This window comes from Toxorhynchites rutilus, chromosome 2 (assembly GCF_029784135.1).
Source record: "Toxorhynchites rutilus septentrionalis strain SRP chromosome 2, ASM2978413v1, whole genome shotgun sequence".
NCBI lineage: Eukaryota > Metazoa > Arthropoda > Insecta > Diptera > Culicidae > Toxorhynchites > Toxorhynchites rutilus.
The window spans coordinates 266821965-266892299 of record NC_073745.1 but is presented as its reverse complement, the minus strand read 5'-3'; the positions used below and the strand labels follow the sequence as shown (position 1 = coordinate 266892299).

General features: G+C 40.4%; 8 protein-coding genes and 1 non-coding gene across 13 annotated transcripts in view; 4 read left to right on the top strand and 5 right to left on the bottom strand.

Moving 5' to 3' along the window:
• Positions 1-6267: 6267 nt before the first annotated feature.
• LOC129769205 (signal recognition particle receptor subunit beta) lies at positions 6268-7514 on the bottom strand. The gene is made up of 4 exons (XM_055771310.1): positions 7263-7514; positions 6861-7167; positions 6667-6792; positions 6268-6604 (listed from the first exon to the last, which is right to left on the bottom strand). The coding sequence occupies exons 1-4, from the start codon at positions 7366-7368 to the stop codon at positions 6415-6417; spliced, it is 729 nt and encodes a 242-aa protein (XP_055627285.1). The 5' UTR covers positions 7369-7514; the 3' UTR covers positions 6268-6414.
• A 7824-nt stretch (positions 7515-15338) lies between these two features.
• Positions 15339-17023, top strand: LOC129771498 (vacuolar fusion protein CCZ1 homolog). Its single transcript, XM_055775190.1, has 3 exons — positions 15339-15586; positions 15640-15737; positions 15796-17023. The coding sequence occupies exons 1-3, from the start codon at positions 15503-15505 to the stop codon at positions 16937-16939; spliced, it is 1326 nt and encodes a 441-aa protein (XP_055631165.1). The 5' UTR covers positions 15339-15502; the 3' UTR covers positions 16940-17023.
• Positions 17024-20498: 3475 nt separating this feature from the next.
• On the bottom strand, positions 20499-47889 carry LOC129771497 (spectrin alpha chain). 4 transcript variants are annotated; one of them, XM_055775186.1, is made up of 9 exons: positions 47755-47889; positions 33908-34049; positions 29792-33806; positions 29444-29485; positions 23086-25009; positions 22416-23019; positions 22250-22279; positions 21397-21997; positions 20499-21325 (listed from the first exon to the last, which is right to left on the bottom strand). In XM_055775186.1, the coding sequence occupies exons 3-9, from the start codon at positions 33776-33778 to the stop codon at positions 21197-21199; spliced, it is 7317 nt and encodes a 2438-aa protein (XP_055631161.1). In that variant the 5' UTR covers positions 33779-33806; positions 33908-34049; positions 47755-47889; the 3' UTR covers positions 20499-21196. The 4 variants fall into 4 exon arrangements, with proteins under 4 accessions (XP_055631161.1, XP_055631162.1, XP_055631163.1 ...); XM_055775187.1 differs by lacking the exon at positions 22250-22279; XM_055775188.1 differs by lacking the exon at positions 29444-29485.
• On the bottom strand, positions 37320-47890 carry LOC129771499 (protein sarah). Of its 2 annotated transcripts, none has more exons than XM_055775191.1 (2): positions 47755-47890; positions 37320-39729 (listed from the first exon to the last, which is right to left on the bottom strand). In XM_055775191.1, exon 2 carries the CDS (start codon positions 39656-39658, stop codon positions 38897-38899), a length of 762 nt encoding a protein of 253 aa, XP_055631166.1. In that variant the 5' UTR covers positions 39659-39729; positions 47755-47890; the 3' UTR covers positions 37320-38896. The 2 variants fall into 2 exon arrangements, with proteins under 2 accessions (XP_055631166.1, XP_055631167.1); XM_055775192.1 differs by having other exon boundaries at positions 37320-39697; positions 47755-47871.
• A 6228-nt stretch (positions 47891-54118) lies between these two features.
• On the top strand, positions 54119-55017 carry LOC129770259 (ragulator complex protein LAMTOR4 homolog). Its single transcript, XM_055772971.1, has 3 exons — positions 54119-54321; positions 54392-54718; positions 54776-55017. Exons 2-3 carry the CDS (start codon positions 54570-54572, stop codon positions 54948-54950), a joined length of 324 nt encoding a protein of 107 aa, XP_055628946.1. The 5' UTR covers positions 54119-54321; positions 54392-54569; the 3' UTR covers positions 54951-55017.
• Positions 55002-55987, bottom strand: LOC129770258 (39S ribosomal protein L46, mitochondrial). Its single transcript, XM_055772969.1, has 2 exons — positions 55723-55987; positions 55002-55662 (listed from the first exon to the last, which is right to left on the bottom strand). Exons 1-2 carry the CDS (start codon positions 55900-55902, stop codon positions 55045-55047), a joined length of 798 nt encoding a protein of 265 aa, XP_055628944.1. The 5' UTR covers positions 55903-55987; the 3' UTR covers positions 55002-55044.
• An 878-nt stretch (positions 55988-56865) lies between these two features.
• Positions 56866-59577, top strand: LOC129770257 (exocyst complex component 7). Its single transcript, XM_055772968.1, has 5 exons — positions 56866-57024; positions 57086-57251; positions 57320-57908; positions 58085-59308; positions 59370-59577. Exons 1-5 carry the CDS (start codon positions 56977-56979, stop codon positions 59470-59472), a joined length of 2130 nt encoding a protein of 709 aa, XP_055628943.1. The 5' UTR covers positions 56866-56976; the 3' UTR covers positions 59473-59577.
• Positions 57942-58014, top strand: Trnam-cau (transfer RNA methionine (anticodon CAU)). The gene has a single exon. It is a non-coding gene; the product is annotated as a tRNA-Met (tRNA).
• Positions 59578-67404: 7827 nt separating the features above from the next.
• The window catches only part of LOC129766870 (uncharacterized protein K02A2.6-like), a 4284-nt gene continuing 1353 nt past the window's right edge, over positions 67405-70335 (bottom strand). Inside the window, exon 1 of the mRNA XM_055767472.1 lies at positions 67405-70335. This exon is cut by the window's right edge and continues 1353 nt beyond it. Within this exon, the coding sequence (XP_055623447.1) occupies positions 67405-70335 (2931 nt within the window).

Here is a 70335-nt window from a genome sequence, read left to right as displayed (position 1 = left end):
TAATCTGAATATTCATGGATATCTTGCTTCATGGACAGATCAAAATGCACAGAGGAATTGATGTAGTCAAGGAAACAAACACGGTTGGGAATATACGAAGAAGGATCAACCTGCATGGAGATGAATTCATGATATGAACTCATGAATCCGGAGTGAAAATTTAGCTCGATCAGCTGCTCAAAATTTCCGATCACCAATGGGTTCATGACCTTACACCGGATGAAGAACCGAAGAGATAATAAATTGAAGCGATCTTTTAGTGGGAGTAGGCCTGCCAAAACCTCGAGACTCATGGTATGCGTTGAGGGCATACATCCCAACGCGATACGGAGACAAAGATACTGAATTCGCTCGAGTTTAATGAGGTGTGTTTTGGCAGCTGATTGAAAACAGAAACTGCCATACTCCATCACTGAGAGAATAGTTGTTCGATACAACATTATAAGATCTTCTGGGTGGGCTCCCCACCAGGTGCCGGTAATTGTACGGAGAAAGTTTATTCTTTGCTGGCATTTTTTACTCAGATACCTAATATGGGCCCCCCAAGTACATTTGGAGTCGAACCAGACCCCAAGATACTTGAATGACATAGCATGAGTGATCGGTTTACCCAAAAGTTGAAGCTTTGGTTTTGCTGGTCTATGCTTCCTAGAAAAAACCACCATCTCTGTTTTCTCCGTGGAGAATTCGATCCCTAGCCCAATGGCCCAGGTTGAAAAATTGTTCAAAGTATCTTGTAAGGGTCCTTGCAGGTCGGATTCGTTTGATCCTACGACAGACACCACTCCATCATCTGCAAGTTGTCTTAGGCTGCAATTTTGTGTAAGGCAATTGTCGATGTCGCTTACATAGAAGTTGTACAAAAGGGGGCTTAAACATGAGCCCTGGGGGAGGCCCATGTAAGAGACCCGACTTACTGCCGAATCTCCGTGAGAAAAGTTCAAATGTTTCTCACAAAGCAAGTTATATAACATATTATTCAATAGAGGCGGCAGACCCCGAGAGTGTAATTTGTCCGACAAAACCTCTATTGAAACAGAATCGAAAGCCCCCTTTATGTCCAAGAATACTGAAGCCATTTGTTTTTTTTCGGCGTAAGCCATTTGAATTTCTGAAGAAAGCAACGCTAGACAATCATTCGTCCCCTTGCCCCTGCGGAACCCATATTGTGTATCTGAGAGTAGGCCATTCGTTTCAACCCATCGATCAAGGCGAAACAAGATCATTTTCTCCAACAATTTCCGTATACAAGACAGCATTGCTATTGGGCGGTACGAATTGAAGTCGGACGCGGGTTTTCCGGGTTTTTGAATAGCTATAACTCGTACTTGTCTCCAATCATCTGGAACAATATTATTCTCCAGAAACCGATTGAATAAATTCAACAAGCGATGTTTCGCCACATCAGGGAGGTTTTTCAGCAAGTTGAACTTAATTCTATCCGATCCCGGAGCAGAATTGTTACAAGAAAGCAGAGCAAGAGAGAATTCTACCATCGAAAACTCGGAATCAAGATCGCACCTATCTTGTGGTATATCTCGAACAATTTTTTGCACAGGAGCGGAATCAGGACAAACCTTCCGTGCAAAATTAAAAATCCATCGATGTGAATATTCTTCGCTTTCATTCGTTGAATAGCGATTTCTCATGTTTCGAGCCACTTTCCATAATTTTTTCATTGACGTTTCTCGTGACAAACCTCCCACGAAATTTCGCCAATAAGCACGTTTTTTCCCTTTGATTAAGTTTTTAAATTGATCTTCAAGGGCTAAATACGTTTGAAAATTTTCAGGGGTTCCACGTTTCCGAAAAGCTTTAAATGCATTCGATTTTTCTACATAAAGCTTGGAACACTGGCTATCCCACCATAGATTGGGAGGCCTTCGGCGAATAGTGGAACCTGGGATGGGTTTCGTTTGAGCGCGAACTGCGCTGTCATAGATCAAACGAGAAAGGAAGTTATACTCCTCCAATGGAGGTAAGCCATCTCTGGAATTGGTGGCTAGAGCAATCGCGTCCGCATATTTTTTCCAGTCAATGTGTCTTGTGAGGTCATATGCCATGTTTATAGATTCAGAAGAATTCGACCCAATGGTGATGGAAATTTTGATTGGCAAGTGATCACTACCGTTGGGGTCCTGGATTACATTCCACTTGCAATCTAACGATAGTGAATTCGAGCAAAGCGAGAGGTCAAGAGCACTTGGGTTAGCAGGAGGTTTAGGTACACGTGTTGTTTCCCCAGTATTCAAAACGGTCATATTGAAGCTGTTACAAAGGTCATAGATCAACGATGAACGATTGTCGTCGTACTGTTCCCCCCAGGCAGTTCCGTGAGAGTTGAAGTCTCCCAAGATCAATCGTGGCTCAGGAAGGAGTGAGCACATGTCAACAAGTTGCTTGCGGCTAACCGCAGCTCTCGGAGGCCAATACAAGCTGACAATACAGAGGTCTTTGCCTCTGATGTTTGCATGACAAGCAACAGCTTCGATCCCTCCAATAGGTGGAAGGTCAATTCGAAAAAATGAGTGGTACTTATTGATCCCCAATAGCACCCCTCCGTATCTGTCATCACGGTCCAAGCGAACAATATTGAAATCGTGGAAAGAGAGATCATCTCGCGAAGAAAGCCAAGTTTCGGACAGAGCAAAAACATCACAATTGGAGTTATGAATTAAAAATTTGAATGTATCCAATTTAGGGATAAGACTACGACAATTCCACTGTAAAACAGTGATATCTCCGACCTCTCTATTTGAATTAGACATCAAGAGAGATAATCATTGCAAGGAGGGGCCATGTTTGCATCAATTGTTGCAAAATTGTCTTTAATACTGGAAGCATTGAGATAACAATGGTTCTGATGGAGTCGGAAACATTAAAACACGTGAAGATTTGATCCACAAGGTCAGACAACTTTATAAATCCCGATTGGGAAGTTGAACTGGACGGAATAACAGGGACAGTTGGGGTTTTTGATGTCCCCTCGAGTGCTGGGTTGTTCAAAGATGAACTATTCCCACGGAAGCCAGGAGGAACCTGATTTTGCTTGTCCGCTGCACTCGATTTTTTAGGCAAGCTAACAGGGGGTATCACCGGGGGGACTTGTTCTTGAATTTTGAGAGTGGTCACATTTTTGCGCCGGGGATTCCCTTTGAAAATAAACGGTGTGCCCCCGCTAGCTGTGTCCGCTTCCATTTCATCAACTGGCAACGTAGAGAAAACATTGTGTGTGTAGATTGGTTGTTGTTGCTGCTGGGCCAGTGGAGAAGCGCCCTTTAAAATTTCCGCAAATGTGCGTTTCGAGCGTTCCTTTAAAGAGCGCTTCTGTTTCTCCCAGCGACTCTTGTAAGTTTCACAAGCTGAGAGTACATGTGGAGCTCCTCCGCAATATGGACACTTATGCTCAGTCGCACTGCAGGATTCGCATTTATCCACCATGACGTAGTCAGGGAGGGCGGAACCAGCAAAAGTTACTCGAAACGAGTCGGACGGCGTGAATTTAGTTTCTCCCCCTTCTTGGGAGACTTTCCCTAGTTGGCGGCAGTCCAAGATTTTAACACTCACCAAAGGGAGTTTTTTAAATTTTCCAAATCCTTCTTTTATCATTTTACACGTCAGACCCGTTTCAGTTACCACCCCCGAGATTTCTACGTCATGGGACGGCACGTAGACACGATACTCTAGGGTGAACCTCTGGTCGATCACAATACCGTTTGCATGTTTCCGGTCACTCACGATAACACGCAGTTTGTTCGGTCTAACTTTTAAAATTTCGATCACGGAGGAGTAGTATCTTGTCAGATCTTTCGTGATCTGAATAACATTCAGTGCTTTTCCGTTTGGTTTGGGCCGGAAGAAAACAACCCAGGGACCAGTTCCAGGTGCATCTTCTGGATAAACCTTGACACGGGGAGAGGATACAACAGAAGAGGAAGACGAGGACGAGGTTGGAACTGGCTCGGAAATATCAGAAGAAGGAAATGAAATCGATGGTGGGAGAGGAGGAGTGGGAGTTTTGGGGAGTTCAGGGAGGAGGGAGGAGGCAATTTTTTTCGAGGGGGGCTTGGTAGGATGAGCAGATTCGTCCCCAGACGAACTACATTCTGTAGGAGGGACTCGTTTATGTTTTTTCCCATTTACTTTTTTTGAATTGGTTTCAGAGTCGGAGGTCTCCATTTCTGGAGATCCCTCATCATTCTCCATTATAATCAATGTTCTAACTAATTTTCTAATCTTATATTTATATTTATTTTATATGTACCTCGTTGCACCAAATCGAACGGCAGACCACGTTGATACAGACGAGATGGTGTATCGGCCAATAATGCGATGAATCGGTATACCTCGGTGATAATACGGCAATGCCAGAAAAACAATGCCGATAATCCGACACCAGCAAAAGGTCACAGCGTCCGCTGTAGCAGCCTTTGTTCTCCGCTGATTGTGGCACTGGTATTCCGCTTTTCCACAGCACGGATCACACGCGACATTCACAAACCCGCTTGGGTGAAAACAAAAGCACTCCACCAGTCACGAAGCCAATAACGGTATTGTTGTAACGGTACAATAGACGCAAACAACTCTACATCTGGATGCCTCGGAAGCTGGTTAACGAATGACAAAAATAGTTATTAACGTTAACTTTATTTCATAAAAACGTGACCTGTTTTCTGATTTAACACCCTTAATGAAAGACGTAGTTCTACGTCAAAAAGTGCAACCGCTCTTCTACACAGAACAATTGAATACCTTTGTGAAATCGGATAGCATCTTGTCTACATTTAGGCGTATGTTTTGTTTGCCACAAACAAGCGTACAAGCTTTTATTCAATGTATAATTTCAAAGCTCTTGTTTGATGGTCAGTAAAGGCTGATTTATGTGCGATTCACATAGCACGTTACGGAGAAGAACGTCTACGTTCCGTCAACGTCTCCACCAATTCACACATGCAGTCAATGCTTCCACCAGCACCGTCAAGTCAAATGCCAAACGAATGATTTATTTAATTTTATTCATGGTGTCGCCACGTACAACAATTTTAAATTGCAATGCCCTCCTTCAAATCAGCATGCCTAGAATCAGTTCTAAATTATGAAAAATTCAATGAGAATCATTGAATTCAATTATTTAAACGCTTAAACCCCGTAGTCCGACCCTTATGCAATAATAATTATAAATAGCATAATTCTTTCAACTAGTCGCGAATGATTTTCACTCCGAAAGAGATATGCTGGCATAAAAAGTACAGTAAGTTACCTATAAAGCGATATGCTGAGGCACCACTCAGTGTCGCATTGGGGTCGGTTTTGACCAGTAATTGGACATTTGCGACTGGTGGCGACTTTCAATGTGGGGCCATAATTTGGGCCCCGAACTCAATGTTTACAAAAATGTCCAACTAGAGGAAAAAATGTCTAATTAAACGTGTTGCATCACAGATCTGTTCAATTAGCTTAATGTTGATGTAGATGTAAATTACTGTATAACCAAATCAAAACAAAAGCCGAGACACAAAGCCCAGACAAAAACCAAACGAGCCGTCCGTCTCCGTCAATAATTCTTTTCTACTAACCCTGCCGGTCGTTTTCGTTGAACGTTTTCTGACGGGTCGTTACGTTGCTGGTGTATGTGAATGTTTTCATGAGAATTGCATGGTAGAATCATTGACGTAACATGACGTGACGGGACGTGAACGTGACGTGGATGTTGTATGTGAATCGCACTTTAGACGATACCAGTCAACGCTCTAGTTGAAGTATCCAGTGAACAGAGAACAGACACTCTGTTCAAGTTACTTGTACCAGTATCGAACAAGTAATTGGCCTCTAACTTGAACAGAGTGTCTGTTCTCTGTTCACTGGATACTTCAACTAGAGCGCTGACTGACATCGTCTAAATCAACTTTAAACAGAAAAAAAAAGTTGAGCCCTTTACAGTAACCTTGAGTAACCATATCAAATATTATTGCTCAACGTAAAGATCTGCAAAACGTATAAAATTGTGAAAAGTTGAAAGTTATTTCTTCTTTCAGAATTGACTGCAATATCATATAGCAATTCTCTAATTGGAGTAAGTTGAATTATGCTAAATAAATTGGTGTTTCGTAGCTAAACTTATGCTATCATTTGAAAGGAGCAGTAAATCACGCAAATATATAGAACACGTTTAATTCTTTATCAATTAAACTGCGTCCATGAAACCAACTTACAAATCACTTGTTTAAAAATTTGTAAAATCACACAATTAACAAAAACAAAACACAATTGTAAGTTCGTAAGTTTATTCGCAACGCTGACAGAACACTCACTGACCTAATGAAGAGATGAGAGTGGCCAAAACAAATTACTTAGAGAAGAATCCCTACCCTTATCAAATATTGGCTGAACATGACACAACATAAAACTTAAATCTTACAAAGTATCCAGAAACACATTCAAATCGTCCATCTGATTGTCGCTTGCGGAGCAGAGCACAAATTTGACATTTTGTGACACCTGGCTGAAGTCAAAATCTTTGTCCGATCGTCCCAAAAACACCGCATCTGAGCTTTGCGGGTCTACAGATTGAAGTTGACTAGTTCGCGTTTGTCGGACCACATTACTACAAGACGAATCAATTCTATTAGCGCATCGTAAACAAAGAAAACCGTATAGCAAACCTACATTTCCTTCTCGAGCATACTTTTGATTACAGCATCACCCTTGGCAAGATCCTCGTCCTGTTTGTTGCACAAAATCACTACCGGCAGATTGGCGATCGCCTTGTCTGCCAGAATTGTATACAGAAAGCTGGGGGGGAAAACAGCAAAACACATTACTAAGCTCGCTTGGAAAGAAAACATTCCATTGAAACTCACTCGGCAACATCCCGGATATCCTTCTGAACCGTCACGCTGTCGATAACGAAAACGATGGCTTTGCTCAAATTCTTGTACTGGTCGAAAAATTTCCCACGTAGTCGTTCATGGCCGGGAATATCAACGATACGCAGTTCCCCATTGGAGTTCGTCAAATAGCCCACGTTTTCCTTGATCGAGGTAAATGTTTCTTTGGCTTCGCCCAAAATCAGATGCGAAAAAAGCAACGTTTTGCCCGAATCACATAGTCCCGCAAGCAAAACATCCGATCGGGTGGTTCTTTTCTTTTTCCATATGAATAGAAGCACTTGAATAAATTAAAAAGGGAAATCAAAACGAACATCTAGATCAAGAGCAATAAAATGGAAAGTTTTATTAGCGGCTATGAATAATAGTACTCACGGAGGGTAAAAAGTATAACGAGGATGGCTAACAGAATTGGAGTATAGTCCAGCTGCTCCTGATCACCCAACGTCCTGGTAGTGAATTTTCGGCTAGCTTTATCCATTACGAAGATATTATAGAAAATCTAACGATAGATTAATTCAGGACGGTAGTGCATGAATATAAACTGATTCGTCAACTGGTCAACTAGCAAAACAAGTTTTGAACCACACCACGTCCTATGACGCTGTAGTGAAACGTCAGCTTCTCATAAGACATTCCATTATATGTTTTGATTTGAACTGAGGGGTAATCCGATGAACATCTACGTGCCCGTGGATACAAACAATTTCTCATATGTTAGGGTGCTCGTACATTGTTTGGCTGAAGCCAAATATTTGACTCTTTCTGGCAGATAAAATATGATCAACGTGTACTGATCAGATATATTCGACACAAAACGCGATGAGCAAATATTCAATTATAGGATGCATACAATTTTTTGACGTAGAACTACGTCTTTCATTAAGGGTGCCAAATCAGAAAACAGGTCACGTTTTTATGAAATAAAGTTAACGTTAATAACTATTTTTGCCGCGAACGGATTTTGGCCATTCACAAACTAAACGAATCGGAAATTCCGTAAGATTTGTTTAATATATTATACATTAGAATCCCCTGGTTTGTAAATGGTTAAAATTCATGAAAACTTGGGGCCTTTCCATTTTCCCATACATTTGTTCTGTCCATTTGTGTGCTTTCCCGAACAGACCTGTCAATAACGAGCAACTTATCGACGATCAACGGAGGGGAAATCGTAGGATTCAAAGTCCCCATGAACAAAGGAAAAGTAGAAGAATGAAGGGGAATACTTGCCTAGAGTATAAACAGTGGATCTCGCTGAGGCAAACTTTCATTCGGCATCGGACTGTTGAGCAATCCAGTTCACTTTGCTTTCGCTGCGCTTCGATCTTAGATTGGACCCCACCAGTGGTAATCCAACTTGGATATCGTCGTTTGGTTTTTCTGTTCGTTTTTCGCGTTATTCGTATCGTGTGTTTTTCTTTACGCGTCATAAATTGGACGCTTCGCGTAGTGTATGATGAGCAAGAAGAATTGCCAGGGGCAATAATATTTTGAGGCAAGCGTCATCTAATGATGCACGCGATGTTGGTGCAGTGAAAAGCGCTCGCACTGAACCGAGCCTTCGCGAGTGTGACACCGCATCGCACAACAGCGAAGTAGGCGATTTCGGCGCGTCGGTCGAAAATGTAAACGCCGTTACCCAGGCAGCAACCAAAATCAAGCTCCCCCCGCTGGTGGTGAAGGCGGTCGCTCTTGACAAACTCATCAGCGAATTCGCATCGATGAGTGTTACAGCAGAGTACAAGCTGTGTGGCATAATTCAGTCTTTTTCCAAGCAGTGAACATTGTTTGTTTCCCGTCATCATAAGTGCGTCGTTGGTGCCTTTGAGAATGCATCAATGCATTAAACTGACGTTATGGCAAAGCAGGCGTTAAGGTTGTGCGTAAAAAAATATTTGGAGAATACCAAGCATCTTGAATGTCTTACTGAAATGTTATAAGTTATTTGGGTTCGCGTGCCAGTTGCAAAACTGCCTTCAGCTAGAATTGCATTAGCGCTATGAAGCATTGCTACTGTTTTCGAGGTTGTTATTAACAAAAAGAGTTTATTTCGCTTGTTTAGTCACCGAGAAAGTAAATGTCGTTCTGGAATTTTGTATGTGGTTTCGCTTGCCAGTAGCAAAACTTCCTCCACTAAGGGTGATAGCTGCGCTTCTCTCGAGCATGAGAAAGAAATACAACTTTTTTTCGAGGCCAGTAATATTCACAGAAGCGTTTCTTTTGAGAATAGCGCAAAATGATGAGAAGTGTTTTATATTCCTAGTAGTTTCAAGCCACCAATGTATGGCTCTGTATGCATGCTATGGCCAACGCTTGTTTGGCGCTTGGTTTACGTTGTACGAACAATGCCTAGAGGTGCGATTCCTTTAAGAAAATACTAAACAACATGTAGCATGATATTTGATACTTGCAAGTGTTGTCATTGTTGTTGTTTCCATGCGGTGCCAAAGATATATTGATGTAGTTATGAGATATGGAATAATGGTGCTGGTGCAACATGTATATAATCGACTCTAGCCGAGTCTATGTCAATTGCGAAAAAGGCAAAAAAAGAAAAGCGTTCGAGGTAAATTTTCATTGCATTGACATGAAATAAATTGCGACTTACGATCAGCTAGTGTATTGTTTTGCGAGGGCAAGAATGAATCATCAATCAATTATCGTCAACAAATTCTACAATGAAAAAATCATTTCAGAGATTATTCTACTAAGCAGTTGTTTCTAAAATTTCACAGCATTATAGAATAATATCCGAAGGTATAAATAAGCGACTTATATAGAATAACAGCGTAGTTCTACGTCAACAATGCGGTCGTATCTTAGACACAACCTCCTATAATTTTTTTCGGTTTGTTCTTCGAACCTGTCAGTACACGGTTGGATTACCATAAATATTTCAGTCGATTTTTTTCCTCGCCGATGTTTGACATTGTTTGCCACTGTTAAAATTGAAGAGTGGCAAACAAAATAGTGTTTGTACAAATATCAAACCAAACTTTAGCTGTAAAAACTAAAAAATTAGATGACCTTTTTTATCTTGCATTTCATCAAGCTATTTCACATGGTGAATATCTTCATCAATATCGTTACGTTCGAGGCCGTGTGAGTTCGAAAATTTCTCGGAAGTTGATATAGATGGAAGTCCAGATTCATTATTTCCACAATATTTTTATCAGTACTGATATAGATTTCACAAAAGTTTTATGAAAGCATTCCCAGCAAACATTAAATCGTATAATTTTGCACGTGACAATTCTTACAAGACATCCGAATAAGAATCGCATATAATGTCAGAATCGCATATAATATCAATCAAAGTATGTATCGTGTATATTTGAAATTGCATAAAATGTAAAAACTCGGTTTTATATACCATTATCAAATTAAGTCGCAATTCGGTATAAGAAACATCAATTTTATGATGTATATTGTCGTAAAATATATTTAATCCGTATCATATGCGTATATTACGCTGATGCAGTTTATGAGTCGTATAAGCGTATAATTTAAATCGATTCAGTTCTGTAGTAAATCGTGTTGCATGCTGAAGAAAATCATGAAACAGTAATCATATTAGATCCTAATAAAGAACATATTACATCATATTGAAATCTCAATGAAATGCTGATGCACTCGAAAGTTTTAACCGCTGTTGAATTAAATTTCAGATAGCCGCGCGAGATAGCTGGTGGATGATAATCCAGACGACCGGAGTTCGAACCCACATCAGAGCAGTTTTCACCAAACATCAATCTGTGTCATTTTAAACATTCATATTCCACTCCCAACATAAGTCAATCAATCAATTATTATTTCTACGAACATAACTACTCATATAAAAATATGGCGATTCGTGAGGTTATAATAAACATTTCACGAAAATATTTTGCGCCATTTGTTTTTTTTTCTATGTCTGTAATAAATGTCTGTCGTATATGAGTATGACAAAAGTCGTATTTGGTACTTTGACAATTCATGAATATATTCATATTAGATCGCAATTCAATTCCAACATAATCGCTATTATAGCCGGTCAAAGTTGCATATTCATCCAAACAAATTCTCTAAGCATTTGCCATGTATGTATCAAGGCGCCTAGAAGTATATACTAAGGTGGGCCAACTTGCTAAAACCACTCTTCAGCCATCTTGGAAGTCTACTGTGTTTTGTTTGTAAACAAAACACAATACGCTATTGCCGCAGCTCACTCCTGATCAGTCTGTCTCTTTCACGCTACAAGCAAATAATTCCCCTTCTACTTTCTTCCGTGCTGTTTTCATATACCGCTCCCTTAACCAACTTAGTGACGAAACGGCCTCACCTAGTACCATAGACCCGTCTTGGTATGTATATGGCCTCCACTTTTGCATACATATGTCAGTTAGGCGCATTATATGCCAACCAAATTTTAGGGCATATGATGTTATATATACGCTTGTTATGCGATTTAATGTTTGCTGGGTTTCTCCTCAATTAAATAAAAAAACAGTGCAGATAAAGTTCACACTCCTTCCTTATAGGATTTTTATTATGTTGTTGCCTCCCATTTGAAAAGTATGTGCTGTTATATGAGTATTGTAAAATATTGATCGTAGAAGTAACATTTAATTCAACATTCTGAGACACCACTTAGTGTCGTATTAGAGGCGAGGCGAGAGATTAGAGGCGATGACCTGTTTTTTGTGTGCCAATTTTTTACTAACAATATTTGTCCATAGACATGAACAAATGTCAACTGATGGATGCTAAGTTAGGAATATAAGATTGATGCATTAGGACCTCAGAAATAAGCGAGTCACTATCGTTATGTGAGGCCTGTAGTTGTCATACATTACTAAAGCTAGTCGGTTTTGGTCGATTGCTTCTTTTGGACGGTCCAATATTTAAATTACATGTTCGAATTAAGAGCTTGATCATAGGCAACAGTACGAAGTAGATGTCTTCCCTACCAAACACACTGTAAAACCTTCTTAACTTTTACTTTGTCACTGTTCGCTTTGTGACTGTCTTAGGATCATGAAAACATTCCCAATTTCAGCCGCCTGGTTTGAATTTTCGCAATTTTCTCTTGATTTACTTTTATGTTTTATATTCTGTAACTCTCACAACTGTGTGGATCAAACAAACTCGTATAATCATTTTAACATTTTCCAAGCTTTCCGAAATTCGAAAGGTTTTCATTTTTCATCGTCTCTTAAGTGATGTTGATTTATGTAGCCATTAGAGCCTAAACGATTACCACTTATGTCTCAGGATAGAATTCTTTGTTTCTCGTACAGGAACCACTGTAAGCTAGAGTGCCTAGTCCACGGGCCATACCGAATGCTCTGTAATTCCTGAATGACCCTAGCTCTCGAGCAAATCAACAAGAATGCATATCCCACAACTTACAATTTGAATAGGACAATAATTTGAGATTTGGACAAATTTAGCAGAAAAGTGGATTTTTGTATATAAAAAATATTAATTGGTTTATAGAGTGTAATAAGCATTTATTCAGTATTCTATATGTCGATACAGTGCTGGTTTAAGACAATTTCCTCGTGCTAACTGGTTACCTGGGAAGTTCGAGTACGCTAGTACAGTGATTTGCCTCTAATTAATAGTCTAGTTTATTGGATAGACCTGTAATGCGACACGAATAACAGGACATTTGATCCTCTAGTTGGACATTTTTGTAAACATCCTTTGCTTCGATAAATTTTTAGGAGTATTTTCCACCATTTTACTAAATTATATATTTTGCACACTTTTCTAATGGTTGTTTGTTATATTTTCAACGATTTTCCTATTTTAACTTGTTTTTCACATTGTCTTGTGTTTGTTGATACTTTCAATTACAGGCCCTAATCGCCTCTAATGCGACACTGAGTGATGCCTCGGTATGTCCAATTGGAGGCAAATCACTGTATCAGTTCCAGCCGAAACTGTTTAATGTTATGTTATTAATATATTGCGCAACAGTAAACTAAATTTTAATAATTTTTTCAATGGGTTTAGAATTGTCTTACTAAAACGTCGATTAAGTAAATATCTCCCCAATAAGTCGGGCTGTACGAAGAATCAAATGCCAAAAGAATAGAATGGATGACTCCCTTTTGTCAAACATTTTTTTATAAATAACTCAATTTGTGTAAATGGGGGTTCCTAGTAGCCACATTGGTTGCGCGTTCGCTTACTACGCGATAGATCGTGAGCTCAAAACTCAGGGCTCTGAATTAACAATCTTTGTGTTGTTACAGAATGACTACGTCCACACAACAATCATCATACAAGTCCTGCTATTGGGGAAGGTCTGATTTCGTGGTGATAATTGAAAACATGGACTTATGGGGTTTCTCAAACAAACAACTATTTGAAACTCCAATTAAAGGGGGTTCGTAGAACTAACCTTTTCTGAAATTTTGATAGTCAATGTGGGTACCCGCAAGGGCTGAAAAATTTCCAAAAAGTATATATTGATAAAAGTGGCGTTTATGTCGTTCAAACAAATTCAATAACCCACAATCTCTTTAAAAAGCTCAATTCACTGAAAGTCGATACCTTTCCTGAATTCGGTGGCATTGCGACTCGAAAAGTTTCGCTGATTTAGGTACAATTTAGGTAAGCTTATGTACGCTTCTTTCAGAATACCCATTTCTGTGAAAAAGTTCAATGTAGAAACTATAAACATGTAACATGTACATAATTAAAACCCGGCTCTGTTACAGCTAAGAATGCTAATGAGCTTAAATAAATAAACAAATGAGATAAAAAAGATTGTGTATTTGATTGGTTGGTTGTGTCCATAGAACTAATCATTGAAACAGTATGTAACCGGAAAAGTGTATGACACCGAGATTGAGTACTAAAGATAGAATAAAAGAAAAAATAGCGAGAGAATCACACTGAGAATATTGTCTTCTTTTGACGTTTTTTTCGGACAATATTCTCAGTGTGATTCTCTCGCTATTTTTTCTTTTATCAATGTCACTTGTTATCTCCCAACAATCCACATACACTATCATACTGAAATGTCTTCACTTACTTTGTAATGTCTTCAAAATATCTTCACAGTGCCAAATGTCTTAAAATAAAGACATTACTTCAAACTTGGCATCTCTTAGCGAATTCGTTTTTGTTCAGTTTCAACCCCAGTGCCAAACCTCACTGCTGTCAAAACGTTTTTTTGTTCACTCAGTTTCAACCTAGTGCCGCACTAGGTTCGCCCCGAAAGCTGTTAGTTTCGTACTGAGATGTTTCACGGGTTGGCACTTGGGTTCACCAATACAACTATACTGAACTGTCAAGTTCCGAGTATTGTTTTGGAAAATCTAAAAATAAAGACTATGAAAATGGAAAACCTGCTGCTTTTGCTTTTGTATTATCGGAATCGTAATCCAATTCGGATTCTGATTTTGAAGAGCATATTCGCGTAGATGGCATTAAGCTTCGTGTGCGAAAATAATGATGGATATTCAGGTGTAATAAACACGCTTTCAAAATCAAAATTATGAATGAAAATTTAATTTTAAATTTAATAATTTACCTCATAAGCACTAATATCGCCACCTGACGTCAACAAAACAAATCAGACTATATAACACACACCAACAAACCACCGCCTTCGTGAAACTGAAAACTTTTTTTTTATTACAGAGTCAGGCAAGGCGCAAATTGAGGCGCATATAGCGCGAGTAACTTGACGCGATATAGCGCTTGTTTTTGTGGCTAATGAAAACAGATAGAACGGCGCAAATTGGCCAGATGACGCAAGATGGTGGAGCGCTCGTGAGACACGACTCGCGCGACGCTGTGGCTGAACCACAGTTTCTCGTGCTGGTCATGCCGGTTGTGGTACTTGTGTTAGTGGATAATCATATAGCGCCGTGGGTTTGACACTGTATGGCTGTACTGGTCGGGTGATTGTGTTAGTAAACAAAAATATATCGCGCAACTCTGTGTTAATCAGTCATTGTATGCGAGTGGCACCAAACTGCGACTCAATATGCGCTCCACCACGCTACGTTTGTGGCACGTATGAGTCGTGTTGGTAGTCTCGCGTTCGCTTACGAGCGCTATACGCTTCTCAATTTGCGCCTAGCCTCAGGGTGCTCATACACTGTTTGACCGAAGCCAAATATTTGACTCTTTTTGACAGATAAAATTTGGTCAACGTGTACTGATCAAATATATTCTACACAAAACACGACAAGCAAATATTCAATTATTAGATGCCTAAAATATTTTTTCAGTCTGTTTTTCGAACCTGTCGGTACATGGTTAGGTTACCTTGAATATTTCAGTTGATTTTTTCCATGTTCGGTGTTTGATATTGTTTACTACTGTTGAAAATTGAAGAGTGGCAAACAAAATAGTGTTTGTGCAAATATCAAATCAAACCTTATCTGTCAAAAAATAACAAATATTTGACCTCCGGGCAAACAGTGTACGGCCACCTTCAGTGTGGCACTAACTGATTAAAAACGAATTCGCTATCTGTTTCCACACCCCTCGTTTATTTACATCACTGATAAGATTCTAGTGATGTCAGACATGATCAAAAGATAAACAAACAAAAGCTCTGAGCTGTTCTACACAATTTTACTCTTATTTCTACCGGAATCACAATAATGTCCAATCCCGTGGTAAAATCAGGTATTTCTGTGCGAAGTTTTTTCATCTTCAATTCCTCGTTTGGGCCAAAGGAAGGCGAAGTAAGATTTATGCACGATAAAATAGATTAGATTAACAGTAGTAGTATCTTCAGGAAGAAAAGAAAATCCTCTTCTACCATCCACAAGAGACGGATATCGACTCAAAAATCAAAGATGTTGGCTTATGTGAAGCCATAATCAAGTTTAGCAAGTGAGTGCAGAGTGTATTATTATTCATTGATTAGTTATTATGGGCTATTTGTTTTCAGTACATTTACTAACGATGAAAGCGTACAAGCACTTCACACCCAAAAAACATGTCAGCTTTATTTCCAGACGGAACCGGGCTATTGGATGATCATGATTCTTAACGTACCGTTCGAGAGAAAATCTCGAGAAACGGGCGATTACAACGAGTATCACGGCAATGATATTCACGACACTGTTTATCAAGCGGTTCTAAAACAATCCTATCGTATGTTTCGTATGTTCCATGGGAGTTTTGAGAGCAATCTTAAACCAGGGGAAGACTTGGATGCAGTGGCTAGTTTGATCGGGAAACTAGAAGAATTTTTCAGCAAATATATACTGCAATTGCGGCTGCAGGAACGTGACGCGCTGGATGCTTTCGGCAGTGTGCAGTACCTTCCACTGAACCAACTGCTCTTCTTGAGAGTACAAAATTTCATAAACATGATTGAGGCAACATTCCAGCCCATCAAGCAATGCATTTTCCTCTATGACGATCACATTATTTGGAGCGGTATCAATCCAAACGATTTGTACACACTTTACGAGTACCTCAACGGACCAATGCTGCAGACAACATTGAAGAGCGAGCGATCGTGCAAGGTATACATCAAGGAATCCGGCCGTGAAAGGGTCTATAATTTCATGATCTGCCGGAAGGTACAGAACATCACACTCTGCCTGTTTGTAGACGATGTGGAAAACGAACAAGCTCTTTACAACGAGCTGAACGCTGTTATTAATCCACAACTAACGAGCATCTCATCAGATATCAGCCAGCATTTGGCGCAGTTGTCTGCCGTGGAAAATTCCTCCAGCAAGGATGATTGTTCATCGAATGCAAAATTTATCTACTTCAATGAATTGAATCTTCGTCATAGTGGTACGATAAAAATTGGTGCCCAGAAGAAAAACACGGCAGGAAGTAGTATTCCAAACGATGTAATGAACTTGATTGTGGATTTGTTGAACGATTCCAGACAGAAGGGCAAGGATGTGACCGAGGAAACGGTTGTTAAGACACATGACGATTTTTGGATTGTGAAAAGGAGTTGTAACTCGAGACACGTTTTTATCGTGCTGAACAAGAGCTCAACGCTAATCGATGTCAGCGACGAGACGAAGCGAATTCTGAACCAGAACATGAAAGAGGTGTTCTTTTGAGCGAAATGAAATGTGCAATCGTACTGCTTATTTGTATATTTATTCAAAAAATAAAACTATTTACCGTGGTAATAAAAGATTCAATTCAATGTGTTGTTAAAAAATTTCATAGTCGTTAAAGATTAATGAAATTAGTATCCATGAGAAAAAAATAAGATTTTACCCGCCCATATATATATAACTATATATGGGCCCTATTATAGAAATCGAATCGAGTTTCTTCCTTGTTGTAGCGGCGTCAATAGCTTCATTGTATTGGGCCATCACCACTGAATTCTCGCTTGTTGTGAGCTAGTGTTTCCTTTACCTTTCACCTCATGTCAATCCAAATCTGTAATTTAAAAAAAAAATCATTATTGGGCTCTATTATAGAAATCGAATCGAGGATTTGATACAATCATTTTGCTCGTTAGTCCTCTTTTACTATAGCATCGAGCGAGTGATAGCCATCGGTACAGCTTTCAGAATTTTTCGAGTTGTTTGGTTTGCTCGTTGCATACCTTCAGAGAATTATTTTGTTTTGGTTTGCGTCCCTGATATTTTCCTTTGAGAAACATTTCGGAAACGCTTAAATATATGCAATCGCAACACATGAAATTCGAGCTCGGGACGAGATTATCTCGATTTATAAAATACGAGATTGTGGGCGCTATTATAGAAATCGAATCGAGGATTCGATACAATCACTATCACTATCACACCGAGTAAAATCTGGAATTATAGAAATCGAGGAAACAGCTCGATTCGTTACTCTTAGTGATCCCCGATTTTTTAAATTAATCGTTCATTCACTAATCGAATACTTTTCAGCAGTTTGCTCAGTTCGCAGTTCGATACGATTAATCGATTAATCGTCACACTGAGAGAAATAATTAGTTAGACTAATATTTCTCACTTGTTAGAGAGCCATTTGGAATCAAAAAAGTATTCATTCCGCCTGAAAATCAATCATTATCTTCTACACTTCCCTAAACTCGTAAACGAAGCTCGATTCGCGTTGACGGCATTGAGCTTCGTTCAGGAGTTTAGGAGAGCGTCAAAGATAATGATTGATTTTCAGGATAAAACCACAGCAGCCGTACGTTTTTTTGCGCTGGGTTTGGATCGATTAATCGACGTGAATTATTCGTTCGCTTCGATTATTGGTTGTGTAATATTCGTTCGATTAATAATCGATTTCTGTAGGAAGTATTCGATTAATCGAACGATTATCGGGGATCACTAGTTACTCTGCTCGAATGTCAGTGGCGATGTTGAAATATTTTTTAACGAGTTTGAAATGTTTCACAAAGCACTATAGCAAGGATGCCAAATCTTTTTTGAGACACATAATGCATGCATGGATGTGTAATAAAAACGACATCAAGGAACAATTTGCTTTACAAAAAACAAAATTAGTAGAAAATGAACATTTTTATGTATTTTCACAACTGCAATCTATGGAATTCCGTAAGGAGTCTCGCATGAATTCCACTTTTTTAGCAAAACCTTTTTTGGAATGAAATTTACTTTTAGCGTCGATTTCTTGCTGTAGCGGGTCAATAGCTTTATTGTATTGTGCCACCACCTATGACCATAAATTCTCGCTTTTTGTGTGCTAGTGTTTTCTTTACCTTTCACCTCATGTCAACCCAAATCTGTAATTAAAAAAAAAAACTTTGTTTTGTAAGACACTTCAGCTTTAGCTATGGTATAGAAAGTTTGGTATAGTAAAGCAATAAAAAAGAAAATTGATGACAAAAGCAACACGTGCTATTGTACGGTAGCAGGAATAAGCAATTTTTGGGTAGGAAATTCGGTTGATAGTAATTCAAAGAATATTATAAAAAAAATATGAAGTTATATGTATCGTAGAAGAAACACTTACTTTCTGCCATTCTGAACCAAGACGCATTGATGGTCTCAGTGCATTAAGCTCGTCACTGAATTCCACCCACTTTTCCGTAACCGGGATTCTATTTGAACTGCCTCCACAAATACCTCGAGCAATGTTTACAATTGCTTTCATTGGTTCAACGAATCGTTGAAACAGGCGGTGATTTGTCTGTCCACTCATTTTCAGCCACTGAAATATGCGCTGGAAGTAAGTTGTGCATTGTAAATTATAACATGATTGATATAAATAATGCTGGATTGAACACTTACCTTGTATAGATTATTCTGGCAGCACCGTAAAACAAATACTGATCAAAACAAACGAACATGTGTTTAAAATTGCATATATTTAAGCGTTTCTGAAATGTTTCCCAAAGGAAAATATCAGGGACGCAAACCAAAACAAAATAGTTCTCTGAAGATATGCAACAAGTGAACCAAACAACTCAAAAAGTTCTGACATTGTTCTTGCATCGATAGCTATCACTCGCTCAGTGCTATCGAATTGCTCGATTTCTATAACAGTAAAATAGAGCTAACGAGCAAAATTCTGTTCGCCTCAATTTCCATAATAAGGCCCTATGTCTTATAATTGATTGATTCTTTGTTTTTAAGAGGCTTTAAACTTTATCTTATATTGACTTTTATCTATTGAGTCGGTAAATAAATATATTTTACCTCGATCAATGGATAGAAGTCAATGCAAGAAAAATGATAGATTTTCTTTCTTTCCACTTTCCAAAGAGCCGCATATGTGACTTCGATACTATTTTGTCTAGCTCAACAATTACAGCAGGTTCTGGATCATATGAAGTTGGAGCTTAGTTCGCGCTTAATCATAAACGGTTTGTGGTGGTTCCGCAGGCGTGGGTTCTATGGTTGTGATTTTTTAGCATCCTAACGACTGGTATGCATTGTTGCACTTACTGTTATCTCCGAAGCTGCTTGAAGCATATCTTGCCATATTGATTGGGCTACTGATTCACCTCTGTAAATTTCTTCGTCGACTCCGACATTTTTTACAAGGTTTTTTTTATAATCATCGGAATAGATATTATCCGCTCCGTATAACGTTGACTCATCAGTCGCAGAATCACAGTAGTTTGGGATAAAACTCATTTCTCTCCGGATATTCGAACAGATGCATCGTTAAACACACTAAAAAATTTCAAAACATGTACGTAGCAACCTAGTCCTGAGAAGATTCATATAAAAATCGTGATTCATTCAACGCTCCTGTACTCGCACGAAAAATCGTAACTCGTATACTCACAGACTGTGCGTGTCTCTGTAATATTGCTATTGTATATTGTTAAGCGTTGTTGGTATTTATTTAAAGAAAAAGATATAATTGAATGAAAAAACTCCAGAAAATATTTTTTTCTTTAGCTTCATTCCGTTTCAATGGTCATTTAATTCAACCACCTCATTAATTTGCGGTCTGTTAGACCGTATGCGCGAGTGTAGGATGGTTAAGAACAGCGTCTTATTCACGAGCCGTAGGTTATTTATAAAGAACCGTAACTTGTACGTTCTTTCAGACGAACCGCAACAAAAACGAGGTTCGTCTGAAATGTGATATTTTAACACAAAATTACTCGTTCGTATGAAGCATTCAGTGGCAAATGTTTCATTTTGGCAAGTGTCATCTTCTGGTCCGAAAGAGTATATTTCTCATGCTGAATTAATTTCAAAGTGCTCAGACATGCTTTGTTTTATTTCCAATAATAAATAGAGGGAAAATGCATTCATATAATGGTTATATTTTGATATTTCGTTTCGCTCTAATAAGCTGCTACTGATGGCTGTTTTTATTCCGCTCATCGAACTCAAAGCCTTTTTGTTTCATGTCTCATCTTTTTTTAACTTTCGCTATTTCATTTTCTTTTTGCAAAACACGAACAGTTAGATAAAAGCTTGTTCTAAGAACGGTAATACATTTTCTGCTTTGAATAAATATTTATCTCTATAATCGACCACGAATACGTCAATTCGAAATAGTTTTACTCATTCTCCGTTCTTCGGTAATTTTGTCGGTGCCGGGAGCGGTTATATTCAAAGCCAATTTCTACTAGTCCGGAAATTGGTCAGAATATCGTCGGAGGCGGAAGGATTCCATACATGTTAAACTTGAGTGCTCCTTATCCACTAGAAACGAATTGTTTTGCGGGAACGTTGAAAGCGTTTTGTGAATTATTATCAAATGTGTCATAAAAATATTCTTTCGTATAAATATTTAAAATTATTCCATTGTTAAAAAGGTTTATGCAAGGTAAAACTTATCGACATAAATAGGCCAAATTGTTTTTTTATCGTGCGTCTACGGATAAGCCAAAATAAAATTTATTTAGCTGAAATGTTAAAAGCTTTCGAAACGTGTGCTTAGTTTTGGAACAAGGTTCGAGTGAATTCCACATAATCGAGGGCACCCGTTATAGGCAGGCTTGTCTTCGGGTCGTTGAATGGTTTCATCCTTTGGACACAATAATCTGCCATGTCCTTGGTGAGGTTCTGCAATAAACAAACGAAAAGGGTCGATCAAAAATCGAAAATAAACTACAAGGGCAAGTCAATGAACATACGGAATATAACTCATCCTTGGTGACGTAAGGACGATCGGAGGCGGTGATAGCGCGGAAGGCATTCTCGATTTCCTCGTAGCTTTGAACGTTTTCGGTTTCCTTGGAAATCATGAAGGCAATATACTCCTGCAGCGAAACATGACCATCGCGGTTCGGGTCGACCACATTCAGAATTTCCTCAAACTCCGGATCGGGTTGTCCTTCCTCGACCATTGGCAGATCGTAGCCCAAAGCTCGCAGGCAGGATTTGAACTCCTGGTGGTTGAGTTTTCCGCTCTTATCCTTGTCGAAGTGTTTGAACATCATCGAGAACTCCTTGAGGGAATCTTCCGATACGCCAGACTGGTTACGAGCCTGTATCTGCTGTTTCAAGTTGTGCTGCATACGCATGGCTAGCTGATCCAGCTGATCCCACTGTTGGGCGAGACCAACAGTCGAATGCTCGGTGTAACGGTTATCCAGAATGAGATGTTCCTCTAGCGTAGCTCCCAACTCCTCAATCTTCTTCAGATCGCCACGACGTGCTCGGATTTCGTTAGCCTTATGACAAAGCGCTTCGAATTGTTCTTCCAACGATCCCGAGCCTTCCATGAGAGAGGTTCTGTGAATGAGAAGAAAATTTTTAAATCGTCTGCTTTGAACACAATCATCCCAATAAATATTGACAGTTAAGCGAAGAGGAATTAACGCTAAAGTTTGTTTGGTTCAAATTAATGTATTCAAACAATTACTGCGGGGCAGCAGCCGGTTATGCGTTAACTTTTGTTATGATATTCACGCTTTGCGTTGGATGTTTATAAAAGTAAGGCGGCATTGGCTACACTGCTTGTAATACGATTCGGTCCGTCATTACCCATTTTTATCCCAGCCCAGTATGTGGTATCTGTGGTTCGAACGAAATGCGGTGTATTGGGAACCCATTTGCAAAGAATACAAGTAGAAACGGTATCATTGTGGTGTTGTGATGGTTCATTGGCTGTACGGAAAAAGTTAGTTGTTCGGGAAAGCATATTGCCTACCTTGTTTCGGTGAGCCACTGGTGGAACAAATTGGCGTGCTTGGCGAACTCCTTGCGCAACTTGTCGTTCTCCTCCTGGCGATGAACTTCCTTCGCCAACTCCGCATCGCGTTCCTCAATGATCTTTTGCAAATTGCGCCAGGTATCCTCAAGCGCTTCCATCGTGAACCAAGTGTATGGGTTAGGGCCAACATTGAAGCTCTTGATCTTGCGATCCAAATCGGCCAGCGCCTGGAAATCGTACTGAGCGGACGACAGCGAAGCTTGGAATTGGGCATGGGCCGCACGCAAGGCAGTAATTTCTTCGATTGAGTTACAGCGCACCGGATCGGTCAAATCTTCTTCGGCGTTCTCGAACCAAGAGTTGAATGCCGATGCCTTCTTGGCGAATGTCAGATAAAGATCCTCGATCTGACGGAACTGTTCTTGCATGGCCAGTAGGCGGTACTTACGAGCCTCCGAATCAGCACGCAGCTTCTGCCAGCGAGTCAACACATCTTCATGTCGCTTTAGAATAGCGGCCGATTGGGCGTGATTTGCATTAATCAACTGATCCTTCAGAGCGGTTATGTTGTGAATTCCTTCCTGTTCGAAGGCAGAGAGACCTGCAGGTAGAAGAGCAAAGAAATCAGTACGTACCATGATTCTGCGAAGCTATCAATAATACTCACCAGCGTCGAATGTCTCCTGCTTAGTCAACAATGTTTGAACAGTAGACAAATCACGCCCAAACTCCTCCGACTTAACATGATTCTCCTTATCAGCAATCCAGCTCTCAACGACATCGGCTTTCCACATGAACTGCAGATAGGCGAAGTTATCCAACAGAGCATTTTTACGACGGGTTGCCAGTGCCTGGAGGTTCTCCAGTTTCTTATCGAGTTGCGCACAACGTTGTGAAATGCTCTCGCCATGATGATTGTTGTTGGTCACCAAAGTCTGTCCATTGTCACGGATATCGGAGCAACGATCGCGGTGAGCTGCAAAGTCTGTCTCGAAGGCATCATGCTTCTTCAGCAAACCTTGAACGGCGGCCATCGAATCCCCGTAATCTTCAACCGAAAGCAGCTGCTGCTTCTCGGTAATCCATGCCTCTTCTTCTTCGACCTTCGCCAAAAATTGTTGATAAATAAGCGATTCATCCAACTTCTGGCCTCGAGTGGCCGCTAGACCTTTCAGTTCAGCCCAGGCTTGATTGAGTGCCTTCAGGCGCTGTTCAATTTCCGGAACTCCAAGGTTAGAAACGTCCATAAGTTTCTCTCCGGCCTCTTGAACGGCTTGAATGGCCGGCTCATGCGAGGCCAATTCAGCTTCCAGACGCTTATGTTTCTTCTTCAGATTTTGTACTCCGGTCAAGTCCCGACCATAATCATCAGAGCCTACGAGTAGCTTCTTCTCCTTGATCCAGGATTCTTCATCCGCAATATCTCGGAAGAATTGATGTAACGTGTTGGCTTCGTTCAAACGAGCCTGGCGGTGAGCAGCCAAATTGCAAATGCGCTCATAGCGTTCGTTAATCGACTGACGCTTCTCTTGGATACCAGCACTATCAAACTGGCCACTTTCAACAAGTGAATCAGCTTGTGCATTCATGTCCTTGATGCGATCTTCGTGCGCGTTAATATCGGCTTCAACAAGTTGATGTTTCTTCATCAGATTCTGCACCGAAGCCAAATCTTTTCCGGCATCCTCGGAAGTCAGCAAGCTTTCGACTTCACCAAGCCAAAAGTCCAGATCCTTCACCGCTGCAATGTACGTGCGCTGCTTGTTGGCTTCCTTCAGCTTCAGCGATTTCTCAGTGGTCTTCTGAGTCAGATACTCCCACTGGTCAGCAATCTGGGTCAACCGTTTCTGAACGGCATCTTCAGATCCGCTGCATTGATTCCTATCAATCAGGTTGCTACCCATGGCCAATACGCTCTGGATACGATCAGCGTTCGCAGCCAACTCAGCTTCGAACGCTTGATGCTTCTGATGTTTCGATTGAATATTTGCTGGATCTTTATAACTTTCCTCGGTAGCGAGCTGCAGTTTCTCGGCAATCCAATTCTCAATCTCATCGGCATCACGTGAAAACTGCTGCAGCGTCTGTTCATCTCCCAAACGTGAACGTTTCTCGATCAGATCCTCCTTCAGGTGACGCCAACGATCCAGCACCTCGGAACGCTTATCATTGATTAACCTTCCAGCATAGTGCTCCTGGGCAATCAGCTGATCAGCCAGCACCTGTAGAGCGGCAATCTTCTCCTCGTGTCCATTGATGGCCTTATCGAAGTCTTCATGTTTTTTAATCAGCGCCTCCACATTATCACCCTTGGAGTCAACCTCTTCGGCATTCAAGAAAGCCTCGCGAGCACTCATCCAATTCTCGGCCTGTTCACAGTCACGCAGATACAGCTGCAAGTCGAGGTTCTGATCCAACTGCAAACGACGGGCCGTCCAGGCATGTTCCAGATCCTCGCGAGCCTTGGCCAAGTTTTCGATCTTCTCCTGTATCTCGGGCGAGGCATAGTGATTCGCCTGCAGCAGTTCCGCTCCGAACTGTTCGAAAGCCGCAAAAGTTCCGGCACGGGCATCTACCTCAGTACGGTGTTCCTGTTGTTCAAGGGATACCACGATTGGTTCACAAAAAAAGAAGACAAGTACAAAAACAGATCATATGAAATATTAGTCGCGGGTATCACAACGGGACTAGCATAATGATGATGATTAGAGAAAAACACATACCGATGTAAGGTAAGCATGGAATGCCAGACATATTCATAACACATACAAGTGAACAACGAAGCGATTTAAAGCGACAAAAATACATTCAAAAAGCAATTATGATTTGTTTGATGGGATGATGTGAATGAACGATGCGAAGAATTCGGACCAGTTGATGTAAGGCCCACATCGCAATGGATGCAAACGGGGTTTTTTGGACGAAACGATTCATTGAAATCCAAGTCTATTTTTCGTGGTATTTATTTAAGAAGTCCTATAATGTTTTATACTTCATATATCCGAATGTAATATTAACCCGAAGGTTAGTAAACAATAAAAAAGAATAGCGGAGTTGCATTGATTTGATTGATTTGAGATTGCAAAGTTTATTACTTTTTTCTGGAAGCCACCTTACTTTTTAGCTCCTGTTTGACGCTCGAGTCGATAACAAATGAGAACACGACTTCAAATCTCACCTAGTGACGAACTATAGCCACGCCATTGGTCTACGGGAATGCAGTCACTTGAGCCATCTCATGTCATTCGCCGCGTGGAATAAAGCGCGCTACACATACATCGTCCCGTCACCGTGAAGTCAGCGTACAGAAATGAAATGTCAAATATTCTCCCATGAAAATCGTATGGCAGCATTCACATACACCATCACTGGCAACTTTGACGTCGGCAAAATAAGTCCAAGAGGATAGTTGACGGGACGGTGACGGTGATGTTGTATGTGTAGCGCACTTAAGGGGGATTATCAATTCATCACGCAGCTGATTTAGCTAAAACATAATGTCAATTATTTAAATCCGTTTGATGAAATGCAGCCAAATGTATATGGGCCTACAAACGTACTGAAAGACAGATAATCACACCGATTCTGTATTTTGATCCAATCGAAATATTTAGATCAACTTGGCAAATCCCATTCCTCGTTCCTTTCAAGTTGTTTTTGCATTCGAATATTTTTCGTTTAAGCTGTTTTGTTTTCGAACATAGTTTCGAATCAAGTCGAACGTCAAACTCATTCTTGTTTAAGATCGAGTGACTAATTTTCATTGAATTCCTTCCGATAAATTTCCGCAGCGGATCAGCGGTGAATTGCAAATTCAAACTAGATCGCAATATCACTTCGAAATAAAAATCTGTCAGAATCGGGGTTAATATCTTCGAAGAGTATTCATTTGAACGATAAATTGCACTTGACACGTTCACTATATTGAAAAAAGAATACAAAATTAATTTATCTCAAGTCAAAAGTTTATGAAAATCCCCAAAGCATCCCGACCGAACTAGGGGACTCACAATGAACTATTTGTTTCGGTCCACATCAGTCGCCGTGGGTCGGTAGTGGACTTTTCTATAAAACATTTTCCAGCTTTGTTACTAGCTGCTGTAGTTGGAGTGTCATATCCATCTTCTCCTGAATCCTAGGATAACTTTGCACAGTATTTTGAGAAGAGTACATAACAGCATTATTCCGCACCAGTTGTTACATGAAGCGGGGTTTCCCTCTTTTACTGTGAAAAAATAATAATCATGCATCCCTGCATCCAGTCGGTAGAAGAAGTCGCGGTGTCTCAGATATTACAGCATAAATTATGGAAAGTTTGCACGATGAGTGCTGCGCAGGCTTTTAGCATCTCGGCTGACATGCAGTTGACTCCTGGGACGTAGTTGGAGACGACTCTTACCGAGGCGTCTGTGGTTGGTTGACTATCGGGACCTGGAGCAACTGTTCGAAGTACTGTCGGCGAGTTGCGTCTTTGGCATTCGGCTTCTTGTCCGCTAAAGTCGAGAGCATTCAGCTAGCGATGGCAGCATTGGTCGACGCGTAGTTTTGAAAGATAGTAACGTTGCGCACCCGTGTCTAGGATCTGGCAACGATCATCCACTTATTTACAGGCTCCATCGTCAGTAATGCAGCGTGAATGTTTATTTACAGTGGTGCTACATATCATGGATAGATTTGGTCTTCATCGTTCATCGTTGCCTGAATCAGTCTCGTGAGCTTCAGGAGGAAGCTGTGCTCCTCCATGATTCTCCGTAGCTGTCGTCGATCGACGGTATCATATGCGACTCTGAAGTCGACAAAGAAATGGTGTGTAGCGACTTTATCTTCTTCTGTAGGAGCCTTGAACCATTGCGATCATTAGTTTGATCTATTGTAGCGCACTTGATACTCACGGCACTTTTAGAGGATCTCCCGCAATGTAAATATCTGGTTAGACGTCGAACAATCAGGTACGAACCCGACATGATAACTTTGTACAAATCTGCTTACTATTAACAAGAGACGACGAAATAGAATCTGAAACACAATTTTGGTTGGTGGTTGCATGATAATTCTCATAATCCAGTTTGTCAATTTTATATAGATTGGGCAGATTCTGTCATGACACACACATCATGGAAATCCCCCGGTAGCTGTTCTGTGTCTCAGATCCTGACAATCATCCGATGCATACACTGTAGAAGTTTTCCCAGATCTCCCTTGAAGAGCCCCGTTGTGAGGCCGTCCTTACCAGCGGATTTGTGGTTATTCACCTGATTAAAGGCCTTCTTAACTTCACTCACCGTAGGAGATGGTACATCGTCATTATCCACTGCATCGGTGTAGTCCACATCAACACCGTCTTGGTCTCCTGTCTGCTCCTGTCGCGTTCGTTCTTCTAGATGCCTCCCTGTTTGTTCCTGCACATTTCGGCCCGCGGCAAAAAACCCTTGTACGAACAGTTTAATTCCTTGAAGAACTTCCGCGATTCTTCAGAACGATGAAGCATCTCCATCTTTTCACAATTCTAAATTCTTTTTCCGTATATGATACAATCGACCGACGACAGCTGTGGAGAATCATAGATGAACACGGTTTTCCCCGAAAGCTGACAAGACTGGTTCAGGCAACGATGAACGGTGCGCGGATCTCAGGTGATCTGTCGGAATAGTTTGCGACTCACAGGAGACTTCAAAAAGACGATGGGCTCTCCTGTCTGCTCCTCAACGTGGCGCTGGAAGGTGTTATGCGTATACTCGACTAAACACGAAGCAGGGCTGAATGGGCTTGGGAACATGGGATGCGTCTAAGACTAAATACATTCTAGCAGGAGGGACTGATCGCAACAGAATTATTCTTGGTAGTAGTCTTGTGATCGACGACGACGAGCTTAATGTGGTAGAGGAATTTGTCTCACAAGCACAGTTTAGAACGCAGTTTGACCATCTCAGTAGACAAAAGTTCCACTGGGAACGTTAGTACTCTGAATCGATATGAACGCCACGATAATCTGAGAAATGCCAGCCATCGATCAAAACTGATCTGCAGGTGTAGCGGTATTAGAGGCTGTACTGGAATAAGGTGCGTGTAGTCATGTTCTTGGAAGCAGCGAAATCGATGTCTTAGGCCGTTTTCGTTGGTTCGCGGATGGGCGCTGAACCTACGAATTACCGTTCTGAATTCGTCATCTTGGCCGACCTGAGCGTTCAGATCACCTATGATAATTTTGATATCGTGTTTTGTACATCACTCGTACTCATGATTCAGCGCGTACAATTCTTCTTTATCGTCATCAGTGCTTTCAATTTTATCGATTCGGATAATCACATGGAAGTTAACTAGACACAACTAGAAATATAGCCTTCAGAAATGAACCGGTTGAGTTGAACTGCAGTCTGGAAGTTCTGATGAATAGAATGAACTAAAACTTAACAACCAACGCTAGAATGTTATTTAACAAACGTCTATCAGAACTTAACAGCTGTGAATCCATCTACGCTCACAATTTGTGTTCCGCAATGTTTGAAAAGCCTTAACAGTAGTCAGAGCCACTATTTATATATTATTCCATGATTATGAGTTACGAAAAAACACCACTCCTTACGAAAGTATGACGGCATGCCTGAATAATGCTCACACTGCACACAATTACATTATTACATTCAATTATGGATTGGATGAGTTGACACGATGTGATGTGAGTGTTTTACTGAGGTGAGGAGTACGTGTGTGAGTGAACGAATAAAGTTCTGCTTCCGCATGTTAAATACATTGAAACGAGTAAATTTAGCTAACCAATTGTCAGTTTGCACAAGAACTGACCAAACAAGGATCAACATAGTTTTTGCACAGAAGGTAAGAGGAGAAACTGCTTTTTGGCGCCAATATTGCGTAGACATAACAAAACAAAAATTATTAATGTTTCTGATTAGAGAACGAAAGGCTTAGAGAGCTTGCGCTTTTCAGTTAATGACAACTTAAAACCGTTATGATTATTATTGCTATTATTAGAGCTTTGAGAACTTAATCTTTATTCGAACGTATACCTGCGGGACACCGTAACGAAAATCAATTTCAGCACGATGATTCTACGGGAAATTAAAACGTTGAATTTAGAATTGTGAATCACTGGTGGGAAAATATAGCTTCTATTTCAGCGCTAATCTATCAATGAAACACAAATTATTGTACTTTGTTTGTAGAAACAAAAAATCGTGTAAAACATAGATGGGTTCTGTTTCAGTGTCTAGTTCCGACAATACGGAAACCTGATGAAGTATATTCGAATGGAAACATTGATAATTCAATTTTTTCAAGACAATACAAATGGAATTTTTTTTCTAAAAACTTCTAATAATTAAATCTCACACACAAACGGAATAGTGATAACTTACCTGGTGTCTCTCGATCAGCGCCTCAGCTCCGGTGACATCATTTGCCAGCTCCTCCGAAGTGACCAGCCCCATCATCGAGCTGATCCAGGCCATCAAATCGCGGTAATCACTCAAGAAACGCTGTAAATCGTACGAGTCCAGCAATTTCTCCTTGCGCTGTTGAGCCTTGGCGACGACCTGTTGCCACTCTTCATTGATTTCCTTCTGTTTGGCGTAAGTCTGCTCCGCTGTATCCGGATGAGATTGCATCAGTCGATTCGCAGTTTCATCCAACTGACGGATCTTATCGCGCAGAGCGGCCAAATCACGCTCCAAACCCTCGTGCTTACGCTGAAGGGTCTGAACACCGCGCAGATCCTTGCCCAAATCGTCGTTAGTCAAAGCATTATCTTTCTCGGCAATCCAATCCTTGGTTTCGTCTACATCACGGTGGAATCGTTGAACCTCGTGAGCAGATCCAAGTTGACTTGCACGTTCCTGCGTAATGGTTTGCAAAGTCGCCCACTCTTCGTTCAAAGTTTGGATCTGGGTCTTAATCTTCAATGCAGCTTCAGTCTGTCCCAATGAGGTTAACTGGACTGCAATTTCGTTCAATTTAGCCAGTCTAACTTCGTTAGCCTTAAGATCATCGTTGAAGTCATCGAATTTCTTCTGCATAACCTCAACCTCCTCTAAATCTTCACCAACATCTTTGATTTGGGCGTGACTTTCCTTATCCTTGATCCAAGCGGACAAATCAGCAGCTTCACGAACCAGCACATATGCCTTAACCGTTTCATTCAACTTATTCTGACGCTCATGAGCCAACGCCAACAGATTGTCGTATTGGCTGTTGATTTGAGTCTGACGCTTGGCGATTGAATGACCATCGACCAAATTCTGTTGACTAGCACTTAGACCGGGATCGATCTTCTTGATGTAGGCAGCCGGTACGAAACCCTGACGATCGTTAACCTCAACCTTCCACCAGTCTTTGTTGTTCGAATTCAACAGAGTCAAGACATCTCCCTTCTTCATGGAAACCTCGCGGGGAGATTTCTCAGTATAATCATATAAAGCCATAACACATTCCTTTCCAGTAATATCAACAACGGGAGTTTCCTGTTGACGACAGTTCTTGGCTTGTTCCTGCAGAGCTTGGATGGTATTACCGAATGCTTCCAAATCAGAAACTAACGCTTCATGCTTCTTCAACAAGGCCTCCGAGGAATCCTCATCCTTCCCATAATCCTGATTTGAAACAATGGGCTCCTTCTCACGCATCCAAGATTCGGCTTCATTAGCATCGGCAAAATATTGATGAGCCTGCAGCGAATCTTCCAGATCCTGTTTGCGTTGGTTAGCCTTCTCCTTCAGTGAGCTCCATTGCTCCTTCACTGAATCCAGTCGCAACTTGATTTCTTCACCTGCGAAGGGTTGCTCGGTCAACATTTGCTCACCATTAGCGATTACAGCCGCACAGCGATTCTCGTGATTGTTAATTTCAGCCAACACGGCCTGGTGTTTCTTGATCAAGTTCTGGACACCAATCAAATCACGACCACGATTAGTGGAGGCTGCCACAGGTTCCTTCTCGCGAATCCATGCAGCCTCATCCTCCAGATCGCGGAAAAGCTGCTGAACTTGTAGCGAATCCAAAAGCCGCTGCTTACGTTCAGTCATCGGGGTGGCCAACGCACCGTAGCGTTTGGACAAAGCATTTTCCTTGTTGCGGATATTGTCTGCATCGAAATGACCACTCTCGACAAACTTATTCGCTGCTACCTTGATGCCTTCGATACGATCCTGATGAGCCATCACGTCGGCTTCCAGTAGAGCATGTTTCTTCTGTAAATTCTGCACGCTAGTCAGATCCTTGCCGTAGTCTTCGGACATCAGCTGCCCCTCGACTTCGCTCAACCACAGCTCAATATCTTCGACAGTACGATTGAACTGCTGCTGCTGGGAAGCTTCCTGAAGCTTGCAACCCTTCTTGTCGGATGCCTGAACAAGCGATTCCCACAAAGTCACAATTTCCTGCATGCGCGAATTGATTTGATCTGCTGCATAGTGCCCTTTCTCAATCAGATTCTGTCCATTGGTGGTTATATCCTCAATGCGACTTTTGTTAGCAGTAAGTTCATGCTCGAAGTTGGTGTGCTTTTGAACCTTTCCATTCAAGTTAGTCGGATCCAGGTAGCTATCGTCGGTAGCAAACTTGAGCTTCTCGCTAATCCATCCCTTGGTTTCATCACAGTCTCGTTCGAACTGTTGCAGAGCACTCGAATCTTCCAAAAGCTGACGGCGAATAGAGGATTTCTCGAGAAGAGCTGAGCGACGAGCCAACAGCATGGAACGACGCTGTGCCACATCATCAGCAGCATAATGCTGACCGTCGATCAGCTTGGTTGCGAAAACATCCAAAGCTTTGATTTTTTCCTCTTGGGCAGCCAGACTTTTCTCGAAATCCTCATGCTTCTTGATCAACGCTTCGACGGAATCCAACGAATCTCCAAGATCTTCGTTAGCAAGAAACGCCTCTTGCTTGGCCATCCAGGTATCGGCCTGTTCCGTGTCACGGTAGAACAGTTGCAAATCCATACATTGCTCGTACAGGATCCTACGATCTTCCCAAAGAGCGAGAAGTGAACTCTTGTCGCTCTCCAAAGCAGCCAGCTTTTCTTGAACTTCTGCTGCAGCATAATGTTCACGCTCTAGCAACTGCCGACCAGCTTCGGTAGTGACTTTGAAGCTATCCCCGCGAGCATCGATTTCACCCTTATGCTCTTGATGGCGCTCCAAAAGAGCTTCAGCTCCAGCGACATCCTTGGCAAGCTCATCAGCCGAAATGATCGCCTTCATTCCGTTGATCCACGAGACCAAATCACGGAAATCGGCCAAGAAACGATGCAAGAAGTATGATTCGTCCAATTTCTGCTTGCGTTCCTTAGCTTTGGCAGTAAGCGATTGCCAATAGGCGGCAATTTCCGCTTGCTTCTCTCGAATTTGATCACTGTGATCGGCATGAATACTACACAAGCGACCAGCTTCGGCGCCCAAAGTTGCTACCTTGTCTTCCAAAGCGGCCAAATCGCGCTCAACACCCTCATGCTTTCGCTGCAACGCTTGTACGCTAGCCAAATCACGTCCATAATCATCGGACGACAGGACAACGTCTTTCTCGGCAATCCACGCAACGGTTTCATCGGCGTCGCGATTGAAACGTTGGATTTCATGAGCTCCAAACAGTTTTTCCTGGCGCAGAATGGCCAACTGTTTAAGGCGTTGCCAAGCCTCGTTCAATTCTTCCTTTCTACGAGTGATGGTTTCACGTTCTGGATGCCCATTGGACAGCAGCTTATCGGCCAGCTCATTGACTTCCGTTACACGATACTCTTGTGAGGCCATATCCTTCTGAAATTCGTCAAATTTCCTTTGCAATACCTCCACGTGTTCAAGATCCTGGCCGAACTCATCCGCAGTAACAAACGCCTCCTTATCCTTGATCCAAAACATGACCTCTTCGCAGTGACGCAAAAACTGCACCAACACCAAAGCCTGCTGGAGCTTCATTCCCTTCTCGGCCAGACGTGACAGCAACAGTTCCCACAAACGATGCAACTCGTCCAACCTGCGCTGGATAATATCGGAAGCGAAATGCTGCTGGTTGATCATCTCCTGGCCGGTGTTATCCAGCACGACGATCGCATTGCTGTGGGCCGAAACTTCGGCCTCGAACGCCTGGTGCTTCTGGATTTTAGCCTGCAAATTCGTCGGATCACGATAGCTCTCCTCCGAGGCGGCCTGCAACTTCTCGTGGATCCAACTTTCCAGCTCATCGGAATCCCGCTTGAAATACTGGAAGCGACGCGAGTCCTCCAACTTCTCGCGCTTGTGGCGCGTTTCCACCTTGAACTCATTGTACCGATTCAGCACCTGTTCACGGCGCTCCTGAATATCCTCAGCGCTCTCGAGGATTTTTACCTCCTTGGGGGTAAACTGCTCCATGGTTTTGTGGTTCAAAGTGGGACTGCACCTACGAGTACAGAACAAGAATGATTACTGTCGAATAATTGAATTCAATTTATTTGGCGATGACTTCATCGTCTTCCAAAATAGTGTTATCGCAATACGCACCTCTCGTTATTTTTTTATGTATGTAATAATCAGTTAATCTTATCAGTAGTCGTATCGTGTACTACACACGCGTTCTTCGTAACGCAAACTCGAATACAGTCGTCCTCAATTTATTTCTTATTTGTCGGCTATAATTATGTTCCTGCAAAATGTTTTGGAAATTGTGAGAAAATAGTTTCAATTACAATATACACCACTTTGAATGGCCAAACATTTCAACTGCGCTGCCGCTGCTGTTACTATGCTGTTAAACATGAACGGATTAACGTGGTATGCAAAGAAAAATCGATATCTCCTCTGAGGTATTTCGGAAAAAAATATTGATAAGAGAGGGCGCGCGTTTGTGTGGACCTTTTAAAATCTATATCAAACTTTATTTGACATGTACGGTATACATAATTTTGTAATTCAATTTCTCACTTGCATAGGTTACCCCTGTGCTATTTATCATCTTTCTTAAATTTTTGTTTACTTAGGATTCAACATTTAGTTGCACACACATAGTTCTTTTATTGTTGTTTTTTTTTTCTAATTTTGTGTGTGACGATATCTCATCATTTCTGCCTACTTTTCTACATAAATATGATCTATTTTTCATTTCATTTCGATTAATTATGCTTCATCATCTATGTGTTCCTTCTCTATCAGAGGTTTACCGTACCTAATCGCGAACGAGATTCTTCTCACAACTACCGAGTCTCACTGTGTTTGTTAGTTGATTAAATTCACTGCCACTAAAACGCGCTGATGTCATCTATTTATTTTTTTGTATGTCAGAATGCTATATTTTCTCTCTCTTTTTGCCTCTAGAGTCGGCGCTGTAGCTTTTCCGTTCTTCTAAATTTTGCTATGAATGCTTGCCTTTGTGTACGCGGTGATGTTTTGTTCTCTCTACAATTGATTGAAAGCAACGCATAGTCCCATTTCCATTCAAAATAGATCCTCGACGGAACGGAACGTTTCGTTTGAAAATGTTCCCCATGCGATTCTCATTGCAACATTCATGATGCTCACTGCAAAATTCGCAGAAAATGATATCTTCATTCAATGCAAAATTTCTGGAGCAATGTTTAAAATACTTATTCGTTGATTTTAAAGTGTGAATTTTTTATTTTATTTCACTGATGTTACATTGAATGACGATGGGTTTATTCAAATACTCCGCCTATTGTTCGGGATCGAAATCGGATCATAACTTTCCGACAATTAGACAGGATTTAAGTATTCAAAAAACGATTAAAAGTTTAGTTCCCACATTCCACATTCCGTGCACTCTGTCTAACTTCTATGTGACCATTTTCAATGAACAACGCAAATAAAAGTTTGGCACCGAAAAATTTGGACACAGTAAAAACGTAAATATGTTTTTTTTTTGTTTCTGAGATCAAATTTTATTGGAAGGATTTTTCGAAATTCTAATTATTACTTTGGTTATATTCTAATTATTACCTTGGTTACCATTTTAGTGATACGTTATTGAGCTGGTTTGTTCACGCGTTTTTTGAAACTTTGTTTTTCTAAGCTGCAGCTCTACTGAGCCGATTTATTTCAAAATTGGTATGAATACATCTTTATGCGCATCTACATCGCATAAACCAAATAAAAAAATATTTTTAATTTGCCAATTTAAAAAATTAAAATTAACATAAAAAGTGTGCTAAAAAAAGTTTTTTCCTAAAACGACCGGCATTTTGTCTAAAAACATTTTTTGGCTTGGCATGACTAGTGTCGCAAAGACGTCAAAGATTGAGTTTTTTGAAAGCTGAAAAATGAAATGTGGGTTTTCAAAAAAAAATTATGACCAATGTCTTAAGATTGCTTGCAACATTTACATACACTGTTATGTCAAAAAAAATGATTGAAAATCGGCTTTCTGGAACTTAGTCTTTTTTTCGGAATACAAGACAGAACCTGGTTTAAGCGGTTTAAGGTGCCAATGTAAATGAATATCTCAAATTCTCAAACGAAACCTTCTGCAAAAGGTCGATTTGCACGGAAAAAACATCCTGTGCTAAATTTCAGCTCAATTGAACTTCATTCAAATCTGCCTCCCGAGCGGGGATGGATACAAACACGTATTTCACATCCCTTGAAGAGGTGGTAGCTGAAACCAAAATAAATCAACAGCACGTATAATTGGTAGCCTTGGATCTGGAGAAGGCATCCAACCAAACCTGAATTCTACTAGTTTTGAAGTCACTGGCAGACTGCGGGGTAGACGGCAATCTGCTACACTTTGTGGAAAACTTCTCGAGAGAACTTCTTCGGAATCAATCGAACTATTCCGCTATTCAACGCAGGTACTCTACCGATCTCCAATCGCGACGGCGGAGAGTTGCAAACCTTTGTCGTACTTTTCTTAGGAAAATACCGTAACTACAAGATTCTCTACACGAACGGTTCCGAAGGCATGCTAGAAGTCGGTTTCGGGGTAAGTGCCCACAACAATCAAGTGTTCTCGGTCGAACAACCGGAATTTTTGAAGCTGCCACGATTCCGTCAACCAAGCCGACCCTGATAATGACAGACTCGGTTATTGCCATCGATGCCATCGGAGTAACCAGATCAAAGCACCTCTGGTTATAAGGTCCTCATGTGTGTCCCCCGACATAGTGGCATAGCCGGCAATGAAACAGCCGATCGCTTTGCCGGAATCGGTCATTTCGGAATTATGGATTATCGACACTTTCGGCGCATTTTTCGCAAAAAATCGCTGAGACGAGGCTGTACGTCCGGAAAATTAAAGGCTCCACAACTAGGTTCGATGACAAAAAAAGCAATGAAGTAACAGCGAATACTATACCGATTAAGAACCGGCCTATGCAATATGTCACATAACTTCACCAGTGGGCTCTTTACGTATGATGCATCATAATTCAGTCGAACACAACTTTTGTGTTTGCACGAAATATTAAGACTTCTGAAATTTCTACAGTACCAGCAGAAGGATCCGTGCTGTCCTTAGCGACGACTATCGAGAGCCGCCGCTCTGTTTCCTGAAGAATGTCGACCTATACTTTAAAATTTAGATTTAGAAGATCCTTACTCGATTAAGGGGAACAAGAACAGTCGGCATCTTCGTACGATACGGGTTCCTCTCCACTGGCCGGAGGGCATGGTCAGCGGACTTCCTTGCAATCCACCAATCCACAGCAACAAAATTGTCAAATAAGGATTGAATGTTTTTATAAGTGTAATTTTTCGGTTATTTCATTCCTTAATTTGTTATTTTGTTTTAAAAAAATGTTTCTTTACCTCGCGGCATGTTATAGGTTGTGCTACAGAGACTAACCAGCCCAGGAGGCTGAAAGTCTCTTTAACGGAGTACAAAACAGAGCTAGTAAAATTCCTGAAATTCTCGAGGACAGTCTGACCAGCAACGTCAATGGTTCCTAAAACATATTCGAAAGTAGTGGGTTTTTTTCAAGTGGAGTCCGGAACTATCATAGAGAGAAGCGGCGAAGGGGCAAATGTTACCCAGCGGACCGGATTGCAAAGCAGGCCCAGGAAATAAAGAAACGCTCGAGGAAACTACACGAAAATTTGAATGCGTGTTTATGTGCGGCAAAAGTTCTGTCTGGCAGTTTTCGATCATAGATTCAAGACGAACTTTGGTTACTTCTGGGATCTTGAATCAGCAAATTTATCAGCTATCACTACTAACATTCCATCAAACAATGGAACAGCAAAAAATTACTAGCAAATACTGTTCAATTGTGAAGTACATGTTGAACAATCAGGGTGGAACTGCAATTTAACTGATGGATAATAATCGGAAATGGGATTTGGCAACCATGAAAGTGGGAGCAGGGCTCATGCAAAAAACTATGGACCGTATACGAAGAAAAGTTCGAGCAATGGCCTATGGTAGGAAGGAAGACTGTAACGATGGTCGTACAATAATCATGATACCTACTGATGCATAACTGTTACATTGAACTATAGGAAACAAAACGCATTTTCAACCCTTTGCGTTCGGAATTAATTTCCCTTGAAAGAGATCCTCTTATCTCTCCACGCTAATAACGCTAATAAACCCCGATGAGATTTTCGTGTCCAGATTTTTTCGTGTTCAATCTTTTTAGAATTCGGAATCATAATTTTAAAATGATTCAGCGCTTTAACACGTTCAGTTCTGACCAAACTAGAGGACCGACAATGATTTTCTCGTCCACAATTGTCCCTACAAATCGATAATAGACTTTTCTAAAAAATCTAATTTTCTTTGTTCATGTCGTTCTTACATTCTCCAAAATCTACTGCAGATTCATCAGGACTCCTGGCGCATAGAAGTAGGTATTTTAGCGTTCAAATCTTCAAAGTGGAAATGTGACTCATGAACTGCTATTGGAACTGTAACTAAACATAATCAATAAAATTCCCCTATCGCCAAATTCAATCATTTGATCCGCTCTCGTTCCCGCTCGACAAAACGCTACTCATGGCACCTGCGTGCGACATTTTCTCAAAGTTTTTTGTATATTGAACAATTTGTCTCACTTTCGTTGAAACAAACAAATTTATGTCATATTGGTGTGAATGCACCTCATCCTATTTCGTGAGTGCAACATATCGTCGGGATGGCTGGTTTAATTATTAAGAATCCCTCAATTTGCAAAGTAACCGATTCTAATTAAAACAAAGTGAAGTAAGGATGTGAGTGCTCTTAACTCAGTCTGTACACGAATTTTTGGTGTATGTGTGTGTAAACAAGCACGAGAGATAATTAATGTATTTACAAATTTTGAAGTTCCTATGTACACTTATAGACTCCTTTTTTTATAATCATCACGAAAAAAAAACTCTGCTGTCATTTGATATAAAAATAATAATCCGATTTCTAATTCAGATCTCGGATCCAATACATACGACACAGAGATTCATAAAAAAAACAATGAGACAAAACCGAAAAAACATTCATTTTATAAAATCACAAAATATCTAACAACGATCTCCCTCGAGCCGGGCCGAGTTTCTCGTGGTCCCTTCTTAGGTGGAATCCTGACGTTCGGGGCATCGAGTCTGCACGATTCGCCCCTTCCGCGGAAAGTCTTCGTCGTCATCATCGAAGCTACTGCCACCGGACGATTTGTTACTGTGACCATCCTCCTGCATTCCCATATTTGCCGTATGCAACACAATACCCGGGTGGTTATCCGTCTGAGCGTGGATCTCGTGGATCACACCTGGTGTTAGATTGGCCAGCGCCGCCAACAGATCGTGATTCACGAGGGGTTCATTTTCCTCGGCCGGTTCCCAGCCGGCGGGCGGAGACGCTGGAGGTGAGATGAGAAACTGTTTGACAGGTGCTGGTGGCTTGAGATTCTTATTCGAAACCGGTGTGACCGGTTGGGCCAAATAGCAGGTAATTATAGATTTCCCAAACTGATACTGGTGCAGCTGGATGCGCGCATTCGCCGCCGCTAGTGCAGTGTCATAGTTCACCCGCAACCGTCGAAAACTTTTCAACCACTGGAAAGTTGCGTTCTCAGAGAAGGTTTTGAACAGTTCCTCCATTCGGGCCTTCAGTTCAACACTGGCAAACACCTCCGAGTGTATGTTGGTGACGATGATTGACGTCGGCAAGTCCTCTAAAAGACCGTCATCCACCGGATTGGATTCGTTTTCCGAATCATAAGCACTGGGCAGCGCCGGATGTTCGTTCGGCAGACCATCGGACGCATTTATGAACAAGTTCTCGTCCGGCGTGCTGGCGTCCAGATCTCCACCGGCAGCTGCTGGATGGGCCATTTGTTTTTCTGTGCACGATGTGCTCCTCTATCGACTCACCTGCGTCCCAGAACGACAATGATTTTGGATTTCTAAATTTTTGCAAACCATCGGATAGTCAGTGAGAAGAGAAGAAAGGTAGAAAGAGAGAGAAAGGAGCAAGTCAGATTTGCAACTTATCACATCGGTGGGAGTCTCGTGTACTATTTCATGTGATTTTTTTTTATTGTGGAGGAAAAGTGTATGTGACTGCAGCCTGTATTAGTATCTAGGAAAAAACGCTACAAATCGACAGCAACAAAAAACAACAACCGTTCCCATACATTCGTGTGCTAGCGTGTGTACTTCCATCGCATATACCCATAAGATCAAAGGTGTTTCCATGAGTGTCGGTAACGGGACAAAACTGTGTCAACAGGAATGACCATCACAAGGATTAACACACAAGTGTGAACGAAAGGAATGGAAAGGATGGTGAAGGCGATAATGATTGTATCCGACTTTCGAACGCGATTTGCTGCTGATCTTACTCTCTTTTGCTTTCGGAACATATATAACATTAGAAAGACAAAAACACATCGAAATCACACGCGAGAGCCGATGATACCGACGCGCGTCTTGTATTCTAACTGAAAAGTCTGCAATGCGCACTGCGAAGGCCAAATCTATAACCAGCATTATTGTGCAATCCATGACAAATTGACATATTTGCTGTTATGCGATAGTAAAGATGATTTACACGAGAAAATCGCTTGTTATTGCAGTTTTTCTTCGCCATTAGATATTCATCACGAGCACCAGCAGCAGCAGCATAACACTCATGGGTGAAAATGGTTTTCACAGCAGTGCAAAACTGCAAAAGGAAAAGGCTTGTTCGATACGCTCCAGCGTCGCTATTATAATCACCATCGCCTCTACCTGATGTTTGCTTTCCACAAGGTTTCAATGAACTGTATGTTATAAGTATTTTCCTCTCAAAATTTATTACATAAGTTCAGGAGTTGACGTGGAAAAGGAATTGTATTTCATTTGATCTGGCGAAACGAATGTGCGGTTATTATAAAATATATTGGAATCATCATAAATGGCATCGTAGATTATAGATTGTAAAATGTCAAAAATATAATGTACAAATATATTGAACTGTAGACAAATTCTGATTAATCTTTCATCCAAATTACCTGCATGAACACGACATGCGACCGAAATAAATACAATGAATTCGGTTATCTCAGACATAGGAAACATATTTCATATCAAAATGTGGAACAAAACGAATCAAAAACGTGGAATTAGTGTGTTACGAGTACCGTCAATCGAGCGCAGTGTATTCATTATTCTATTCACGTTCTCGTTTTGTAATGTTTTCCTTTTACTCTTATTCTGCCTGAATTCCGGCGTTGAAGCCGCAGCACGTTTTCTCGTCTTTTGCCATCCACGTATATAACGGCAATTCAATCACCCAGATATGAATGGTATCTCTTGGTACGTAACATTGAATGTACTCAACCCGTAGTTGTGCGAGTGTCACATTTGGGGGTGATTCATCTCTAATTAATTAAAGAACTTTAACACTTATCTATTTCATTAATTGTGTGCGGTCTTACTGGTATTACAGTGCCGGACAAAACATTAAGACCACAGCTCCAGCAAAAAAAAATGACAAAACTTTGGAATAACAATCCAATCCAATGCTTAAAACGCATTTTTAAATAAAAAACTATTGTTTCAACTACAGATGTTATAAATTTCTTCGAACAATGAAAATATATTATAATTTTCGATTGAATCAATGTGCAGATTGGATTATTTTTTCTCAGAATTATGTCAGTTTCTTTTTTGGTTAAGCAGTGATCATAATGTTTTTCCGACACTGTACATGTTTGGAGTGGTATGATAAAAAACTTCTTTCGAAGGATAAAATGTCTACGAGTTATATGCTTGTTACTTATTGATCTAGAAATTTGTTCCAATGTCTCAAAAATTGCTTTTAAAGCAAGCTATTCAAAACCCAAAAATATGTATATAAGCGGGTGCCAGCTCGGAAATCCACTTTTTGACTGTTCGTGGAAGTGTTCAGGTGAGGCACACGAAATTAGCGCGTTTTAGTTCTCGAATTCCAAGAAATCACCGTCGAGAGAAACTAAACGTGGCGTTGCACCGTCACGGCTTGGTACACGACCCTTAACTGGACATGCCAACACCCGCCACCAGATGTCACTGGACTGACAGAAAAATAATAAGAATGGTCCGAAAATAGAAATTCGGTTCTCGGGATACGAGACGATAGGGGTAACGACCGGATCGAGTTTAAACTTTTGGACAAATCGGCCTGCAAGACCTGGTCAAGTTACCATCCCCTACAACCGAAACAACGAGTTGCTACTATGGATAGCTGGAGCTTCCAGGTAAGTGTAGGCTAAGGAAGTGGAAGAGGAGGCAGCGTAGCTACACGCAAGGTTTTTCCCCATGCGAATAACAAAAAGTACCCCGACTTTGAGACATTTCTAAAAAGAGTTTTAGGGGTGCCATCAAACCCTCAAGTACAACTTAAAGAGCGTAAGAAAGATGAAAGGTCTACGAATGATGTTTATTACCTGCGCATCCAAAACATTGTTTCAGTAACTCAAAAATTGATTTGAAACTAATCTATTGAAATCCCAAAAATTTATATCTATAATAATTGTTGGATGGGTCAATTATGCTCGCTCTGGCCAATCCCGTTTCTAATTCTACCATGTTGAACGGATGTGCAAAATTTTCCACTTCAGAATGCATCCGCAAAATATGCACGAAAGAAGCTCTATGCTTGCTCTTGCTTGGACTTTTAAAAATATTCATTGAAAATTGATTCAGATGCAACTCCAAACAAATGATTGCTAAGCCAACGGTAATCCTACGTCAATCTTACAGTTATATCACAGATGAAATCCATCCTCAATTTTTTCTATAACTCTTCCAATCGGAAAACTTTCTTAAGATAAAAAAATATAATTCATGACAAAAAATTTAAACAAATTATTCATCGTTATTGCAATGCAATTGTCTACTTCTTGATACCGTTTATCAGCTGATGCGAACTTTCTTCAGGCCGGCCAGTTCCATCAATTCCTCATCTGAAGAATGTCGTTAGTAACTGCTTATTTCATCTTTCCGGTTTCCGGTCATCGCCCAATGGTTCTTTTTTTGGCGGAAATGGGGATAATTTTGAAGACTCAGCTCTTTTGGAATTATCTGGAAACCATTGTGGGACATTCTTGCTGTAATGGCAGCTAACTATATCTTGCCAAAACATAACTGGACCAACTTAACACTTAATGAAGGGTAAAATCCTCTCTTTTGAATACTTCCGAGTTTATAGTCTTATTCATCACAAAAACGCTGGATTATTTGCCATAGAAACGGATTTCTTGGCAAGAATCATGATATTGATATTCTAGAATCTGCTAGGAATCCTGCCGCCAGCCGAAGCTTTGTAGAATTTGACCACTTGGAAATCGATTTTCACATAAGTCGTGGTTGTTCAAAACACATCCATCACCTGATCTTACGAGCCCGGGTTATGACCACTGTTTGTTGTTTGAGGCTTCGGTTGGTTCGTCTACTTGCTCGGTAGCACCTGCTATTTGTTGCCTTCCCGGAGACGAATTCGCCGCTCAATACAGCGGTCAGCATCGGATATAGGTCCAATATAATGTTATGATCCTACCGCTAGGCTCATACCTGAGGCCCATTTTGTATAGTTTTTGCGTCAATGATATGTATGATTGTCTATCAATAGATTGCACGATGAGACAACTTGCAGATAATAGAGTAATTTCCATCACGAGTACTAACACTACCATTTTGTAAAAATCGTTACAAGATATTCTGAACAGGTTCATATGATCTCTCAAGCTAAGTATCGAATTCTAGAAGACCGAAATGATCATTCTTCCAGCTTCAAAGAATCAAAAATAACTCTGATATTCTGATAGAATGTTCTGCCGTTTCTTTCATAAGTATGTCCACTTGTTTCGGCATCTTCATTGACAATTCCAGTGCCCCTTGCAAATTTGGAGACCCTTGTTCCGTGTATGTCGCGGATGTATCATAGAAACATTGCCCATCGACCATTATTTTATCTTTTCAGACGGTCTCAGCTTAAGGGGTTATTACACTATGGAAACTTAAAAAAATAAAAAGATATTTCTGGCCTAAAATGTTTTCTGGAATGTCTACTTTACTGTAGATTTGGTCCCAGGTTTGTCCAATATTCCGTTCCAAAGTTACACATCAACTAGTGGACCTAAGTGTTTGCGTAAGAAACGCGGATCCAAAATTTAAAACGCGTTTTTTTCGAAACTAAGTTTTGCAAACTGGTGGGAGTTCTACAAGTTTCTCTAGTGGACCGATTTCAACCAATGATTTTTTTACGTAATCTTAAATAATCTCCATACCTTTTTGCCACTCAGAAGGTCGATTTTCGTCCGAAAATTTTTTTCCGAGATGACACCAGATCCCAACGTTTTATGCATTTTGAGGTCATTTGGCATGAAAAAAAAACGATCAGGATCAACAAATCAAAACTTTATGCGCTTTGAGACACCCCTAAATCATGTCCGATTGACCTGAAACTTTGCAGTCATTTATTTTGCTAAAATATATTTTTTCATGTTTACACTTCATGTTCAGCCCTTTATTGCGTTATCCGCGATTTTCGTTATACGCGGTGACCTAGCCCGACTGTTCCGCGGATAATCAGGGTTCTACTGTATTGTTATGTGAGGGGCTTAGTATGCAAGGGGTGTAAGTGACTTAATCGATTTCTCTTCATCAACTTTTTCTTTAGTCAAATCTGTCTGCACGATCGTGGTTATCGAAAGAGGACAATGAAGGGAATCGATCAATGTAGATAGGTCGTTTTAAAAAGTTACGCGAGAAATGTAGTGCATGAATCGATATGTGGAGGTATCTGAGGAAATGCTTAATTGGTAATCTTGTTTATTCTGTACATAGTTCTTCACATATCATTGCATTCAGCTTCGTATAGACTTCGTACAAGATCAAGTAATGATCATGCCTCGAAACCTTTGGTGGCAGGTATAATAACCACCAAAAGCGGCTTACGCTGGATTCGCATCCGATATATGGTAAACCTGTTCAGCCCAACCTGTGTTTTATCTCTCCAGCCATCCTTCTTTTCTCCTATATTTGGAGACAGGAAACAGATGAGCGAATATTTCTCACACAACTATGCGGTTTTATTGGATTAATACACGTAGCTGCTCTGCATCAATCTCTCAATTTATGCTAATGTTTTTCTTGCAACAGAGACATTTTCGTTGCTGTTTGACCAGAATCGCCCCTCTATTGAAGGTAGTCATTTAATTTAGAATTAGATTAACACTACATGTAGAACGTCATCCGTTTTGTTTTCTAGATCTCTTCTATAATCGTCGTTACTTTATCCAATCATGATCGATACATTAGCCTTTATTCTGCATAGCGAATGACGCGGGATGGCTCGAGACACAGTATACTCGAGTGCAGATGGCGTGTTGGTCATTAAATGAGATTTGCAGTCTGTCCTCTTCTATTGGCGATCTAACGTACAAATCTACACCTAGGCGGCGCTGCGGTGAAAGTGATGATGGTTTTAAATTTTGCCATGTGAGCATATGGAAGGTTTGTAGTTCTTTCCATAAATTACAATGTTATAATCATAAAAGATTATTTGATTGCGATGAGTTTGTAAGAAATTTAATTCTGCGCAATTTTATATATAACATGTTATTTATTTACCTCTTTCAGTAGTGAAAACTATAAAAATGTTGACAATGGTTGAATTAAAGAAGGAAATTCGAGAGTACAATCAAACACAAGTAGAAAAATGCACGATTCCTGCATGTGAGAACTACCTTGGAAAGCCCGGAAGTAAAATATACGTGATTTGTTTTTGAGTTTTAGGTTACATTAGCATCATTTTCTTAGTTCAAAAACAAATGCCCGATGACTCACCGATCGTTTACGTTTTGCGTTAGATCGCCAATTATCGACTCGGGTATAATATTGGAGTTCAAATGTAAGGCCGCGATGACACTACTTGCAGCTGCTTACAAAAATGTGGCTGCCTGAATCTCAAGTAATCGTGAGAAGTAAACAATTACAGTAAGTTACATTTAATACGAGATCTAGTCAATTGGACAGACCTGTAATGCGACACGTTTAATTGGACATTTTTATAAACGTCGAGTTCGGGGCAAAAATTATGGCCCCACATTGAAAGTCGCCACGAGAAGCGACACTGTACCAGTCTTCGCGATGGTCCAATTACAGGTCAAAAACTTCTCCAATGCGACACTGAGTGGTGCCTCGGCATGTCGCATTAAATGTAAATTACTGTATATAGGATTGTATTGGTGTGGTTACATTGCTTCCCCCTCGCATCGTATGAATTCGTCTGCATTGAGCAAACAGAATAGGTTTTTTCTTCTTGCCAGTTATCGTATGTACTCCAAAGCAGTGTCACCACATCCTAAAGGCTGATTTAGACGATGCCAGTCAGCGCTCTAGTTGAAGTTCCAGTGAACAGAGAACAGACACTCTGTTCAAGTTACTTGTACCAGTATCGAACAAGTAATTGGCCTCGAACTTGAACAGAGTGTCTGTTCTCTGTTCACTGGATACTTCAACTAGAGCGCTGACTGGCATCGTCTAAATCAGCCTTAACGCAAGTTTAATAAGGAAGCAAGCGACTTGGCTATCTCACGTCACACACAATGCACAGTAAAGTGCAATTCACATACAACATCCACGTCACGTTCACGTTCCGTCACGTCACGTTGCGTCAATTATTCTTCCATGCGATTCCTGTTGAAGCATTCACATACACCAGCAACGGCAAGTCGAAGTTGCCGTTGCCGGTGTATGTGAATGTTTGCATAAGAACTGCTTGGAAAGATAATTGACGCAACGTGACGGGACGGAACGTGAACGTGATGTGGATGTTGTATGTGAATCGCACTTAAAGGAGATTATGGGCCTGATCACGAACGTCACTTCACGGTGAAAACGAAATGAATTATGAAGTGACGTTCGTGAACAGGCCGTATGTAAAGAATTCGACAACAGAAATACGGGGAAAAAACAATTGCCTTAATAAACGTCACTCGAAGGATGAACCGCATTGATTCGGTCACACATCATTTTAGCCAGATGACGAAAAACGAAGCTCCTATTGGTGTAGAGTGTTTCTCATAATCCAAAACATGAAACCCAATAGGAAATTCATACTTGTCAATGATAACTTTTCTCGCCAGGTTATTTATACGATTTTCAATGTTCCACTTGAAATATAATCCTTCCGCTTTTGATCTCTCATTCATTTTCTCCAAGTTGCTTTTCAATTAATCATGCTATTATTTCCTTCTCATACATTTCAATCGCTACCATTTCATCCACTTTCTCACTGAAAATCGTCTGTAGCTCTCAACGATGGCTGCATCGCATCGGTCAAATCTCCGCTACGATTTCAATACAAACACCACAAGCAGCATAAAACTCCGTAACGCGACTAAAAATAAACATCGGCAACTGATGACGTAATCGTTCGTGAATTCATACAACAGCAGCGAACGCGCTATACAGCTCCAATTAGATGTCCGTTCTGTTCTTCCTAACAGCCCACAAACCGAGATCTACTAAATTGTGCAACTTATTTTTTGGGTACATACTACCGGAAAATAGCACAATTTTCATACTGAAGGTGCGACCTTTAAACGTTAGTGATATTATCGATTTTTCTTTTGCTAAAAAAAATGGGGGAGGAAAATTTTCCTCATTTAACAGCAGCGGTAGCAGCAGCAGGATTAGTAATAGCGAACGGCGACGGTATCATCGGCGAAAAGCGGCCCAATTATCATTCATCTTGTTGGAAAATCGATTTTGATTTCGAATTACATTCCAGCAAGCTCTGATGACCCAAAACGGTCCTAATTTTTCGATCACTTGATAGGGTGTGTCACCAATTTTCATCATACCATCGTTTAGAAAAGAAAATTTCACCGCGAGCGAAATTCGAAGTGGGCAATATAATGGCTTATTATATGGTAAAATGTAAACGAAAAGATACTCACAATCTTTTGCACAGTTTTTGGTTAATTTTCCAGGAATTTTTCCAACTAATTTTCACTTTTCTTGCACAAGAACGTACACCACAAAAGACGAACTTTGCACTGCGATTGCCAACGACGAACTGTGATGGCTGCCAGCGAAAACGGATTGATTATGTTTTCATCTTCTTCATGTTTTTCGTTAATTGCCGTTTAACTGTCATCCGAGCGTCACTGTTCGTTATTGTGACGATCAAAATCGAGATGATAAATGATTGGTGTGAAGTTTCGTGGATTTTGGTTTGTGCAATATTAGAACGATACAAATATTTCATGTTACATCAGCCTCGTGAAAATGACTGAAAAATTACTTTACTTTACTAACAACAAATTGAAAACCATCCTAGACCTTCCTCAAATAAACATGATCTGTCGATCAAACAAGCAATGCTTGGGATTTCAAATCTAAGTGGTGCGGACTCAATCCACTTCATTTTCAAGCAAATTCATGCATGTTTTCAAGCGATTTCTTGCAATAAATTTTCAGACCACCAGGGATGCCAGATTTACAAACATGTTTGTAAATTTACAGACATATCTGTAAAACACTTATTTTTGTTGTAGACTTTTTGGATATAACAATATTTCACAGGTTTTTGAAAAAATAAGAGGCTCTATTCATCACATCAAAGATATTTCACTCACCATATGACATTTTTCCATAGTTTAGTTTGGAACTCACACACATAAGTACTTTTGCCCTGACATCATTACAGACGAAAGAGAGTATACGGTTATTCACAATTAATGAAAAATTTCATTCTCTGCAGGTAAGGAAAAATCTTGAACGAAAATTGTCTCTGATAATTATATTCTGTTCTAGATAAGATTGTTTTGCTGAAATGCAAGGAGATTTATTGAAAAATAGTTAAGTTAGGGTCAGGACTATGTCTTCTGAGTATTTTAACAACATCGAATAAAAATTTTCATTCTATTTTCAACAACTTACATTCGCTTTCGGGTCTGCTTATGACGAAATATGGGTTACTGTTCGATATTGTAACCACAGACATGATTCATGGCCGTGTGGTGATCTAAAACTTGTATAGCCTTGCATGGCGGATGGAAAATATACACTGCATTTTCTTATAAATTTCATCAACGATAAGACCGCAAGCCTTGGTGGATGTCCAATATATCAACGAAGAAATACTGATTTTTATAAAAATTAACAGCGCGTATGTATGTGTAGATCGTTGAAATATTTAAACACACTTACAACACATAAGTTATTAAGTGGTCCGAAAAATCAATTTCTTTTCACATTTTCCCAAAAATGACAAATGAAAATTATTAACTTTTGAATCACTGAACCGATTTAGATGATCGACATATAAAATTGAAACTAATGACAAAGCCTTTTATTGGAAAATATTTAACTTGCGAAAAAATTATTATATTTTAGTAATTATTGATTGTAGTGGTTTTTTATTTTTTTATGACTCTGGACTAGAGGGCGCTATATTTTTTTATATTTTTTCTTGAAAGCTGAGGATTTTTTACATATCATATCTCGATATCAGAGATGCTATTTTTTCGTTTTTTAGATATGATTTTTTCAAAGTTAACCGGTGGTTCGAAAAATCATTTTTCCCCCTTTGTCCAAAAATAACTTTCCGCAAAAAATCATAACATCTGAACTACTGAACCGATTTAGATGATCGATATATTAAATTGAAGCCAATAAGCATAATTTGAAAAATATCACACTTGCGGGAAGATTGGATTCTAGTAGCATAGGTCTAGTTTAGTCACATATGAATATTGATCGAAGACTTAAAACATGTTAAATTTACAAAATTATAACTTAAAAACGATAATTGCAGCATCTCGGATGTCGAGATATGTTTGGTAAATAATCCTCAGCTTTCCATAAAAAAATATAAGAAAAAATAGAGCGCTCCTATCTTTAACCGAGAAAACTATGAAAAACTAACTCAATCAATAATTACAAAAACAAAAATTAAATTTTTCTCAAAAGTAATATTTTTTCAAAGAAAAATAACTCGTCAGCTTCAATTTTATATGTCGATGATATGAATCGGTCCAATAGTTCATAAGTTATGACTTTTTGTAGTGGGAAAAATGGGGAAAATTGTTTTTCGAACCATCGATTAGTTCTGAATATTTCAAAAACGAAAAAAATAGCATCTCTGATATTGAGATATTTTATGTAAAAAACTCTCAGCTTTCAAGAAAACATATAAAAAAATATATCGCCCCCAAGTCCAAAGCCATGAAAACATTCAAAAACGACTACAATCAATAATTACGAAAATAGGATCCATATTATCTGCAAGTTCAATATTTCTCAATTAAAGCTCATTGGCTTCAATTTGATATGTCGATCACATTTGATATGTGTTTGATATGTCGATCAAATTTATAACTTTCGAACCACTTAACCGATTTACCGAAAGTTATAAATTTTTGAAAAAAGTCATTTTGGGAAAAGTGGAAAAAATAATTTTTTGGATCACCCTAAAATGGAAATGGGCACCCGAATGAAAAAAATAAAAAAACACGAGTTTAATGTTTTGCGATAAAGAACAAAATTACCACTTATGACGAAGATCTGAGAACCACTATATTGGTTTGGCATGGAATGGCTGTATATGTATACAAAATACAATCTTACGTGCATCGCGATGTACAAAGTATTAATGAATATGTGAAAATTAACGTTAAAAGACATTTCTATAGATCTGCACACTTTTACAGACTTTTCCACATTTTTAACAGACATTCACATATTTTTACAGACTTTTTTTTTAAAATCATCTGGCATCTCTTCCTTCCACTTTTTATCGAATATTTTCAAATCGCAGGAGTAAACATTTACGTGACTTTGACTTCGTTTGTTTTTATTTCGTTCGGAAAAACGTTATGTCAAAGAGAGAGGACATTAAAAATGCGTTGCTTAGTGAAAGACTGAGATGCTCTTTCAGAGATGCAATGGTTAATTAAACAATTAACGGGAAAATGTAGTTCGTTCATTTTATAATTTTAATTATTTTTGCCCTTGACAACAATACCTCTTTTATAGTGTTGATTATCATAAGAAAAATAACACTCCTGATCGTTGGATCTCTTTTGACATTTCAATTGGATCTTTTTTGACAGCCGTTTTGATTCAGTCCGCACTACCTAGTTTCAAATCATCTCCGATCTACAGAGATTTGCCTCTAATTCAACATACCGAGGTATCACTCAGTGTCGCAATAGAGGCGATTATGACCTGTAAAGCGCGATTCACATACAACATCCACGTCACGTTCACGTTCCGTCACGTCACGTTGCGTCAATTATTCTTCCATGCAATTCCTATTGAAGCATTCACATACATCAGCAACGGCAAGTCGGAGGTGCCGTTGCCGGTGTATGTGACGGGACGGAACGGGGACGTTACATGGATTTTGTATGAGAATCGCACTTAATTCGGGACATCGAAACAAAAAGTGGGTTGGTTGAACAAGTAGTTCCACACAAGTAATGAATTCAATTTTTATTATGGTAAGTTTTAAACGAAGGAATAATATCCTGCAGAGCTAATTAGGTTCAAATATATAAATTAGCCACGGTATAAACATTTTTTGTTGTTGTATAAAATTACGCTAATTCTGTGGCAGGAAAAATAAGCACATTTTAAGGAACAAAACTATTAATGAAAATCAAATTTTGAATGTTCTATGTAAGAACGCAATGAGTTTTCTACAAGTGCTTAAACACTCGTGAGCGAAAATAGTGTCTAGTAATGATTTTATCCGTGTTTTTTCAGGAGCTATTATCAGGAGGAAATGCAACCTGCAATATATTTGTGCTCCTAGCAGATATTTTCAATTTTGCTGTCGGAGGAAACCGTCGAAGGTAATTTCATGTACTTGGTGGAAAGAAATGCAACGCGCTGATATGAATATTGGTTATCAATGGCTTAATCTCCATCTGAAACCGCTGAATCTAGTCGAGCCTCACCCGTTTACGATGAAATGTTACGTTATTCTTGGTCAATATCTTAATCTATAATCAGAAACGACTATACAAATCGAGTAACAGTTGGATTCAGCGTTATGATCATATTTTTCAGTATTACTAAGCAATTTCCTTATTGTTAGGGTAATTCGTCCAACTTTTTAGGTCCACTTTTCAAAGGTTCTGGTAAAAAAATTTAGTAGTTCTTTTAGCAATATAATCATTGCTAAAAGAACCACTAAATACTACTACTACGGGTCAGGACTACATAATCTGCAAACAACATTTTGAAATAATTTTCATACAATGTTTGAAAATTTACAACTGAATGTCGATGAAGAGAATCGATCAATGTAGATAGGTCCTTTAAATAATAATATATAGACTGTTTATCTCAGTTAGTCGCGAATGACATCAAAACAAAATCGAGACGCAAAGCGCAGACAAAAGCCCAACGAACCGTTCGTCACGTCAATTTTCTTTTCTACAAATCCTGCCGGTCGTCTTCGTCGAACGGACGCTGATAGGTCGTTGCGTTGCCGGTGTATGTGAATGTTTCCATAAGTATTGCATGGAAGAATAATTGACGTTACGTGAACGGGACGTGAATGTTGTATGTGAATTGCATGCGATTTTGAGAACCACTTTAGTAAATTCAATTCTGCCACGACGTATTTGTATGTTTCATAAACTCCAATAGAATTCATGAAAAACGGCATTCAAAATACGGTTGGAAAACACACGGTTTGTTTATAATTCCATCATACAACCACAAAATCCGGTAGACGGCGACACCGTACCTCCTATGTCTCGAATTGGACATTCGCGATGACAGTGGTTCAGTGTCGACGTCTAGTGGCGACTTTTAATTTGATGTCATAATTTGGGTCCCAAACTCGATAGTGTAATCACTTTAATCACTATCAGATTAGAAGGTACGAAGCCAGTTTTCAAAATTGCATAAAAATGTGTACATTATGTTATTTAATTACAATGATGCGCCTCTTATTGGTTACGAGGCACCACTTAGAGTCGCATTAGAGACGATTGTAACCTGTAATGGAACTTAGCAATAAAACAACACAATTTGAAAAACAAAAAAATCCTCAATTTGTTCGGAGCTCTAAAGTTTTTTCAATATTTCTTGATTCTAAAAGTTTTAAAAACCATAAAAAGTGACAAAAACGCAAGTCGAGCCGACGATTAACACGATAGTGTACCGCATTTTCACTGCAGATAAGGTTTTATGGGATTTTTTATCGGTTTCATACTGAACAGTGAAAGTTTTGAAGAAAGCCGGATAACTTCCCACCGCTTTTCGACCAACAAATTGTTGATCTTTTGTGGATACTGTTTTAACCGATAATCAACAAAGACGTCTTCGTACTGGAGGTAATTGTGTTTTATATAAATTGTGATGAGATAAACTAATCGAAGATGTTTCCAGTTATCCCATACATTCGCTCCTTGGAGCTTCCAAAACGTTCCGCTACCATTCGTGGCATATCTAACATTACCAGAAAATCTGGTGAAGCTGCCACCGGAAACCAGTCCGATGTTTCCTATTGCCAATTTTCGCATGAATATTCGAACGATGCTTTAATAAAATAGAAAAAAACAGCAGTGTGGGACTCAATCTTTCATCATATTACCAATTCGCGGGAACAACACTGCTTCGACATAACCTCTCCTCACATTTGTTAATCGGTTTTTGTATTATTTTTATAATACAGGTGCGATAATTTTGAATTTTAAAATGATTAGGTAGATTGCTATTTTATCATTTTGAAACATATTTTGAGACAGTTCTTGTGGTATAACAAAAAATAAATAAAACATTCTGGAGATTATATGGATTCGATCGATGGTTTATTACTATTTTTTGCTTTTTTCCATTGCCTACCACTACTTGAACAAAGTAGGGAGGAGACTACCTTCTTATTATACGTTCTTTGTCCTGGGAGTGTGTTGTTATTTTACTAACCAGAATGGCAACTCCCTGTAGTGCACATAACTTGGCTGCTACAACGTCCCGTCACCGTCCCGTCAACAATTCTCTTGGACTTATTTTGCCGACGTCGAAGTTGTCGTTGTTGGTGTATGTCAATGCGACCATACGATTTCCATGAGAGAATATTTGACATTTCATTCGTTTACGTTGACTTTACGGTGACGGGATGTTGTATGTGTAGCGCACCTTATGGTGGAGGGTTGCCTAATTTGTTTAGCAACCGAAATTTAGCGACTGGGTATGCTCTTAGCTAAATGTCGAATTACAGGTAACTTACTGTTCTTTGCAAACTTTCTCACCTATGTATCTATTGCTTGGCTACCAATGAATAACCTATATTTGCTGCGAATTGTAAAACGAAATCAAAATAATAACAAACCAGATAAAGTTATAGATTGGAAAAATCGAAAATTAATCGATCAGTCTAGACGAGAAGCAGAACTGCCCTTCGTACTGCACACAGTCAAACTCGACCGATCACTTGAATTGAGTGGTTATCGCATAAAACCCGCAGTGGCATCCGCTAGTCGAAATCAACTTTCGTTTGATGAGTTCGCTGAAATATTGGTTTCTTTTAGCGGTTCGGTTATTCACGCACTTCTTCATTTGACAATTCAATAGGATAGGCCAGCTCAGTTTGGAAAGTGCCTCAGGTGTCAGCACCACTGGAATTTCTTCCAACGCGAACACTTCGAACGACTCTCAGGCCTTATCGCAAGTTATTTGCTGTACCGGAAGGGGCAGAGTGGTAACGAATTGTAAAAGTTCGGCTGTGGTAAACAACAAACGAGACCACAAAATGTTGGACTTAGCCAACAGACCGATGCCGAATCAAATCGGATACCTGATTATGTCCGACAATGGGGCCGTGCTCGCTTCGGGTGGCGAGATGGAGAACGACGAAAGGAGTGCCAATATTATCAGTGAACTATTGACACTAACGGAAAGGTACAATGCGTACATTGGTTCCATTTGAATTTGTGAGGTATACTTTTTGTATTTTAGTGTTGATCCTGATGTATTCAAAAAGCGCTCTTGCAAAAAAATTTCCATTGTGTACGAAGAGTACAGTTACACGATTTGTCTTTCCAACAAAAAGATATACGTTGTTAAGCGTCAAAACCCAACAGGGGCAACCGGAGAAGCCGGAGCACTAGACACCAGAACGATTCTGGCATAAAGAATACGTTAAGCGATTTTTTTGAAGCGATTGATGTAAATATACAAGAAATTCTCGAGCGGCAAAAGCGAGTTTTATTCATATACTATTATAATTATAACAAAAACTGTGATACACTCTGATAATAGTGCTCATTCAAAGTTTTCTGTAGCTCAGATTGATCCAACCATTGCCATTTGACGTTCTTTCCACTTATGTTTGCCGTTTGTGGTTTCAGTACGCACCGGAAGAAGAATATTTTAGCTCCAACAGTTTCCTGACGTGCTGTCGATGGATATTTGTATTTGTGGAACCCTATAGGAGCGTTTCCGTAGAACGATACTGACAGTGCTTTGCCACCAGCGTCTTTTAGCACTCGTTCTGCGGTTTGTCTTAAGGATTCACCTTTTACGTGTTTGCCCTGAGGTAATATATATAAACATTTGTCGCCCAGCTTGTGTTCCGTTAGTAAAATCAGTGTTTCCTCCAGCTTGCGATTCAGTGATTTGGTGTCGTTCTTTTTGTCGGCCTCGGTAATGCGCGGAGCTGGCTTAAACTTGCTAAACTCATCGTTGTATGCATCCTCCAAATCCTGAGCGGTTTGCTTCAATGCTTCCGAGTCCAAATCAAGCTTGCCAGCTTTCAGTAGTTCCACTTGTCGTTTCTCCGTTTCCTTACGAATTTCATGATTTGATTTGAGACTATTTTCGAACTCGATTTGGCCCAGCATTGTCTGCACTTATCGAGGTAATAAATAAATAACTATAAATACATTCAATTGGACACAAGTTACCTTGAAGTTGGCCTCAAGTGGGGTCAGTGTTTTGGTTATCACTGGAAGCCTTTCCGCCAGAACACCAGCAAAAATGTCCCATTTTTCTTTGGCGGTAGACGAGGAAGCTTCGGATGATATCCGTCGAGCACTAGCGGTATTACACGCACGAAACAATGACCTAACAATAAGATATCTCATTTTCTATGTGAAATCCGGATAAACGCTCCGCAATGTTACGCAAATATTTTAAAACAACACCATATGATTGTGTGTTTTTGACACTAAACATCAAAATATCAAAACAGAGAGATGTAAGCCATTATCTGGCCATTGTAAGGCCTTGAAGAGACATTTGAGAAACTTGCATGTCTATTCACTCTTAAAGGCTGATTTAGACGATGCCAGTCAGCGCTCTAGTTGAAGTATCCAGTGAATAGAGAACAGACACTCTGTTCCAGTTAGTGGCCAATTACTTGTTCGATACTGGTACAAATAACTTGAACAGAGTGTCTGTTCTCTGTTCACTGGATACTTCAACTAGAGCGCTGACTGGCATCGTCTAAATCAGCCTTAAAGCATCAGAACGCTCCCGGCGACTCTCTACAAACTGCTGCGACGCTTAGGCGGCGGTGACACTGGATGCAGATAAGTGATCGTACTAATTTTATGCAATAGCGAAAGTAAACAACCACATTGAGTTGTATTGGTGTGGTTACATTGCTTCCCCCTTGCTTCGTTCGAATTCGCCAGCTTCTATCGAACAAAATTGTTTGTTTCTTTTCGTACAATCAAATTTTCGTGCGTACTCCGAGCCAATGCCACCTTACCCTTATTCGAACGATGCCTACTTTGTTCGGCTTTCGCGAATTTATGTGAAAAAGACGGGATGATTTTGTAGAATTTCATTCTCATCTAGTTCATCGCATGTGAAAATGCAAAAATGGCGTATCCTAGCAATAACAAAACAAACAACCCCCGCTCCACAAACCGTAATCCCCTTCTCTTGAAGTGATGATGTTGCTTCACCTGTTATACCTTTATACAAGCGCCTTGTTTCTGACATCAAAAATCTAAATATCAAAACACAGAGATGTGAGCCATTATCTAACCATTGTAAGCTTTCCCTCGGAGAGAAACATGAGAAACTTGCATATTTTCTTTTATTTTGTTTTGACCACAATCTTCACTTCAAGCGAGAGTCACTGGTATATTTGTCATCAATTGCATCCACATTTTCACACACAAATCCTGCGAAATACTGAGAGCAACAGCATGGGCACTCTTGAAAACACTTTGCAGATAGAAACAAAATTAGAAAAGGTTTGTATTTATCCAAATAACGTTCAATGATATGGTTTTGAAATCTCCACTATTGTAACAGGAGCAAACAAACCAGGCCCTGCTGAAGGATCGCGTTGAGAAGTACTCCGAGTTAACTCAATCGATGTCAAAAATTTTGAACTCCTTCGAACAGCGTCTTGGAAAGCTCGAGCATACCATTCTTCCGGTTTATAATGTCACGAAGAACCTCCAGAAGCAGCAGCAAAGTAGCTCTCACTTTCACAATTGTTCTTTGTTTTAATGATATCTATAATTTGATATTGATTTGTTTTAGATCTGGACACCACGCTGAACTGCTTGGAGCAGGTTTTGTCCCACTACGACGCTTCACAGGATGTTTGCAATCTGATTCACCAGGGACCTTCCGAGGGAAACATTACGTCCTTTTTGGATGGATTGAATAAGTTGAAAAAAGCGAAGGATTATTTCCTGAACAACAATCCACAGAGTGTGGAGCTGGAAAACGTAACCAGTCTGTTCAACAATGGCTGTGAAACGTTGAATAATCACTTGAAATCTTTGTTAAGGAAGCACAGTGCTCCCATGAAGCCGGTCGATTTGCTGGATTTAATTTATATTGAAGAAGATTCATCCAACGAGGATTGTCCCTCGATTAAACAACTTCCGACTAATACCAGAGAAGAGCTGAATGTAATTGCCCAGTGGTTGGATAATAATCTACGACGGGAGTATATACAGATTTACGGAGATGAACGATCGGAAGTAATTATGAGGTCTCTGCAGAATTTGAAAGATCATCAGAAGAGCGGTAGTTGGGGAAACGAACCATTGAAGTCTAGATATCATGGACGACATTCGGACGCCGGTGTGAAGAAGTCCACTTCTGCGCGTTTGCAACAAATGTAAGTAGCTAATATAGCTGTTGTTAAAGCGCAGCCTCGATAGCGCAGTCGGTAGCGCGTAAGTCTCATAATCTTAAGGTCGTGAGTTCGATCCTCACTCGGGGCATATCCTTTTTGTTTTCCTGCTAATATAGCCAAAAGGAGCTTTCGCATCTCTTTATCATTTATCCTTTCAGTTTTGAGCGGAAAGCGAACAAAATGTTGATGAAAGCATCGCAAACTCTGGGGCAATCTGCGGGACTGGCCATGCGCAAAAATTCATCTTTCGGCGACATCTTGGCGGCCGAAGAACATTCCAGTGACAACGATCAGGAACTGGAGAAATATTTGGTTCTCCTGCTCGGTTTGCAGAAACTTCTTGTGTGGGAGCGGCAGCTTCTCAGCGACATAATTCCATCGTCTCGTCACAACGAAGTATTTTCGCGTCTTTCCCAACCATCCATCGAAATGACCGTCAGAGATGCGGAGGCTATTACCAGCCGGGTTCTAAGAAGCATCAGCCGGAAAGAATGGTCCGCTGCGTTGGGCATATTTTCGGCACTGAAACACGTGCAAATTCTACAACCGGATATAGACAAAATTTGTGATTCGGCTCAGCGTCAACAGCTGAGTGGCGTATTGATCAAACTACAACAGACCGGTTCAAAAGCGTTGGAACAGTTTATCGATGCCGTCAAAAACGACGCAGGAGGTGGTGGAATGGTTAGCATGAGTTCCAGTACAATTAGCTACGGCGGAAGCTCGAGCGTTCCTAAAGATGCCACGGTATACGAGCTGACGTCGAACACGATTTGGTTTTTGGAACAGCTGCAAGAGCACTGCGATACCATTGGAAGTATTCTCCAAACCGAATCAATCTACACGAACGATTTGGATCGAATTGCATCCCACAAAAACGTACCTATCGAACAGAAAAACAAAGCTCTTTTGGGAATCTATGTACGGAAGGTTCTTGGCGAACTGAACTATACCATCGCAACAAAATCCGAACAGTACGGAGATCTAGCTACGAAGCAGCTATTCAAGCTTAACAACACTCACTACATTCTCAAGTCGCTGCAGCGTTCGAACCTAATCGATATCGTAGCTCTCACGGAGCATGATTGCGAGAAGCGTTACCAGAAGATGATTCAGGACCTGAAGAGGGCCTACCTTAGCTCGTGGTCCAAGTTGCTAGCGAACATAACACCGCTAGAGGATATTCCAAAACCGGTTGGAAACCGTGTGAAGGACAAGGAACGAGCAATCATCAAAGAGCGGTTCTCATCATTCAACAAAGAGCTGGACGACGCTTTGCGAACACAGCGTGCAATATCCGTTCCTGACGTTCTTCTCAGAGAAGGCATCAAGCGGGACAACGCCGAGCACATTGTACCGCATTATAATGCGTTCTTTGAAATGTATGTTTTGAATGTATTTTTGTTTGGCAGACCTTTTGACTAATCTCGTTTCTATTCACAGCTATTCGGATGTACATTTTAGCAAAAACCCTGAAAAGTACGTGAAGTACCGTCCGACGGATGTTAACGCGATGTTGAACAGCTTTTTTGATGATACTATTTAAAGTGCTGATCGATGGATATCATATTCCACTCTGAAAATCAAGATTGTAGTATTTGATTATCATATGCAATAACACGTTGAAATCCGAATAAAAAACAAAAATCTATTTTAGTTTACATTGATTCTACGAGCAAATGCAAGACAAGATCCTCACATCTCATCGATAAATGCGGTCATGGACTGGGAAACTTTTATTCTAGTGACTCTTCGATATTCTCGCCAGGTCTATTTGTATTTGTAATTAACCCGTTGCTTTGGAAAGCAAGCATATGGTAAGGGTTTGGCATCAAATGATAGCTTAATCTATTAGCTACCATCTACTATAAATTTCATTCAAACTTGTATCACTTTATTGGGCATAGAAATCGGTTTAATGCACTATGTGCGGAAAGTTCGGTTCAGACGGAACCTAACAAAAAACAAGAAGTGGGTTATATCTGTGATATAACCGCAATGTAGACGCAGGACTGAATCAATTTTAATGTATGAATGAATGAATATTTTGAAAGATTGCTGATGGTTTTTATTGTTAGTGTGTGGGTGGATGAATATAAGTATGAAATTGTTACTAACATAAAATTCAACTCTTTCGAAATTCTTGGTGAGCTTGAGCTTGGGTAGACTGTACAATTCGTAGTTACTCTCCGTGATTGACCTGAACCAACCAAATTGCACAAAGAACACACAGAATGACGCTTGTGACTAGCAAATCATTCTCGTTGTGCAATTTTCGGTAATTCGAGCTTTAAATGGTCAATAACGACGCCGGTCACGTTCTACAGTCACCAGGGGAAAGGTAGGAATGTTAGTACGATATTCGCCGCCCGAAGACCAGAAGGGTCGCCTCTATAGCGTGGTTCCCTAGCGTTTATCATGGAAGGGATAGTTGTTAGTGGGAATGGTTAAGAAAAATCAGGATTCACTGCGGTAAGTGATGTGATTATGTAGATGTGAAATATCGAACAATCGACGAATTGAATTTCGGAATATCCTCTATGTCACTACAATCTGCAGAGGTATTCCGAAAAGAAAACCCTGTAAAACAATTGGATCGGCTATATATATTATTACCAATCGGGTGTATTTTTGTTGAACTTCAATCACGTCGTCGAGAGTTATTTTTTGGGAAACCTAAGAAGGCAACCGAAAAAATTCCTCTAAAGTCAATCGGATCTACGGTATATTCCATTATTCACACATACTCTTTATCATACTCCAATCGCGCCGACGAAGAGTTGTCTTTGGGAAACCTGAGAAGGTAACCATGAGTGCGAAAATGCAGTCACACGAATCGTATGCAATCGCGAGAAGCAAACAACTACACAAAACTGTACCTGTGCGGCAGCCACTGCTTCCTCGCCCCATACGGATCGAGTGTACAAAATAGTCTAACTCCCCTCGCCAGTCACCGTACAGTCAAATCCTGGTATGAATTCCGATCCAATATAATAGCACTCAAGGTGATAGTGGATCCGAGCTCTAAGGGTGGGTTTAGACTAGTGATATATTCATGTGAAGAAATATGATGAGATTTATAGAAATCGCATCAACCGTTTACACTAGCGTGAACTTCTATAATGAATATATTCATATTTTCGGTGAATTTATTCACCTGAAGTAGAACTGCATCCAACTTTAGTGATTTCTCAACAGTGAGAAATTCACAAGCGTTTACATATGCTGAATTTATTCAAGTTATATACACCTCGAATAAGTGTATCATATTTATTCTCACCCGTTTACACCTATTTTCACGTGAATAAATCCATCTATAGCTATAGATCTTCCTAATGTAAACCCGCCATAACGAAAACTTGATTGCACAACTGGCGAACATAAAAAACCACTCTGCTAGCCCGAATTATACTGATCCGAGTTGTTGGTGAACTCACCATAGTTTACCGACTTCGGTGAACGTGAACGTGAAAACAGTGGTGAATATAAACGTCAAAATATTTCCCCGTTCATGTTCACGTTCGAATGTCGCAAGGCATTCTGAAAATTATTTCACCGTGAACTGTTAAAGGATGTATTAAGCAACTCTCGAGTTTTCAGTGAAAATTTCCATATGGATGCAAATTCGTTCAATCGGATCTCTGCACGGGTCGAAAAACTTCGTTGCTTCGGGTTGCTCCGTGAACAACTGTATATTTTATCTGAATTACTTTATTGAAGCTCGATGTTTATTTTCGTCACGTTTACCGGCGAACCTTTAATGTGAACGTGAACGTGAACAAAAACATTATATTTACCACGATTTTCTGATTTGTTTGTTCGCAATGTAGTTCACCATGAAATGATCGTACTATTTCACCACCTGTTCATGTTCACGTTCACGGGAGCTCTAAACCACGCTTCACCGACTTAAGGTCGGTTTAGAGTACCCGTGAACGTGAACTAGTACCATAGACCCGTCTTGGTTCGAATGTCCCAAGCAAGGCGCCTAGAAGTATATCCTAAGGTGGGCTTGCTAAAACCACTCTTCAGCCATCTTGGAAGTCTACTGTGTTTTGTTTGTAAACAAAACACAATACGCTTGTGCCCTAGCTCGCCCGTGATCAGTCTGTCTCTTTCACGCTTCAAGCAAATAATTTCCCTTCTGCTTTGCTCCCCTAACCCTAACTTAGTGACGAAACGGCCTCACCTTAGGATATACTTCTAGGCGCCTTGGTCCCAAGCAGTGATATGATTAAAAAGTCAAATCGCCCTTAGAAAAATCCTCGGTCGAAAACTACTAAATACATTTGGTAATGCAAAATTAGTAGAATGTACAAATTTTTTGTACATATTGTCAACAAACCCGCATCCCTACTAGAGATTAGTATATTTTACTCGATAACATTAGTAAGCTTGGATATTGTCATATCTGAAAATTGGTGAGAAAAGCGCGTATTAACCATTTTCATTGTTCCTATAAGGCAATACGGAGGTATAATAAGGATATAATTCTGATACGTGCATTTTCGGCGAGAAAATGTAGTCGATATTGGGCTTCCGAATCATTGTTCTGCTTGACATATGTGTTTATTAGTACGGTCGAAAATGACTAAAGATTGGTAGTATTTACCAAAAAATTCGTTATATTTACTAATTTTTTCTCTCAGTGCGCTCATATTGCCAGTGTACCCAATATTGCTGCGGTTCACTGACATTTTGGTTCTGTCAATTACATGTTAAATGTGAACACCTCCATGTGAAACCGAAATATGAAAATCGCTCATGCAGTTAGAAATAAAGCAGCGCATTTTTCTTTATTTTTACTATCTCCAAGATTTCAACGATTCCAATCCTCGCAAATGATATGTTGGTAAACAAATGACACCAAATTGATTTTGATTTTGGGTAGCTTACATTCAATTGATGTCTAATCCCTGGTCCCAAGGCATTCTGAAAATTATTCCACCGTAAACTGTAAAAGGATATGTTCAGCAATTCTCAAGTTTTCAATAAAAATTTTGATATGGATGCCACTTCGTTACTTCGGGTTGATTCGTGAACAACTGTATATTATATCCGAATTACTTCATCGAAGCTCGATGTTTATTTACTTCACGTTTACTGCCGAACTTTTAATATGAACGTGAACGTGAACAAAAACATTCTATTCACCACGATTTTTTGAGTTGTTTGTTCGCAATGTAGTTCACCGTGAAATTATCGTACTATTTCACCACCATTTCACTTTTTCACGTTCACGGGAACTCTAACGACTTAACCGACTTCGGTGAACGTGAAGGTGAAAACAGTGGTGAATATAGACGTCACCATGTTTCCCCGTTCATGTTCACGTTCGAATATCCCAAAGAATTCTGAAAATTATTTCGCCGTGAACTGTAAAAAGATATGTTTAGCGATTCTCAAGTTTTCAATGAAAATTTGGATATGGATGCAATTTCATTCAATTGGATCTTTGCACGTGTTGAAAAACTTCGTTGCTGCGGGTTAATTCGTGAACAACTGTATATATCATCCGAATTACTTTCTTGAGGCCCGATGTTTACTTACTTCACGTTTACTGCCGAACTTTTAATATGAACGTGAACGTGAACAAAAATGAGTGGGTTATATCTATGATATAACCGCAAGGTTGACGTGGAACTACCTTTGCTTAGCAATCATTCGTTTGTATTGATTAAATTCTTGATTGAATGAAACAGTTTCCAAATTCAATTGAGTTCAATTTATTTGCTCTGTGAGTAAAACAAATGAACAAATGCCGTGTAAAGTCAATTCATTTATTGTGATTGATTGTTCTTCGTTACAAGTAAAATTAATGACGGACATTTTACGTTTGGTATGATGACTAGAACAAAATATATGTACGGAAGAATTATCAAACGTTTGATGAACCAGCCTAAGGCTGAAAATCTTTCCAATAAAGACAAAAAAAATATCAAACGATTATTTTATTTTACATTTCCCTCTGAAGTTTACATCCCAAAAGTGTACATACTTCTCGAATCTCGAACTTGCTTGAAACTGGGAAGTTTTTTTTTTTTTTTCCAATTCGTTTATTTGTAAGGCTCAATCGCATAAGCTTTGCGGAGCCGCTAACTCAAGTTTTGTTTATACAAAAAATTTCATCTTAAATCTATGTTTAGTAGGTTTCGACCGATTACTCGCGGTTTACTCGAGGTTAGAGGGGCAACAATTTTTGTGGGACGGGTCAGGTTAGGGATATGGATATGAGGTATCATTGTCTCAACCGAGGGTTGCCGCACGCACTGTAGCATTGTGCATAATGACCAGGGATAGCATCTGGTGTTCGACTAGCTGTCGAGGGTGGGCGACGGTGAGATGAGGGGACAATACAAACAAACTAATAACGAAAAAGAAAAAAAACACAAAAGCATTAAATTCTTATACTAGACCGTTTCACAAACATATAGATCAACTGCATATAGCAGATGTCGCGAGTTCCCAACACGTCTCTAACAGGAACATAGGGTTGTCTTCCTTGGACCTCAAGGGCATTCAAAAGGTACTCTCTGGCTGCGTAATTATCCGTACATTGCCAAACTGCGTGATCGATGTCATCGTAACCGTTTCCACACCGACAGACATTGTTTTGAACAAGATTTATTCTGTGGAGGTGCACATCTAGCGAGTAGTGGTTGGACATAAGTCTACTCATTACACGAATGAAGTCACGACTTACGTCCAAACCTTTGAACCACGCTCTCGAAGAAACCTTTGGAATAATTGAATATAACCACCGCCCAAGACTTCCAGTGTCCCAATCGGTTTGCCAACTCAAGAGGGAACTCTGACGCAGTAATTGGAAAAATTCATCGTATGAAATCTGTCTATCAAACAATTCGCCTTCCTGGGCACCCACCTTTGCTAGAGTATCCGCCTTCTCATTGCCAGGAATTGAGCAATGAGAGGGGACCCATACAAAGGTTATCTTATAAGATCTTTCGATCAGTGCACTCATCTGCAGCCTCACTTTTGTGAGGAAATAAGATGGGTGCCTACTAGTTCTCATCGACTGGAGAGCCTCAAGCGAACTGAGACTATCCGAGAAAATGAAGTAATGGTCTGCAGGCTTGTTGGAGATCATCCCCAATGCGAAGTCGATTGCTGCCAGCTCAGCAACATAAACGGAACAAGGTTCCTGCAGTTTACGGAAGGCGCTCGAATTTTCATTGAAAACACCGAAGCCAGTGGATCCATTGAGGCGAGACCCATCAGTGAAGTATCTTTTCATGCAATTGACTTTTGAGTACTTTCGGTTAAAAATACGGGGAATGTAAGTTGATCGAAGCTGATCTGAGATTCCAAGTATTGCTTGTTTCATCGACAGATCGTATTCAATTGAGGAACTGCTGATGGTGAAGTGAGCACGGTCTGGAGTAAACGATGGAAGACAAATATCTGACGAAATATAGTGGTGGTAAATTCTCATAAACCGAGATTGTATATTTAGATGAAGAATTTTTTCAAAGTTTTCAATCAAAAGTGTGTTCGTGACTCCGCATTTCACCAGTATTCTGAGAGAAAGTTCCCAGAATCGGTTCTGTAGAGGAGTTACTCCTGCCAGAACCTCGAGACTCATGTTATGCGTTGAGTGCATACAGCCAAGAGCTATACGCAGACAATGATATTGAATTCGTTCCAGTTTTAGAAGGTGACTTTTAGCTGCTGAGAGAAAGCAAAAAGAGCCATACTCCAGAATGGATAGAATAGTTGTTTTATAAAGTGTTATGAGATCTCCCGGATTAGCTCCCCACCACGTGCCGCAAATCGAGCGGAGGAAGTTGACCCTCTTTTGACATTTTTGCTTCAAATACGTAATGTAGGTATTCCAAGTGCATTTTGAATCAAACCAGACACCAAGGTACTTGAAAGTCAATGATTGGGTAATGCTTCTGCCCAAAAGCTTAAGTTGCAATTGGGCTGGGAACCGCTTTCGAGTAAACACTACCAGTTCGGTTTTCTGCGGCGAGAATTCGATCCCTAAGTTCCTTGCCCATGAAGACAAGTTATCTAAGGAATTTTGCAATGGTCTTTGCAAATTTTCGGCATGGAGACCTCTGACGGAAACCACACCATCATCTGCAAGCTGTCTAAGCGTGCATTGTTCTGCCAAACAACTGTCAATATCTTTCACATAAAAATTATAAAGAAGGGGGCTCAGACATGAGCCTTGGGGTAGACCCATATAACTATTTCTGGAAGTTGTCAGTTGTCCAAGTGTGAAGTTCATTCGCTTTTCTGACAACAAATTGTACAAAAAGTTATTCAAAATTCCAGGAAGTCCACATCTGTCCAGATTGTTTGACAGAATTTCTATGGTAACCGAATCAAAAGCTCCCTTAATATCCAAGAATACTGAAGCCAATTGCTCCTTGTGCGCAAAGGCCAGTTGAATATCTGTAGAAAGCAACGCTAGACAATCGTTTGTTCCTTTGCTCTTGCGAAACCCAAATTGTGTACTTGATAGCAAATTATTTGTCTCGATCCATTGATCGAGTCTTCGAAGGATCATTTTCTCCAACAATTTTCTAATGCACGAGAGCATAGCAATCGGACGGTATGAGTTATGGTCAGACGCTGGTTTGCCAGGCTTTTGAATTGCTATTACTTTGACCTGTCTCCATTCGGGTGGCACAATGTTGTTTTCTAGTAGGGTATTGAATAAGTCTAGCAAGCGTCTTTTCGCGATATCGGGAAGATTTTTTAGAAGAACGAATTTAATCATATCGCTTCCGGGTGAAGAGTTGTTCGATGAAAGAAGAGCCATAGAAAATTCCAGCATTGAGAATGGTCCGTCCAGAGGTCCACTGCTCGGAGACGTTTCTCGAAGAGTATGTTGGGCTGGAACTGAGTCTGGACAGACCTTTTTCGCGAAATCGAATATCCATCGGTTGGAGTATTCTTCACTCTCGTTGGTAGATGAGCGGTTACGCATGTTGCGAGCTACCCTCCACAAGGTACGTATTGAGGTTTCACGAGAAAGACCTTCAATGAAATTGCGCCAGTAACCGCGTTTTTTTGCTTTAATTAATTGTTTCAGCTGTATTTCAAGCTTTGAATATTCCTCGAAGTGTGTGGATGTTCCATGTCTACGAAAAGCTTTGAAAGCATCAGATTTTTTCAAATACAATTTTGTGCATTCATCGTCCCAGCCAGGAGTGGCTGGTTTTCTTTTAAACGGAGCACTTGGAACTTTTCTTTTTTGTGCTTCCTGTTGCATATGTGGGTGGTTTCCCGAATCGTAGTAATAACACGGTTTGGATAACATATAAATCTAATGTTTATTTAATTGTATTCATTACAAATAATGATTAATAATCGAGCGATAAAATGTACGCGACTTGCGATTTCGTTATTCTGTCTCTAACTGACAGCTCGTGTACACTCAGGTTGGAAGTTAGACAAGTGCATACATAACATTTCCTCCCTCCTTTAAGGAAGAAATCTAAGCAAACTACGGAGAAAATCGAAGAGGGGGACGACGCTGTCTGTCTGAACGGCGTAGCATAGGTGATGAGTTCTCACTTGATCGCTCCGGACTGTTACTCGGTGTCAAGAACCGTGCATCTGGCGTATCCGTCCAATTGGAAGACGACTCTGACATTGAACTGGATCGTTCGTTGATTGTCGGCTGGCGTGACGTCATGATACCTCCGTAAAAATGCATCCTACGGGATTTGTCACCTGATTCGCATAACATTGGTTCGTTCGCAATTGGTATGTACCTTTCGTTATAATCTTTGTCGTGGAAATGTCGAATCTGATCAATATGACGTTTGAGATGTTTACCTTCGTAAATAATGTCGTAGTACAAATCTCCCAATCGAGCAGCAATAATTCCCGGAATCCACTTATCCATTCGAGGATTTCCTGATAGACAATAAACTCGCTGTCCTGGGGTGAATGACCGGAACGAAGAGTTAAACGATGCTTGTTGTTTTTCAGAAACCTTTGTGCTGGCATCTAGTGGTCTAACTAGATCCAACCGTGTTCGGATGTTTCGACCTAGAAACAATTTCGCTGGTGATTCTCCGGTTTCGGCATGTGGAGCTTTTCGGTACTGTTGCAGGAACTCGTTTAAGTTGGCTTGCAAAGTGTTGGTTGTCGTTCCCATCGCCTTCAGTGCTCTTTTTATTGTCTGTACGTAGCGCTCGGCCTGCCCGTTCGTAGCTGGATGGTAAGGTGCAGAAAACTTGTGATACTTTACACCGCCTCGCTGGAGAAACGTCTTGAATTCCTCGGCAGTGAATTGTGGACCGTTGTCCGATACAAGGGTGATAGGTGCTCCGTAAGCAGCGAATAATGTGTCGAGAATGTTGATAGTAGCAGCTGCTGTTGTTGAGGTGGCGATTTTGACTTCCACCCACTTGCTATATGCATCAACGACGATTAGCAGCATCGCACCCGCCACTGGGCCTGCGTAGTCGACATGGATACGCTCCCACGGACCGTTTGGATACTCCCAATGGTGACTGCTGAATTTCGGTGGTGCTGGTGCATGTCGTGCGCATTCTGTACAGGATTTGGCTGTACGTTCGATGTCTGCATCGATTCTTGGCCAGTATACAAAGGAACGTGCTAGTCCTTTCATTTTGACGACTCCGATGTGTGCCGCATGTAGGTCATTCAGGATTGCTTCACGCAAAGTTGGTGGTATGACGACACGATGTTCGAAAAGTAAACAGTTGGCAGCTAGGGTGTATTTTACTTCCGGGGCCTTGTAGTTTGACTGCGCGAGATTTCGTCCTAATTCCAGCTCTCGATAAATCTTTCCAAGATGAGGGTCTTTTCGTGTCTCGCGTGCAATGTGTTCAGCGCGCACTGGCAGCTGCTGGATCTGGTTTAAAGCAAATTGTTCGAATTCGTCTTCGTTATTCCTTCCCTCGTGCAGAGATAATCTGTCGACATCGGTTTGTGTAGATTGACTTGGAATTCTGGAACAGTAATCAGCGTTTGTGTTCTGACTGGTTGGCTTGTAGACCACATCGAAGTTGAAGTGAGCCAGATAATCAGCGTAGTTCGCCATTCGGCTAATGCAAAGTGTGGGGAGTGACTTTTCTGGATGTAGTATCTGTGTAAGCGGCTTGTGATCCGTGATCAGCGTAAACTTACGCGCGTACAGATAGTGGAAGAATTTCTTTACAGCCCATACGATAGCGAGAGCCTCCTTGTCGATTTGCGGGTATTTTTGCTCAGTGTTGGACATGGTACAACTGGCGTATGCTATCGGTCGCTCCGTTCCGTTGATCAGTCGGTGTGATAGAACGGCACCGAGACCAGTTTTGCTGGCATCTGTTGCTAGGATTAGCGGTAATGCTGGATCGTACTGCATCAGCACTTGCGGAGAAATTAGAACCTGTTTCAAGTCTTGATAGGCCATGTCTGCTTCGGGTGTCCATTTAAATGTATCAGCAAGCAACATATCACGTAAACGTCTGGCTCTAGAAGAAAGATTGGGGATAAATGAGCTGTAGTAGGTTGCCTTACCCAAAAACAGCTGCAGTTCCTCCGGAGTAGCCGGTCGTGGTGCATCACGAATGGCTTCGATATGCTTGTCCGATTTATGTAGACCATGACGATCTATTCGATGACCTAGGCATTCGAGTGATGGTGTAGCGAAGACACATTTCGATTTGTTGAGCTGCAGACCGTTTTGCTTCATCCTCTCAAGTGTTGCGGTGAGAGCTAGCAGAAGCTCGTCGAAGTTTCGTGCAAAAACGATAATGTCGTCGTAGAAGCTGACGACGTTATCTAATCCTTGAAGAACGGACTCCATGCGTCGTTGCCAAATAGCTGGTATATTAGCAGCTCCGTATACAGCTCTTGTGGGACGAACGAGCCCATGCGTCGTAGTGTTGAGGGTAAGTACATGGCGAAACTCATTGTCGATTGGAAGGTGCGTGTAAGCATCGGTTACATCGAGGTGACAAAACAAAGCAGCTCCCTTCATTTTGTTGAAGATCGTTTCAATTTTCGGTATCGGATGTTCGTCAATTATCATCCTTGGGTTGACAGTCGGTTTATAGTTACCGGTGATTCGGATGTTTCCATTTTTCTTTACAACGATATGGGTCGGCGATGCCCACTCGGAATAGTCTACTTTTTCGTAGAATCCTAAAGCGAGTTTTTTGTCGATCTCCGCTGCATATCGATCACGTAGTGCGAGAGGTACGTCTCGTGCTTTCACGAAAACTGGAGATACATTAGGTTTTAGATGAATTTTCGCTGATGGTCCTATGAGCTTTCCTGGAACATCGCTGAAGATGCTACCAAAGTTATCCAGTAAAGCCGACAGATGCGTTGCTTGATCCGGAGTAAGTTCAGTGCTCGTAAGTGAATTGACGGATGTGTTTGAAGAGAAGATTCGATTCAGATTGATTTCGTC

Excerpts from the sequence above, each read along its gene's own strand:
- LOC129769205 (XM_055771310.1), bottom strand. The coding sequence starts at position 7,368 with ATGGATAAAGCTAGCCGAAAATTCACTACCAGGACGTTGGGTGATCAG. Across the intron at positions 7,168-7,262 it reads CGTTATACTTTTTACCCTCC|TGCTTCTATTCATATGGAAA; the intron begins GTGAGTACTATT and ends AATTTATTCAAG. Across the intron at positions 6,793-6,860 it reads GATATCCGGGATGTTGCCGA|CTTTCTGTATACAATTCTGG; the intron begins GTGAGTTTCAAT and ends TTTCCCCCCCAG.
- LOC129771498 (XM_055775190.1), top strand. The coding sequence starts at position 15,503 with ATGTCCAATCCCGTGGTAAAATCAGGTATTTCTGTGCGAAGTTTTTTC. Across the intron at positions 15,587-15,639 it reads TTGGGCCAAAGGAAGGCGAA|GAAGAAAAGAAAATCCTCTT; the intron begins GTAAGATTTATG and ends TAGTATCTTCAG. Across the intron at positions 15,738-15,795 it reads GCCATAATCAAGTTTAGCAA|TACATTTACTAACGATGAAA; the intron begins GTGAGTGCAGAG and ends ATTTGTTTTCAG.
- LOC129771497 (XM_055775186.1), bottom strand. The coding sequence starts at position 33,778 with ATGGAGCAGTTTACCCCCAAGGAGGTAAAAATCCTCGAGAGCGCTGAG. Across the intron at positions 29,486-29,791 it reads CGCTGATCGAGAGACACCAG|AATCATCGTGCTGAAATTGA; the intron begins GTAAGTTATCAC and ends AATTTCCCGTAG. Across the intron at positions 23,020-23,085 it reads GCAGGAGACATTCGACGCTG|GTCTCTCTGCCTTCGAACAG; the intron begins GTGAGTATTATT and ends TTCTACCTGCAG.
- LOC129771499 (XM_055775191.1), bottom strand. The coding sequence starts at position 39,658 with ATGGCCCATCCAGCAGCTGCCGGTGGAGATCTGGACGCCAGCACGCCG.
- LOC129770259 (XM_055772971.1), top strand. The coding sequence starts at position 54,570 with ATGTTGGACTTAGCCAACAGACCGATGCCGAATCAAATCGGATACCTG. Across the intron at positions 54,719-54,775 it reads CTATTGACACTAACGGAAAG|TGTTGATCCTGATGTATTCA; the intron begins GTACAATGCGTA and ends TTTGTATTTTAG.
- LOC129770258 (XM_055772969.1), bottom strand. The coding sequence starts at position 55,902 with ATGAGATATCTTATTGTTAGGTCATTGTTTCGTGCGTGTAATACCGCT. Across the intron at positions 55,663-55,722 it reads CACTTGAGGCCAACTTCAAG|ACAATGCTGGGCCAAATCGA; the intron begins GTAACTTGTGTC and ends CGATAAGTGCAG.
- LOC129770257 (XM_055772968.1), top strand. The coding sequence starts at position 56,977 with ATGGGCACTCTTGAAAACACTTTGCAGATAGAAACAAAATTAGAAAAG. Across the intron at positions 57,909-58,084 it reads TCTGCGCGTTTGCAACAAAT|TTTTGAGCGGAAAGCGAACA; the intron begins GTAAGTAGCTAA and ends TTATCCTTTCAG. Across the intron at positions 59,309-59,369 it reads TATAATGCGTTCTTTGAAAT|CTATTCGGATGTACATTTTA; the intron begins GTATGTTTTGAA and ends TTCTATTCACAG.